At 43.3% G+C, this 72,089-nt stretch overlaps 2 protein-coding genes and 1 pseudogene across 6 annotated transcripts in view; 1 reads left to right on the top strand and 2 right to left on the bottom strand.

Moving 5' to 3' along the window:
* Positions 1 to 11,940: 11,940 nt before the first annotated feature.
* Positions 11,941 to 45,546, bottom strand: ZNF445 (zinc finger protein 445). Of its 4 annotated transcripts, XM_082639008.1 has the most exons (8): positions 45,441 to 45,520; positions 41,668 to 41,989; positions 23,410 to 23,981; positions 20,871 to 21,039; positions 20,456 to 20,532; positions 20,048 to 20,174; positions 19,459 to 19,569; positions 11,941 to 18,571 (listed from the first exon to the last, which is right to left on the bottom strand). In XM_082639008.1, the coding sequence occupies exons 3-8, from the start codon at positions 23,836 to 23,838 to the stop codon at positions 16,410 to 16,412; spliced, it is 3,075 nt and encodes a 1,024-aa protein (XP_082495134.1). In that variant the 5' UTR covers positions 23,839 to 23,981; positions 41,668 to 41,989; positions 45,441 to 45,520; the 3' UTR covers positions 11,941 to 16,409. The 4 variants fall into 4 exon arrangements, with proteins under 4 accessions (XP_082495134.1, XP_082495133.1, XP_082495136.1 ...); XM_082639007.1 differs by lacking the exon at positions 41,668 to 41,989 and having other exon boundaries at positions 45,441 to 45,546; XM_082639010.1 differs by lacking the exon at positions 41,668 to 41,989 and having other exon boundaries at positions 23,410 to 23,828; positions 45,441 to 45,531.
* A 3,014-nt stretch (positions 45,547 to 48,560) lies between these two features.
* Positions 48,561 to 48,934, top strand: LOC309813092 (transmembrane protein 14C-like; annotated as a pseudogene). The gene has a single exon. The product of its transcript is annotated as a transmembrane protein 14C-like (transcript).
* A 13,796-nt stretch (positions 48,935 to 62,730) lies between these two features.
* Positions 62,731 to 72,089, bottom strand: part of LOC309813355 (uncharacterized protein) — a 14,961-nt gene continuing 5,602 nt past the window's right edge. Inside the window, exon 2 of the mRNA XM_082638173.1 lies at positions 62,731 to 67,395. Coding sequence (XP_082494299.1) covers positions 65,945 to 67,384 — 1,440 coding nt within the window. The 5' untranslated portion in view covers positions 67,385 to 67,395 and the 3' untranslated portion in view covers positions 62,731 to 65,944. The remainder of the gene's footprint in view (positions 67,396 to 72,089) is intronic.

Below are 72,089 nucleotides of genomic sequence, written 5' to 3' on the forward strand. Positions count from 1 at the left end.
TGTGTTTAGGTGGTAAAAATATAGAAATGCAAGGAAATTGTTACAATACATCAGAATATAGTTTACTTTGTAGGAAAGGGAAGGAAGAGGAATTGATCGAGAATGGCAGGAGGGGACTTCTGAGTTTCCCGCAGAGTTCTGGATCTGAGTCTGGCTCATGATTCCAGGGGAGCTTATCTTATGAAACTTCACTGGGTTGTACATTTTTAACTTCATATACTACTACATTTCATGATAGAAATATTTTTTAAATATTGTTACTTACACTGTACTTCCAGAGTTGAATATTACCCAGAGCTTTTAAGCCTCATGATTTTCCTTTGAGTAGGCCCTCCAAAACTAGAAGTAGAGTTGACCATTGAGCAACACAGGTTTGAACTGTGCAGGTCCACTTATACTGGATTTTTTTTTCAGTAGTAAATACTATAGTAGTACACGATCCATGGCTGGCTGAAACTGCAGACGCAGAACTGCAATACAGAGGACCTATCAATTATACTTGGATTTTTGACTGCACAAAGGGTCTGTGCCCCTAACCCCTGTGTTGTTCAAGGGTCAACTGTAGTTCTCTAAGTCATTTACAATCTTAAGGCCTCTTCCCATTGTAAAAATTAATTCCCTGTTCGAAACTATTTGGATTTAATTCTGCTTTGCAGTTAATTTTTATCAAACTTAAAATAGGAACTCAGTCAAATAATTCAAACTAAATTATAAACTCACTGATAGTTCTCACATTCTTCCCAACTTTGTTAAAAAACAAAGAGCATAGGAAAGGAATCTGTTCTCAACTTGACTCAGACCACCACCACCACATAAGAAAGCACGTTTTAATTACTGAATTTGTTCAGTGCCCAAAAATATGAATCAGGTATGTCTCTTATCAGTGTTCAGCCAATATGAGACCAGACCATCTGCGTTACTTTTATATTTAAAATGATTTTGAAAAGATTGCCGAGTGATGTCAGCATCATGGTGGCATGAGACACTCTCTTTGTCTCTCCCTTTCCATCTAAAACAACTATAACTCAACAAAGTTTCCCCTGACCAACACACCAGGACCCCGGAAAGATCTGTACATCTGCATCTCTGAAGGTGGGTAGACTGGAACACATAAAGGAGGCAGAACCCAGGGAAGAGTGAAACCAGTGCCTACGATCCTGGCTCCCCTGCAGAAGTGACTGAGTCCCACAGCCCAGAGAACCTAGTAGCAGCAGTGGAGGCAGCGCACATGAACCCGCCTCCTGACTGCAGCCGTGCCCATGGCCACAAGGAAGTGAACAGCAGCAGTGGCAGGGCCCAAACCCTGGTCCCTCTAGCCACGTGACTCTGCACCCCACCCCACCTGCAGCAGCAGAGCTCAAAAGCCCAGCAACCCCAAATGTGGTGTAGGTGCCAGAGATCCTGGCTCCCCCTTCCATTTCCCCCCTCCCCCCACTGCAACAGTGGTGCCTCTGCCCTAGGTGATCCTGGGGGCAGCAGAGGTGCCCGCCATCCTAGTGCCCCCATAATGACACCAGTGACAGCAGTGACACTGGCAGCGAGGTACCAGCAAACACAGAGGCACAAGCAGCAACAAGGGCACCAGCAACACCTCTGGCACAGGCAGCAGAGGGTGGAAAGTGCCCATTTTTCCAAATGTAGCCAGAGGCGGCTCAGGTAAAGGAAACAAAAAACTTGTGCTATAGGGAAACCTACTGAAAAATAAAATAAATGCCTGTAATTACCAACCTGTTGAACCGTTAGAATCAAATTAAACAAAGCTTTACCTAACTAAGAAAGGTGTTCACTACTTCAAATGCACTGGCAGAGGGAAAACTCATCGAGCACCATGAAAAGCCACAGTTATACAGTATCACAAAAAGAAAATAACGGTTCTCCAGAAACCAAACTTAAAGTCATGGAAGACTGTGATCTAACTGACAGAGAATTCAAAATATCTGTCATGAAGAAATTCAATGAGCTATAAGAAAACTCAGAAAGGCAGTTCAATGAGCTCAGGAATAAAATGAATGAACCTAAGGAATACTTTACCAAAGAGACTGAAACGCTAAAAAAGAACCAGGTAGAAATTCTGGAGCTGCACATGAGACAAAGAATACATTACGAAGCATTGGAAATAGAGTAGACCAAATGAAAGACAGAATTAGCAAGTTGAAAACAGAATCTAGAAATGATCCGGGGAGAAGAGGAGAGAGAACTAAGATTTTTTTTAAATGAAGAAACTCTACAAAAACTATCCAACTCCATTAGAAAATGCAACATTAAAATAATGAGTATTCCAGAAGGAGAAGAGGGAGAAGGGAGCAGAGGTTATTTAAATAAATAATAGCTGAGAACTTCCCAAACCTGGGAAAGGAGCTGGATATACAAGTCCACAACACTAATAGAACAACCAATTATCTCAACATAAAAAGACCTGCTCCAAAACACACTATATTAAAACTGTCAAAAGTCAACGATAAAGAAAGGATTTTAAAGACAGCAGGGGGAAAAAATGACAGTAATCTACAAAGGTACCTCCATTAGGCTATCAGCAGATTTCTGAGAGGAAACTCTACAGGCCAGAAGAGAGGAGAATGACATACTCAAAATATTGAAAGATTAAAAACTGTCAGCCAAGAATACTCTAGCTAGCAAAGTTATCCTTCAGATATGAAGAATAAATAAAGGCTTTCCCAGACGAACAAAAGCTGAAGGGGTTCATCGCCGCTAGAACTGTCTTACCAAAAAAATGTTGAAAGGAGCTCTTCTACCTGAAACAAAAAGGCAAAAGTACACAAAATGTTGAGAAAGGTGATAAACGGACAAACAGAATCAGAAAATTCCAACTCTATATCAGAATAGGTTGTTAAGCACTTAATTATAGCATAAACGTTAAATGGGGGAAAAACATTTAAAATAACTACAGCTACTTCAATTTGGTAAAGAGGTCACATCATAAAAAGGGATAATTTATTACAACAGAAACATAGAAGAGTAAGAGGAAAAGGATGGAACCTGTATAGGCAAATGAAGATAAGATGCTATCAGCAGAAAAAGGACTATTTTATCTATGAGACATTTTAGATAAACCACATGATAACCACAAAACAAAAATCTAGAGCAGAGACATGAAACATGAGAAAAAAACTGAGAAAAAACATCATAGAAAAACCATCAAACTAAAATGGCAGACAGAAACACAAGGGAAAAGGAACAATGGAAATATAAAGCAACCAGAAAACAAAAGATAAAACGGCAGTCATAAGTCTTCATAATTACCCTAACTGTAAGTGAATTAAATTCACCAATCAAAAGACAGAGTGGCTAAATGGATTAAAAAACAAGATGCGATTATATGGTGCCTCCAAAAACTCAGCTCTAAAGACAAGGTAGGTACTTCCCTGGTAGTCCAGTGGCTAAGCCTCCACGCTCCCAGTGCAGAGGGCCTAGATTCAATCCCTGGTCAGGGAACTAGATCCCACATGCCGTAACTAAGTTCACATGCTGCAACTAAGAGTTCGCATGCTACAACTAAGAGGTCGCATGTCACAACTAAAATATCCTGCCTGCTGCAACTAAGACCCGGCACAGCCAAATACATAAATATAATAAATAAATAAAGTAAAGACAAATGTAGGCTCAATGTGAAGGGATGGAAGATGATACTCTGAGCAAACGGCAGCCAAAATGAAGAGTGCAGACATACTCATATCAGACAAAACAGACTTCAAGCCACAAAAGATTAACAAGAGACAAAGACAATATATAATGACAAAAGGGATAATTCATCAAGAAGACATAACATTTATTAATATATAGGCACCTAACCTGGAAGCACCAAAAAATATGAAACAATTATTAACAGACCTAAAGGGAGAAATTGACATCAACACAATAACTGTAAGGGACTTAAACACCCCACTTACATCAATGGATAGATCATCCAACTGGCCTTAAGTGAAACATTGCACCAGATTGACTTAGTAGACACACACACACACACACACACACACACACACACGTATATATATACATGTACATGTATATGTACATATATAAGTATATATATATATGTATATATATATACATGTACATACATATATATATATAAAACATTCCATCCAAAAGCTACAGAATACACTTTCTTCTCGAGTGCACGTGGAACATTCTCAAGGATAGACCATGTGTTAGAACACAAATCTCAATAAACTTAAGAAAATTAAAATCATATCAAGCATCTTTTCTGACCACAACAGTATGAAACTAGAAATCAACTACAAGAAGAAAGCTGGAAAAATCAAAATATGTGGAGATTAAATAACATGCTACTGAACACCTATTGGGTCAACAAAGAAATCAAAGAAGAAATTAAAAAATGCCAAGACAGGGACTTCCCTGGTGGTACAGTGGTTAAGAATCTGCCTGCCAATGCAGGGTACATGGGTTTGAGCCCTGGTCCAGGAAGATCCCACATGCCACGAAGCAATGAAGCCCATGCACCACAACTACTGAGCCTGTGCTCTAGAGCCCACGAGCCACAACTACTGAGCCTGAGTGCCACAACTACTGAAGCCCACACGCCTAAAGACCATACTCCACAACAAGAGAAGCCACTGCAATGAGAAGCCTGCGCACCGCAACGAAGACTAGCCCCCACTTGCTGCCACTAGAGAAAGCCCACATGCAGCAATGAAGACCTGACACAGCCAAAAATAAATAAATAAATTTATGTTTTTAAAAAATGCCAAGACAGGGCTTCCCTGGTGGCGCAGTGGTTGAGAGTCCGCCTGCCGATGCAGGGGACAGGGGTTCGTGCCCCGGTCTGGGAGGATCCCACATGCCGCGGAGCGGCTGGGCCCGTGAGCCATGGCCGCTGAGCCTGTGCATCCGGAGCCTGTGCTCTGCAATGGGAGAGGCCACAACAGTGAGAGGCCCACGTACCACACACACACAAAAAAAAGCCAAGACAAATGAAAATAAAAATATGACATACCAAAATCTATGGGATGCATCAAAAGCAGTACTAACAGGGAAGTTTATAGCAATACAGGCCTACCTCAAGAAACAAGAAAAATCTCAATCTAACCTTACACCTAAAGGAACTAGAAAAAGAAGAACAAATGAAGCCCAAAGACCGTAGAAGGAAGGAAATGATAAAAATCAGGGTGGAAATAAATGAAGTAGAGTTAAAAAGAGAATGAAAAGATCAATGACACTAAGCGCTGGTTCTTTGAAAAGATAAACAAAATTTACATTTAGCTAGACTCACAAAAAAAGAAAAGGTTCAATAAATCAGAAACAAAGGAGAAGTACAACAGATACCACAGAAACACAAGGGATTATGAGACTAGTTTGAACAGCGATACACCAACAAATTGGACAACCTAGAAGAAATGGATAAATTCTTAAATAGTATAACTTTCTAAGACTGAAACATGAAAAAATAGAAAATCTGAATAGACTGATCACTAGCAAGGAGATTTTAAACAGTAATCAAAAAACTCCCAAAAAACCAAAGTCCAGTATCAGATGCCTTCACTGGTGAATTCTACCAAACATTTTTTTTAAAGGACTTAAAAAAAAAAAAAAAGTATACATTGGGAGTGGGGAGGAGGAATTTTTCTCCTGGATTGAATTATAATTGCACTTATTATAATCAATCAAAACAAAAAACATTGTAAATTTATATAAATAATTGTTAAACAGAAAGTAAATTTTATTGGAATTAAAGCTCTTAATGAGAAAAAAAATAAGAAAGGACTTAATACCTATCCTTCCCCAACTCTCCGAAAAAATTGAAGAAGAGGGAACACTTCCTAACTCACTTTATGAGGCCAACAGTACCCTGATACCAGAACCAGATAAGGACAACACACATGAAAAAACATTACAGGGCAAAATCTCTGATGAACACAGATGGACAAAATCCTCAGCAAAATATTAGCAAACCAAATACAAGAATACATTAAAAAGATCATACACCATGATCAAGAGGGATTTTATTCCAGAGGTGCAAGATGGTTCAACATCTGCAAATTGATCACCATGATATATCACATTAACAAAATGAAGGATAAAAATCATATAATCAACTCAATAGACACAGAAAAAGCATTTAACAAGATTCAACATCCATTTATGATAAAAAAATTCTCAATAAAATGTGTACAGAAGGAAAATACCTCAACATAATAAAGGCCATATATGATGAACCCACAGCTAACATCATACTCAATGGTGAAAAACTGAAAGTTATCCCTCTAAGATCAGGAACAAGACAAGGGCCCACTCCCACCACTCTTATTCAACATGGCATTGGAAGTCCTAGCCAGAGCAATTAGGCAAGAAAAAGAAATAAAAGGCACCCAAATTGGAAAGGAAGAAGTGAACTTTTGGGAGTTCCCTGGCAGTCCAGTGGTTAGGACTCAGCTCTTTCACTGCCATGGCCCCGAGTTCAATCCCTAGTCAGGGAACTAAGATCCCACAAGCCATGCACTGTGGCCAAAAAAAGAAATAAACGTTTACTATTTGCGGATGACATGATTTTTTAATTTAATTAATTAATTTACTTCTTTATTTTTGGCTGAGTTGGGTCTTTGTTGCTGGGTGCGGGCTTTCTCTAGTTGCAGTGAGCAGGGGCTACTCTTCGTTGTGGTGCGTGGGTTTCTCATTGCAGTGGCTTCTCTTGTTGCAGAGCACAGGCTCTAGGCACACGGGCTTCAGTAGTTGTGGCTCACGGGCTCCAGAGCACAGGCTGAGTAGTTGTGGCACACGGGCTTAGTTGCTCCGCAGCATGTGGGATCTCCCCAGACCAGGGCTCAAACCCGTGTCCCCTGCATTGGCAGGCAGATTCTTTTTTATTTTTTTGCGCGGTATGCGGGGCTCTCACTGTTGTGGCCTCTCCCATTGCGGAGCACAGGCTCCAGACGCACAGGCTCAGTGGCCATGGCTCACGGGCCCAGCCGCTCCGCAGCATGTGAGATCTTCCCGGACTGGGGCACAAACCCGTGTCCCCTGCATTGGCAGGCAGACTCTCAACCACTGCGCCACCAGGGAAGCCCTGGCAGGCGGATTCTTAACCGCTGCACCACCAGGGAAGCCTAACATGATTTTATATATAGAAAATCCTAAAGACTCCACACACAAAAAAAACTATTAAAAATAATAAATAAATATAGTAAAGTTGCAGGGTACAAAATGAACATACAAAAATCTGTTGCATTTCTATACACTAACAATGAACTAGCAGAAAGAGACATTAAGAAAACAATCCCATTTACAATCACAAGAAAAAGAATAAAATACCTAGGAATAAATTTAACCAAGGAGTAAAAAGACCTATACACTGAAAACTATAAGATACTGTTGAAAGAAATTGAAGAAGACACAAAGAAATGGAAAGATATTCCATGCTCATGGATTGGAAGAATTAACATTGTTAAAATGTTCATATTACCTAAAGCAGTCTACAGATTCAACTCAATCCCTATCAAAATCCCAATGATGTTTTTCACAGAAATAGAACAAAAAATCCTAAAATTTGTATGAAACCACAAAATATCCTAGCTAGCCAAAACAATCCTGAGCCAAAAGAACAAAGATGGAGGTATCACACTCCCTGATGTCAAATTATACTACAAAGCTAGTAGTCAAAACAGCATGGTATTGGCAGAAAAACAGACACACAGATCAATGGAACAGAATTGAGAGCCCAGAAATAAACCCACACATATATGGACAACCAATTTATGACAAAGGAGCCAAGAACATATAATGGAAAAGGGCAAGTCTTTTCAATAAATGGTATTGGGAAAACTGGACAGCCACATGCAAAATAATGAGACCAGACTACTATCTTACACTATACACAAAAATTAACTCAAAAAGGATTACATATTTGAATGTAAGACCTGAAACCACAAAACCATGCTCTTTGACATTGGCCTTAGTATCTTTTCGGATATGTCTTCTCAGGCAAGGGAAAACAAAAGCAAAAATAAACAAATAGGACTACATCAAACTAAAAAGCTTCTGTACAGTAAACAAAAAGACAACCTACTGAATGGGAGAAGATATGTGCAAATCATATATCCAGTAAGGGGTTAATATCCAAAATATCAATATGTAAGGAAATCATACAACTCAACAATAACACCCCCCCCAAAAAAAAACCCTATTGAAAAATGGGCATGGGAATTCCCCAGTGGTCTAGTAGTTAGGATTTGGCGCTTTCACTACCATGGCCCGGGTTCATCCCTGGTCAGGGAACTGAGATCCCATAAGCTGCACAGGGTAGCCAAAAGAAAAAAGAAAAATGGGCAGAGGATCTGAATAGACATTTTTCCAAAGACATACAGATGGCCAACAGGCACATGAAAAGATGTTCAATATCACTATCAGGGAAATGCAAATCAAACACAATGAGCTATCACCTCATGCCCATTAGAATGGCTGTTATAAAAAAGAAAAGAAAAGGCAAGTGTTGGAGAGAATGTGGAGAAGGAACCCTCATACACTGTTAGTGGGAAAGTTAAGTTGGTGCAGCTACTATGGAAAACAATATGGAGATTCCTCAGTACATTAATAGAACTACCATATGATCCAGCAATTCTGAGTATTTGTCCAAAGAATATGAAAACATGAATTTGAAAAGATATATGCACCCTATGTTCATTGCAGCAGTATTTATGATATGAAAACAACCTAAGTGCCCATCAACAGAAGAATAAAGATGTATATATATACAATGGAATACTACTCAGCCATAAAAAGATGAAATCTTGCCATTTACAACACCATGAATGGACCTTAAGGGTATTATACTAAGGGAAATAAGTCAGATGGAGAAAAATAAACTACTGTACGACTTCACTCATATGTGAAATATAAAGAAAACAAAAATAAAACCAAACAAAACAAAAATAACCACATAGACACAAAGAACAGGTTGGAGGTTATCAGAGGGTAAGGGGGCTGGGCGGAAGGGCAAAAAGGGTAAAGGGGGCCAACTGTATGGTGATGGATAGAAACTAGACTTTTGGTGGTGAGCACAATGTAGTATATACAGAAATATAGTGTTGTACACATGAACCTTATATAATGTTATATACCAATGTTGCCTCAATTAAAAAAAAAAGATTCCCAGGAATTCCCTGGCGGTCCAGTGGTTAGGACTCTGAACTTTCATTGCCGAGGGCCCAGGTTCGATCCCTGGTCAGGGAACTAAGATCCCACAAGCCACATGCAGCCAAAAAAAAAAAAAAAAAAAAACGATTCCCATGAATGAATGATTGCCAGCTCCAAATAATGTGACCAATGGTAAAAGTCATCCTATGGTTGAAGCTTCATAGCGTGTGAATGACACATTTGAGGACAGGAAAACACCACCTGTTATTGGACACTGGATTACTCTAGTACTAGTGACCAAGGCTTACCAATTGGAACATTCTTCTTCAATCCACCTCATACAATTAAAATCATAGTAGTAAGACTTTCTACTTACCTAACATAGCTCCTTCTGATGATATTTTAGCCACCATGCTTGTTCTTAGGACTCCAACCAGACTTTCTTCTTATGTATAACTGCTACTTGTTTCTCTTTTTTAACATATAAAAGTTTCTGCTTATGTTCACATTAGACTGCACCTTGGTAGAACGAGCTTCTCAGTTGTGGATCTGATGATAGAACCTTAAATGTATATAATTATTTTAATCGTAAATGGAGCAAAAAGAAGGAAAACTTGTGGATTTTCCCAACTTTATATTTCTATATGAATAAGATTCATGTGTACAACTAGTATGTGGAAATGTTTGCACTAATCTAAAAGTATACTTCTCTCGGGTTGCTGACTTCAATATTTAGTATTGGTTTATGTACATAATGACTCCTTGGACTCTTTCTCACCTAGGGAGAATCTTCCACAGCCATTTTAAATAAGCCACGATGATGTATCTGAGGGCAGGCAGTCTGTTTTCTGCTCTCATTCAAACCTAAAGTTGCAGAGGGAAAACATCCATACTTAGACAAATTTTCTTCTACCTCTACCCAGTATATTTATCAGATTCTTTTTTTTTTTTTTCTTTTTTTTCTTTTTGCGGTATGCGGGCCTCTCACTGTTGTGGCCTCTCCCGTTGCGGAGCACAGGCTCCGGATGCGCAGGCCCAGCGGCCATGGCTCACGGGCCCAGCCGCTCCGCGGCATATGGGATCCTCCCAGACCGGGGCACGAACCCGTATCCCCTGCATCGGCAGGCGGACTCTCAACCACTGCGCCACCAGGGAGGCCCTATCAGATTCTTTGATTCACACAAATAGTAACCCATCTGTTGAAACCACATTAATAGCCTATGAATCTTAACCAGTAGAACTAGATGCATACATTCTCCTTGCCGTACCTAACTTATACAGATTTAATTGTGAAAGGCACGAACTGATGTGCTCCCAGGTCATTTGGGCAACAAAGACAGCTCAACCATGGATTTAAATGGAGGCATCCTTGTCTTTTTAATTGGAAGATTCTTTTCAAATTCAGGGCTATAGGACTTTGCTGTCTGGTTTCCCCTGTGCTCTGCTGGGGGTTTATCCAAGTCACTGCTCCATTTGAGGCAAATTGGGATTCTGCTATGTTTTGTTAAAGTCACAAATTTGCTTTATTAAATTTATTAATTTATTGAAACTTGTAAAATAATGTTTATAAGGTGGAATACCTTTAACTGTGTTCTTAATTTTGAGAGACTCTTCTTGCGGCTTTTATTGAGTTCATTACAGCAAGATGAGTAAGGTCACAGTGAACAGCTAGTTAACAAGATCAGTGGGTAAAATCAACTGCTTATGACATAATTTATACCTTTAAGTCACCAGTCACCACATGATTTCCTCAACAAATATTATTGGTCTCAAAATTTTAAGTCAAATAGCCTAGGAATTTAAAAAATAAAATAATTCAAGAAAGCTGCACCATTTATTTAGCTTATTGTCTCTCTGCTTCAAACGTGCCCTCCTATATGTTTTGTGATGACGGGGTTGAATTCTGCGATCCACATCTCTGCTTTGCTCGCTGGTTCCATTAGGTTCTGCAATCAAGGAATCCAAGAGGAAAGTTGCAATGTTGGAGTGTAATGATTAATTTTGTGTGTCAACTTGTCTGAGTCACTGACATTTGGTCAGATGTTACTCTGGGTATTTCTGCGAGGGTTTTTTTTTGGATGAGATTAACATTTAAACTGGTGGACTGTGAATGAAATAGATTACTCTCCATAATGAGGGCAGGCCTCTTCTAATCAGCCAGAATAGACAGAAAGACTGGCCAACCCAAGCAAGAAAGAATTCTCCAGCAGTCTGCCTTCGGACTTCACCTGCAACATCAGCTCTTAAAGGTTCTACAGCCAAAAGCCTTTGGGTGGAACTGGAACATGGGCCCTCCTGGGTCTCCAACCTGCTGGCCCACTCTGCAGATCTTGCACTTGCCAGCCTCTATAATCATATGAGCCAATTCCTTGTTCTCTCTCTCTTCCTATATATTTTCTCTATTGATTGATTTCTCTGGAGAATCCTAATACAAGGAGGAACAGGGGGCTTGCTCCTTCCTAGTTTTTGTGGGCACTGATTCCTGTTCCCAGTGTTTCTTCACCCCAGCAGTGGCAATTCCTTCTGGTAGCAGCAGAGTCCAGCTTGCAGATTTTGCCTACATGGGGCCCTTCCCCCGAGCTCAGACACTAGCACCAGCCCAGCAGTGCTATCCTCCTCATAGGTCTGAGCTCAGTTCCACAGGGGCTCTCTTCCAATGTCTAACCTTTTAACGATTCTAACCGTTTCTCCTTGTTTCTGCTTTGTATCTTGTCCTGTAGAGGCGGGATCAATATGAAACCACCACCCCAAACTGGTTCAGATGTTGAAACTATAATGACCACACACACATCAAGAGGTTATGAAAAAGTTTATTATTCATATAATGAGGCTCTGTGGAGAGAGCAGGACAGGTACCAAAGCCAGTTGGTTTGCCTTGATAAAGGAGGGGTGAGTGGCTCTGGTTTTTATTGTGGTTAGGGGTGAGGATTCCAGTGCAACAAAAAAAGGCCAGGATTTGCATAAACTTCCCCTTCAGAGCTGAGAGGGTGTGCTTGGGATTTCTTATCAGCTTGCCCAGATGTGAGGCAAAATGGGGACAGGGCTTGAAAGCTGTCAGTGGTCAAACATCCAAAATGAGGCCAGATTCTATCACAGCTCCTCCAGTCCTGGGTGGTAGTTCCTTCTCACAGTTACTTCCTCCATGATACCTTAGCCTTCTCTTTTTGCCTTTATAGTCACTTAGACAGATCTAGTGAACAATTCTTTACAAGTTTTTTGTTAAATTAACTAATATGGTTTCTGGCTCCTGACTAGAACCTGCTGACACAAAACCTCTTTGCTCTTCTTAGCTGGGTTAGCATTGACTTAAAAGGTGGGGTAGCTGGTATGTAAACCTATTTACCCACCAACCTAAAAAAGTGGAATGGATGACTAGGCATCTTCCATTCACAGGCTCCCACTTCTTCATTAAACTTATAAGGCTACAGCTTCTGGCATCACTTGTTATTTTTTGGCAAGGAGGAATGAAAGGAAATGGAGCTTATAATTTCCTATAAACTGCAGGCCTTGGGGACCATGTGTCAATATATGGAGAACATTCCCATTCTTTTTAACTGCTGCCCAGTTCTCTATCATGGATGTATCAGACCTGTTTAACCACTCCTTTACTAAGCGCCATCTGTGTTGCTCCTGATTTTTGCAGGTGAGGAACCTGAAGCCTTGAGAGATGGAGTGGCTTGCTCTAAGAAACATCACATAAATGGCAGAGCCAGGATTTCTATAAAATCATAAAATGGCAGAGCCCATGCTCAAAAATATTTTTATTTTGAGATATTTTAAACAGTTAAAAAAGAATCCACCACTTATCCCATTAAACCAACATGCTGACCCATCTACATCAACGTCTTAAAAGAAATAAATCACAACTGAAGCTTCCATGTACCCTCCATGATTCCATCAGCAACTCCTGCTCTGGGAAGGCAGAGCATGGCTTTCACACCTCATTCTAACACATGACTTTACACTCTTCATTTCATATAATTTGAATCCACAGGAAATATATTATTGTATAAAAGAGTAACACTGTTTACTATATGCCAACAAGGCTTACATGCCAGCCACTATTCTAAGCACTTTACATGCATTAATTCATTAACTGTCCCCCTCCCCCATCACCCTGTGAGGTTGGCACTACTATCTCATTTTACAGAAAAAGTGAAACACAAGTTTAAATAATGTGCCCACAGATACACAGTATGTTTAACTTTACATAAATGGTATTCGTAGCTTCCGCAACTTTCTCAGCATCATTTTTGATTCATCTGTGTTGACAGATGTAACTCTAGCTCTTTCATGTTCACTTCCCAAAGTACCAAACAACCCATGTATTTACCTGTTCTTCTGTTGATGGAAATTTAGGCTTCTCCCAGTCTTACTATCTACACAGTGCTGCAGTGAACAGTCATATACACATTTCCTTCTTCACATGGAGTTATTCTAGGGTTTATCCAAGAGTAGAATTCTAAGTGGTAGAGTACACACAATTTTACAAGATGTTGCAAATTGCTTGGCATGGTAGTTGTCACAATTTCCACTCCCATGGCAGTGAGTTCCCATGTGCCATACACTTACCCACACAACGGCTTTTAAAAATTTGCCAACTTTATGAGTGTAAGATGGTCCATATCAATTTACATTTCCTGCGCTTTCTTCTCTGCACATGCCTCTGTCTGGGCTGAGTCTCTGTCAGCAAGGGTGAAACTGACCACACTGAACACCTGCCTGAAAGACCTCCTGATACCCACTCCTCTCCATGGAGTCCCAGCCCATCTGGCTCCCGCCGGCCCTAACTTCAGTTCTTCCTAGGAAGCGGAGAGAAGGCGGGGCAGGGCTGGAATAAGGGGTACGTTCTCCAGGCCAGGATGGGGTGTGAGGTGAGCACTGATAGCTGGGGCAGTCAGAAACTGTCTGAGCGCCCTATGACTCGGAACCACCCATGGCTGGCCTCCCAAGTAGCAGGCGCGCTTGTGGGAGGTCTCTAGTCAACATTTCACTCACAGACCCCTTCAAAAACTTCCAATCCTGACTTAACTGAAATAATAAATCCAGTTCTATATTCCTTAAAAGAGTCAACTTTGTGCAAAATCTACTCTGCCCAGCCAAAGGATAAATAAGCACCCAAACCTGGCTTCCAAAGTACTTGGTCCAGCTGCAGTAGTGGGAATAACTTTTGGAAACCCAGACAACACCTAACAGAGCAACACACAGGCATTAGGAGAGGTGGGACCTGGGGAGAGGGCTTAGAGGCACACAGGTCAGGGAAGGCTGGGACTTAAAAGAGTGAGGACCTGGGCCAGCTTGGACAGGGGTGTGGCACTCTGCCTGAAGGTGAAGGGAGACAGCACAAGGCAGGTCCGCCCAGGGGCATTCAGGCAAGGGCAATGAAGTTAAACCCAACACTGATTACACCAAAATGTTTAGTAGTTAGCTCCAAGTAGTCAGACTTTTCCTTTCAGCTGATCTGTATTTACTAATATTTCTATAATAATCACATACTACTTATATAATTAAAATTATTTTAAAACTCAGGTTACTGAACAGACTGCATCAGCACTATCCCCAAATATTCAAGGCTTACCTCAGTATAGAGGGATTTCTGTTCATTTTTACTCCGTTTACATTTTTTAAAATTTGATTTGAATGTTTAAAAATAAATATATATCAATTCATAAAAATGGCAGTAGAAACACCCCTATTGGGGCAGGAACTCTATGAGGTACCAGGTGGCACACAAGGAGTGGGAGGATGAAAAATTTGGACAGTAAAGGGGTATTTCTGTGCTTGTAGCAACAACTGACATGGGAGCTGCAGCTCTGTGAAGGCTCTGGTCTAGAGATCAGACCCCTCACCCAGAATCTTAGTAAACCAAGCCTTCTTTTCACCAATCCCAATAGCCAGGTAGCATAGCTAGCTACTCTAATTTCACACACAAGGAAATAGATGCTGATGTTCAGTGACTCACTCAAGATCATCCTGCCAAGAAAAGACACACCAAGCCTGGAACGCAGAACTGATGACTCCAAGGCCCTTGCCATGACCCTGGGCCCTCAACATGGGACTCTGAATCTGAATTACATATAAGTAATTACATATAAGGGTTCAGATTCAGACCACAATAATCCTCAACTCAAAACTGTCCAAAAGCCCCCTACCTCCTTTTGAGGTAGCCAAGCCCCAGTGAGTACCCACGATGCTCATGTGCCTTGGCCCTCCACCTTTCTGGGTTCCTCACTTCCAGCTGGCTCACTCCACTCTGGCTCAGGGGCCTACTTGCCATTCCCTAGGAGACCAGACAAGACCCTACCTCCTGTGAAGGGTCCTATGTAGCATCTAGGGACCTACAGGGCTTCCTCCATGATCTCCTTTGGGTCTTTATTCAAATCTCACCTTCTCAGTCGAGGCCCTCTCTGACCAGCCCATTTAAAATCTCAACCTACCTCCCAATCCAGCATTCCCTCTCACTCTACTCTGATTAATTTTGTCCACAACACATATCATCATCCAAAATACTATATATATCTTATTTGTTTATTGTCTGTAAAGATCCAAGATGGCAGACTTTTTTGTTCCACTCACTGCTGGGTCTCTGGCACACATGACAGTGCCTGGCACATGAGAGATGCTCAGCACATTTCTGCTTAGCAGATGAACCGCTGCTGCCCATACAGGCCTGTGGGATGGAGATGGCGATGGGGCACTGGTCGAGCTTCATTCTCCAGGTGATCAAGCCCAGTACCCTGTTCTCCACTCGCAGCTGAGACAACTCTACGCCCATGGCAAATATCCAAAGTCAGCTGTGAAGACTGAAGCCGCAGCCAGAACTCCCCTGGAGGCATCAGGAGAGACTAGTTCTTGCTGCTGCTGGTGCTTTTAAGGTCAAAGAGACTAGGCACCATCACAAGCCAAACTCAAAGGGAAACTTAGGATCCAACTGGCCCCTTCCCAGCAGCCACAGCCCACCATGCCACGGACATTTTGTTGAACCAAGAAGGGCAATGGTCTCTCCCTTTAGAGTTATAGAAGGAGATCTGGCTGGGGGAGCTCCAGGCCATTGTGCAAAGACCACTCCTAGGGGCCCAAGCCTCCTTCTGGAACACGTTGCTGCTCTTCCCCAGCATCTCATTTTCCAGCAGTAGGATGGGGTGCCTGCCCTGCATTTTTGAATCCTCAGGATTCTCTGCCACTAGCTTCCAAAATAGAAAGGGCTGGGCCCTCTAGGAAGGTCTGCCCCACACTGCCTACAATCAGGGGTTCTCTAGCAGGGTAGCCAGGACCCCCTCCCCACACTGTCAGACCCCAAGCTAATCTCTAGTATGGTTTTTCATATGCCGAGCCAAATTTGAAGACCACCTGAAGGTCTTCTCACACTCTCTACATTTGAAGGGCCTCTCTCGAGTATGAAATCTCTTGTGGCTAATGAGTTGCGAGCTCTTGTTAAAAGTTTTCCCACACGTGGTACATTTGTGGCACTTTCCCCCAGTGGGTATGTCCTGGAGCCCAGTGAGTCCAGAGTTCTGATCACAAGTTTTCTCACAATCTTCAAGAGGCTTCTCCTCACTTGGTTTTAATTCCTGTAAGCTCACCCCTGTATCCTGGCGAGAAGACAACCCAGCCACACTGCATTCAGACTGGGCCACTCTGGTGTGTTTTCTCTGATGAATACAGAGAGTATGTCTTCCAATGAAATCTTTCCCACACCACTGACATTTAAATGGTCTCTCTTTCGTGTGGATTCTCTGATGATTAACAAGGCGATAATTTCTGTCGTAAGATTTCCCACACAGATTACATTTATAGCGCTTCTCTCCACTGTGTATTCCCTTATGATCTAAAAGACTTCTTTTACGTGTAAAGCTTTTCCCACATTCTTGGCACCAAAAAGGTTTTGCACCAGTGAGGATTTGTGACTGCAGATTTGGAGCATCTTCACTTTCATGGTACTCATACGGTTTTCCCAAAGAGTGAATCCTCTGATGTCGGGAGAGGTTAGAACTCCATCTGAAAGACTTCCCGCACTCCCTGCACTTATAAGGCTTCTCTCTGGTATGAACTCTCTGATGGATAAGGAGGAATGAGTGATTACGGAAGGCTTTGCCACACTGGCTGCATTTGTAGGGTTCCTCTGTGGTGTGACTGCTCTGAGGAACTTGGAATGCTCTGTCCTGACTGAACGATGCCGCGTCCTCAGGCTTTATTTCGACGGCATGCTGCCTCTTATGAACGATAAAGGCCGACCTATGAGGGAACTCTTCTGCACATTTGCTGCATCGGTATGGTTTCTCGCCTGTGTGAATTCTCTGATGATCAATGAGAGCTTTCTTTTGATTAAAGGTCTTCCCACACTGCTGACACAAAAGGGCTTTCTCCACAGTGGGGGCACCCTGGGGCTGACTGTAGTTGGAGGTCTGCCTAAAGTCTTCTCTACATTTGTCTGGATCACAGACCTCCTCTTCCTGGTGCAGTCTCATGTGACGAGTGAAGTTTGACCTCCACCTAAATGTTTTCCTACATTTGGTGCATTTATAGGGTTTCTCCTGGGTGTGAATCCTTTGATGTTCAAGAACATATGACTTACAGTGGAAGAATTTCCTACACTGGCTGCAGTCAAAGAGTTTCTCCACACTTTCATCTCTCAAATGATGATCAAACCCTGAGCCACAAGAGAGCGCTTCTTCAGCCTGATGAGATTCAAGAAATTTCTGCTTAGCATGAGTTTCCTGGTGTAGGCGGTAGGCAGACATGCGTCGGAAAGCTCTGTCACATAAACTGCATTTATAAGGTTTCAATCCAGTGTGAATTTTCTCATGTCGCACACGGTTCGAGCTCCACCTGAAGGCTTTCCCACAGGCCCTACATTTAAACGGCTTCTCTTCAGTGTGAAGTCGCTGATGACATGCAAGATGGGAGCTATGACTGAAGGTCTTCCCACAGTCACTGCACTTATACAATGTCCCCACCACGTGAAGATTCTGCCCGTGTTGGTGATGAGAACTAAGGCTGAAGTCCTTCCCGTGTGCATCCTTTGCCTTCCCTTTCAGTCCAGCATGAATTCTCTGATGTAGGCTAAACCCGCCAATCACGCGTCTGAGCCCTTTCCCATATTCCTTGTAATCACAGTGGTATGAACTCCCTCTGAAGTGTTTGCCATAGCCATGTTTAAGGGACTGCTTTTTTCTGGGTCCTCTCAAACATGTAATATGTTTTAGATGAAGACTGTTACTTCTTCCCGATTCTTCACAGTCTTTTCCTGTCCTGTGGCTGGAATTGGTCTCTTCTTTCTTAACTCTCACTTGTATGGGGTTTCCACATTGCTCCTTTAACTTGCTCTTCTGTGCAAAAGATTCTCTGAGCCCTGTTCCCTCAGAAACATTTGCTGCACCATGACATTCTGATGGCATAGCTTCTTCCAAAGGTTCATGTTTTAAGATGAACTTGTGAGACGTTTTCACATGGAGCTCATCTCCTGACACAAATAAAACATAAGAGAATGTACTCTTGGGAGTTCCCTGGTGGCCTAGTTGTCAGGATTCCGGGCTTTCACTGCCGTGGCCTGGGTTCAATCCCTGGTTGGGGAACTGAGATCCCACAAGCCACTAGGTGTGGCCAAAAAAAAAAAAAAGGGAAAGAGAATGTTCTCTTTTCCCATACTCGGAACTGCAGAAAGCACCAAGGGACCAAAAAATGTCATGAACTTAGGTGATGAGGCTTTTGCCTGACTGCCAATACCTTTACAAAATAGTCAGGGATAAGACAAAACATGGAAGAGTATTCCAGACAACAGAAAAGGGAGAGGAGAAGCAAGACAGGTACAGCAGCTAGCTGTACACATCCAGGTGAAAAACAAAAAGGGTTGAGAAGGGAGTGTTAAACAGCAAGAGAGGGGAGAGGAATCATGACACAGAGCATGATAGGAAGGTCTCCAAGAGCTGAGAGGTGGGGCTCCTAGGAGGACTGGCTGCAAGGCTAGAGGTCAAGCCTACCACGGGGGAAGGACCAAGCAAAGAGGAGCAGCAGGAGTGGGACGAGGGTTCCTAGGAGCGGGAAGGGGAGAGCAGCACAGGGCTGAGGAGGAGCATCAGTGAACTGACAAGGACAGTGAAGCCCTCAGTGGGCAAGAGCTGTTACTGAGAGGGCTGCTGGGGAAGGGGCAGGACCAGAAACCAATGTCTAATTGGCCAGTCTGGAGGGGGGAAGCCCAGGCACCCAGTACCTCTTAGCAACACTGCTAAGGATCTTCCTTCCAGCAAACAATGGAGTAAGTTCCCCATGATTTACTTAGTATAAAAGACTTTAAGAAAGAGGAGAGTAGATGCGGGAGGAGCAAGACCTGGTCAGTTCTCTGGAACTCACCTGCAGGGGCAGCACTTGGACTCCCCTTAGGATGAGCTCCCTGGACATTCAAGCCCCACGGCTCCCTTGCCTCCAACCAGGAGATCAGAGCAGGTTTGGTGAATGGCCCCACTGCAGAAGAGAAGAAAATGGGATGTGAATGGAAGGTAGATGAATCATACAGAACTACTCTCCAGGACCCTCTCAGGCCTGAGCTCCTGGTAGGGAGGAGGGAAAGCCAGGGAGGCAGGTGGAGGAAGTTAGGACAGGAGGCCTAGACAGGAATTTCTGACAGCTCTGAGCAGAGACAAGAGAGGCTGAGAGAAGCCACAGACAAAAGGATCGCTAGCATTCTCCAGAACCACATGACAAGTCAACTGGTTAAATCAGCCAACTTTTTTCTGGATGCCTAAATGGACTAGGAACTTGACACATATGACTTTTAATCTTTATATTAACTTAGCATGACAGGCATTAAGATTAAGTGATTTGGTTAGTAGTTAGAGAGACAGGACCTAAACCCAGGTCAGGCCCCTTTCTATGCACCATAATGAAAACTAAGAAGGCAGAAGTAGAGGTAGGTAGAAGCACGGGGATATCAACACCTTACCCAAAGAAGCCATGTTCCCATAATTCTCTAGCATCACATCCCTGTACAGGTTCCTCTGAGAAGCGTCCAGCCATCCCCACTCATCCTGGGAAAAGGTCACCTCTACATCCTTGAAAGTCACAGCCTCCTGAAAAAACACGGTCCTATGCCTTAGAGCCAGTCCCCAACTCCCAGCTTTTAGGAGGGGGCAGGGGAATGAGGCTGGCTCTGAGTGAGTACAGGATGGATCTGATAAAGGGGAAAGAGACGATCATCACCCAGCAGAAGAGCTCTGGGCTCCTGGGGGATAATCTGGTCTCTGGGACATGCATCTCGGGATGTGAGGTCACTGGACAGGGGGGAGCTACAGCTACCCCATGAGGCAGCAACGGTGGGACATCAGGAAGGGCCGAAGGTCCTGTGGCTCACCTGAGGCTGGACTGTCACCAGGTCTCCTGAACATCCCTCTCTCTGGGAAAGGGCAGGAACCTGTGCAGCAGGAGGATCTGAAGAAGAAAGAGTCATGAGAGAGGGCAGCCCAGCTCTGGTATCCCACTGAGAAGCCCACTCTTCCCCCGACGTGGAGGACTCCCGGGCCCACAGGCAGGTATGGACTGTTTTAAACACCCATTTCACATTTCCCCGGTGTCTGCTGGGGTCAGGAAGTGGGGGATACAATGGGAGGAGAAGGTAGGTAGACATGGGTCACAGGATAGAAAGGACACAGAGCTCAAGGCCAGGACAGAAGGGATTCTCCTGAGAGGACAGAGGGTGAAAAGACAACATTATAGGAAATTCGGGAAGTGTGGCATAGGCTGGGGTCTTAAAGCCAGGCGGCAAGTACCGGGTTGCCCAGCCAGGAAGTCACGCACTCCTATTTCATAGGGAGGCTGCAGGTGGTCCCCCAGAGCTGAGCTGCTCCTGAGAGGTGAAGCAGGGGGCCATATCTGTGCGGCTCGCAGGGCTCCTGTCCCCATCCAATGCACATCTGGGCTCTGGGCAGGGGCTGGGTCCTGGCAAGAAGAAAATGTTGTGAGAGGATCCTCGTGGGAATCAGAAAGCAAACTCACAGAACAGGCCACATGGCCAATCTCTAAAAGGTAGAGGCCCAGGGAACGGTGAGCTGGGCCCTTTATTACCTACAGGTAGTGGGAAAAGGAGGAATAGAAAGCCCAGGGAGGATCCCCTCACCCCTCCACCTCCCTGGGCTCTAATGAGGGCCATGGGGAGACAGGTGAAGCCAGATTCCTGCCTGACATAGGAAAGCAAATGGCAAGTCAGTGACAGCACTGCTGTCAGGCCTCGGGTGCTGCAGGATACCTCCCCACTAGCCCTCAGTCCCCACCCCTGGCCAGGAACTTAGAAATAAGAAAAGAAATTTATCCCTGAGAGTTAAACTGATAACAGTTCACAGCAGAGATGCAGTCAGATAACATCTATCAAGTTTCGGGCACTGCTCTATAGAGGTAATGATATGCAAAGTGACCTCAAAGAGGCAGGAAGGCTCCCAGACTATAAACCTGACTAAAATAGCAACACCACTAGAGAGACAATGCTAACTGTGAGGGTCAGCTATGGAATCACAGAAGAAAAAGTCTCAGGTGCAAAAACAGGGAGGTACCCATCCAAGCAGAGACCTGGAGAAAGGCAGTCTCTGTACTGGGACTTCAAACAGTCCTGGTCTCTGGAGGCAAGGCTATCCCTGACGCAAAAGAGAGTATAGGAAGCTACAGCCAGTGAACTTCAGGTTTTTCTGGTCCTATGGCCAAGGCATTCCCTACACTGAAATGGACAAATCTTAGCCTGAGGCCATTAAGTACCTAATACCGAGCTACAGACTGAAGAAGATAAAGTGATCACAGCAATTTATCTCCTGTTCCTCCCAAATCCTACCAAAGGGAGAATAAAGAAACAGTAACAATATGGAAGCATAGACAAATGAGTTTAAGGACAAACTTTCTCAGACCCCTGTTTCTCAAATTTTGGTAATTTTGATAAACTATAATTTATATGCATCTTGAGCATTTCTGTTCATTTTTTAGAATCTGGTAGGCTTTTTTCCAGGCTCTGTTTTTTGTTTTCTAATTTCTAACTAGCTTTCAACCAGGTAGGCCCTTTCCGCTCGTTTGGCAATGTTTTCATGGATTTTTAAACCACACACCTAGCTCTCGACTGACTTCAATATACCCAAGCCACAATTTTGTACCTACTATGTACCTTATTTGCTTTAAAAATTATCTTTAGGTCATTCTGAACAACTCATGGTTTCAGTAAAAATTATAAATGTTCTTTTAGATTTTAAAAAATAGTACCCAATGTTGGGCAAAAGGTTTTCTTGTTTAATATTTGTTACCATTTATTGCTGGTAGACAATGTTCAGATGTTTTAATTGATTGATCTAATTTTTATATTAAATTTAGGGGAGAAGTATGTCAAATATGTTTCAGAAATCTTAAAAATAACTTTCATTTATGCATGAATCATACATGTAGAATTATACATACTTTATAAAATTTTTAAAAAGCCTACAAAAATGATAAATGCTCTTTAAAAAAAAAAAAAAAAAACCCTCAAAGGTACGGAGAAGTATTGAGAGGCTGGCCTGAGTGGGGCAGAGGGGCACGCAGAGTGCACTTTAACTGACCCACTGCTCTACTGCCTGCACTGGGACTGTCAGCTCTGTTTCCCAGCACCAAGCCCAGGGCTGGGCACATGGTAAGCACTCAAATATGTAACAAATTCTCATTGTTAGATCAGTTTTCCATTTTGTTTTAAAAAACTGAGGCTCTGAAGGTACCACAATGTTGGCAAGAACACCGAGGTTGTGGAATGCAGTCTAAAATTGTGATCTTCCAATTTCCTAGCCCTGGGCTGCCCCTCACCACTCTTCTTCCCCATCTCCCCCGCAAAGAACAAATCCTCAAAAGTTTACTGAGAAAGAAGTAACATGGTTTGTGTAGACTGCTCTTCTAGGTCTCAAGATGTACTTAGAAGCCAAGGATCCTGACACTAATTCCCCCATGTACGAGCAAGAGATACCACCCCCACTTTACAGGTCAGTACAAGTCAAGTTAGGTATGTGGAGATGTACTTTATGCACTGTAAGTCAATGTGTCCAAAACCTCATTACTGTTTATGGATACTTGCAGACCCTCTTCTTCCTGGAGCTTATATTCCTCTGGGAAAGAGGGAAGGGCTGCCTGCTAAATGGTCCTTTGCTTAGGGTCGAGTTCTTAGCTGCTCAGGTGCCATGGGAATGAGAAGGGAAGACTTCCCCTGAATTCCTCCGTGTTGAAGGTTCAGAGGGCCACCCCACCCCCACTCACAAGCAGGCCCACGAGCAGGCAGACTTCACTGGGCACCGCACACTTGCTCACACTCACCCTCCATGGTGTCCCACAGAAGTCCCTCTGTAGCTCTTCCAGCAAGGCCACAACGTCCCCACCACTCTCAGGGTGATGCAGCTGCACCCAGGTCCGAAGCTCCCCTGGCAGGATGCTCAGGAACTGCTCCAGGACCAGCAGCTCCAGAATCTGGGCCTTTGAAAGAACATCTGGCCTCAGCCACCAGCGGCAGAGCTCCCGGAGCCGGCTCAGAGTCTCTAGAGGCCCAGAAGACTCATGGTAGCGAAGCTGTCTGAAGAGCTGGCGGAACAGCTCCTGGCCAGGACGATTGAGTGTCTGTGGTCTGGCAGCTGGCACTGAAGTGTAGCTTTCATCCTCTTCTTCCTTCTTTACCATCTGAAGGTGTCCTCGCTCCCTTGAAGCCTTGGCCTGAGCTGGATGGACAGCATACCACCTGCCTGGAGGCATCACTCCTGTTCAAGGTCTACCCAGCAGAGTGCAAGCAAGTCTGCGTTAGTTGTATGTATCACTGCTGGGCTCTCGGGAGTATCTTTTCAGCACTACTGGGGATAATGCCATTTGCTGGGACATCAGAAGTCACTGGCAAGAGACTGAAATAACCAACATTACTGTTCAGGAGGGATGTGAGAAGGATGGTGCAAGTAGATGCTGTTAGTTAGGATCATCTTTGGATTTCTGAGAAAAGGACTCATGAACATTTGCACAGTGGGGCCTGTCAGGGTCAAGCAGACCAGGAAAAGGGATCATATTTGTGGTTACCAGAGGCAGGGGTCACGGGTACTGGATGAAGGCAGTCAAAGGTACAAACTTCCAGTTATAAGATAAATAAGTACTAGGGATGTAATGTACAACTTGATAAATATAATTAACACTGTTGTACATTATATATAAAAATTGTTAAGAAAGATGAAAATCCTAAGAATTTTCATCACAAGAAAAAATTATTTTTCTATTTTTTAAATTTTGTATCTAAATGAGATGATGGATGTTCACTAAACTTATTGTGATAATCATTTCATGATGTATGTAAGTGAAATCATTATGCTGTCCACATTAAACTTATACAGTGGTGTTACCAATTATATCTCAAAAAAAATTTTTTTTTCTACTTTAAAAAAAATCAGTGGTATTTCTACATAGTAAAAATGAACAAACCAAAAATAAAATTAAGAAAACAATTCCATCTACAATCACATGAAAAAGAATAAAATACTCAGGAATGAATTTAACAAAATAAGAACAAAACTTATACTATGAAAACTACAAAACGTTGTTAGAAAAAATTAAAACTTTAAATAAATGGGAAGACATTCATTGTTCATGGATCAGAAGACAAAACACTGTTAAGATGACAATACTGTCCAAATTTATCCATAGATTCAAAAAAATCCCTATCAGAATCCCAGCTGGCTTCTTTGTAGAAATTGAAAAACTGATCCTAACATATGGAAACTCAAGAGACCCACATAATACACAACACAATCTAGAAAAAGAGTAAGTTGGAAGTGAGGGAAGAGATCAAGATGGCAGAGTAGAAAAAGGATGGCAGAGTAGGAGGACAATGAGCTCACATCCCCACGAACACATCAAAAATACATCTATGGGACTTCCCTGGTGGTCCAGTGGCTAAGACTCTGCGCTCCCAATGCAGGGGGCCCAGGTTCAATCCCTGGTCAGGGAACTAGATACCACCTGCTGCAACCAAGAGTTCGCATGCTGCAACTAAAAGATCCCACGGGCCTCCCTGGTGGCGCAGTGGTTGAGAGTCCGCCTGCCGATGCAGGGGATACGGGTTCGTGCCCCGGTCTGGGAGGATCCCATATGCCGCGGAGCGGCTGGGCCCGTGAGCCATGGCCGCTGAGCCTGTGCGTCCGGAGCCTGTGCTCCGCAGCAGGAGAGGCCACAGCAGTGAGAGGCCCGCGTACAGCAAAAAAAAAAATAAAAATAAAAAAAATAAAAAATAAAAATAAAAGATCCCACATGCCACAACCGAAGATCCCACACGAGGCAATTAAGACCTGGTGCAGCCAAATAAATAAATAAATATTTTTTTAAAAAACACATCTCCATGTGGAGCAATTCTCACTAAAAACAAGCTGGAGATGGGCAGAAAAACTCTTCTACAACCAAGGCTATAAAGAAAGATCCACAAGGAGTCGGGCAGGAAGGGAGGAGAAGAAATTATGTTGGGACCTAAGCTGAGAGGAGGGGACACAGAAGGGGGGATAATCATGGGCTCACAGATCCTCACTGGGGAATGAGGGGTTCAAACCACATATTGGGCACCCCAGATCTGGAGTCCAACACCAGGAAGAGGAGTCCCCTTGGCTGCTTTGAAAACCAGTGGGACTTACAGGAGGGCTCCACTCGTGAACAGCATGCACAAACTTGCCTACTCCCAGAAACAAAGTAAAGGAAGCAGACTGAAACCACCCGGGGCACTGGCTGGTTTCCCGCGACCGCCCCAGCATGCGACCTGGCCCACAGCAAGCACCCACTCCAGTCCCTCTAACTCTGGTGCAGCTCCCCACTAGGGTGAAGGCTGCCACTGCTAAGGAGAGTGCACATTTGGGCAACAGACCTGACACTGCATCTGAGGGTGGCTATTGCTGGAGATGCAGAGGCAGCAGACTGGGCAAGGGTGGCAAGGGTGCCAGTCCTGGGAGGGAGGAGAGCACATACTTAGAAGAAACAGAACAGGCTTGGACCCGACCCTCAGAGCTTTTGCTCCAGCAACTTGAGACACACCCCTGCTCCCAACAGGGTGGTGTCGGCTATTGAGCATAGGAGAAGCTCTGGCTCACACCTGGCTCTAGCTCTAACCCCTCCATCTCCAGCCCCACCTCCCACTAAGGTGAGAGCTGTGAGCACACCCTGGGGGAAGGTGTGACTCATGCTCACGTCAGATCCAGCTCTCGCACCAAAGACACTGGGCACACACAGATTGTATAGGAACGCTCTCACGCAAGGACACCCCTTCAAGATTGGGACAGGTAACTTGTTTCAGCTAATTTCACAGAAACACAGAAAGTTAAGTAAAATGAGAAGACAGAAGAGTCTGTCTCACATGAAAGAACCAGAGAAACTCCCTGAAAAAAAAACTAATGAAAGAGAAATAAGTAATTTACCAGACAGAGAGTTCTAAGCATCAGTAATAAGAATGGTAACTAAATTAGGAAAAAGAATAGATAAACACAGAGAGAATTTTAAAAAGGAACTAGAAAATGTACAAAAGAACCAGTCAGTAATGAAAAATACAATAACTGAAATGAAAAACACACTAGAAGGAATTAACAGCAGACCAGCTGATAGAAAGGAATGCACAAGTGATCTGGAAGGTAGAATAATAGAAGTCACCCAATCAGAAAAGCAAAGAAAAGAACAGATTTTTTTAAAAAATGAGAACAGTTTTAGAGACCTCTGAAACAATATCAAGCATATCAGCATTCACATTATAGGGGTTCCAGGAGAAGAGACAGAGAAAAGGATTGAAAAGGTATCTGATGAAATTATGGCTGAAAACTTCCTGAACCTGAAGAAGGAAGCAGATATCCAGGTATAGGAAGTTCAGAGACTCCCAAACAAGATGAACCCAAAGAGACCCACACCAAGAAATGTTATAATTAAAATGGCAAAAATGAAGGATAAAGAGAATTCTAAGGACAGCAAGAGAAAAACAAAGAGTCATATATACAGGAACCTCTATAAGGCTATCAGCAGATTTTTCTGCAGAAACTTTGCATGCCAGAAGGGAGTGGCATGATATATTTACAGTGTTAAAGGGGAAAAACCTACAACCTAATACACTTTAACCAACAAGGTTATCATTCACAATTGATGGAAAGATAAAGAACTTCTCAGACAAGCAAAAAACTAAAAGAGTTCATCAATACTAAACAGGCCCTAAAAGAAATGTTAAAGAGTCTTCTCTAAGTGGAAAAGAATAGGCTACAATAAAAAGTAAAAATTTATAGGAAAGGGGACTTCCCTGGTGGTGCAGTGGTTAAGAATCCACCTGCCAATGCAGGGGACACGGGTTCGAGCCCTGGTCCAGGAAGATCCCACATGCCGCAGAGTAACTAAGCCCGTGCGCTGTAACTACTGAGCCTGAGCTCTAGAGCCCATGAACCACAACTACTGAGCCCATGTGCTACAACTACTGAAGCCCACACGCCTAGAGCACGTGCTCCACAACAAGAGAAGTTACAGCAATGAGAAGCCCGGGCACTGCAACAAAGAGTAGCCCCCACTCGCCACAACTAGAGAAAGCCTGTGCGCAGCAACGAAGACCCAATGCAGCCCAAAATAAATAAATTAAATAAATTAATCTTAAGAAATCTATAGGAAAGGAAAAACCCCACTAGTAAAGGCAAATATATAGTAAAGGCCGAGGATCAACCACTTAAATAAGCTAGCACAAAGATTAAAACACAAAAATTGTAAAATCAACTGTAACTACAGTAAACAGTTAAGGGAGAAACATGGATGTAAAATATGAAATTAAAAACAAAATGTGGGGGAGGGGAATGAAAAATATAAATCGTTTAGAATGTATTTTGAACTTAAATGATTATCAGTTTAAAACAAGTATAGGGGGCCTCCCTGGTGGCGCAGTGGTTGAGAGTCCGCCTGCCGATGCAGGGGATACGGGTTCGTGCCCCGGTCTGGGGGGATCCCATATGCCGCGGAGCGGCTGGGCCCGTGAGCCATGGCCGCTGGGCCTGCGCATCCGGAGCCTGTGCTCCGTCCGCAACGGGAGAGGCCACAACAGTGAGAGGCCCGCATACCGCAAAAAAAAAAAAAAAAAAAAAAAAAAAAAAAATAAAACAAGTATATATAGTTACAGGTCAACATATATGAACCCCATGATAACCACAAATCCATAACCTATAATAGGTATACAAAAACTAGAGAAGGAACACAAGAATACTACTAAAGAAAATCATCAAACCACAAAGAAAGAAATGAACATAAGAATAGAACAAAGAAGAACTACAAAAACAAGAAAACAAGTAATAAAATGGCAAAAAGTATATACTTATCAATAATCACTTTAAATGTCAATGGACTAAATGCTCCAATCGAAAGACAAAAGGTGGCTAATTGAATATAAAAACAAGATCCATCTATATGCTGCCTATAAGAGACTCACTTCAGAGCTAAAGACACACACAGACTGAAAATGAGGGGATGGAAAAAGGTATTTCAAGCAAGTGGAGACAACAAGAAAGCTGAGGCAGTTATACTCATATCAGACAAAGTAGACTTTAAAACAATGTCTATAACGAAAGACAAAGACAGACATTACACAATAATAAAGGAATCAATACAAGAAGAAAATATGTGGGAATTCCCTGGCAGTCCAGTGGTTAGGACTTTCACTGTCGATGGCTCAGGTTCAATCCCTGGTCAGGAAACTACAATCACACAAGCCACACGGCACAGCCAAAAAAAAAAAAGAGGATATAACATTCGTTAACATACATGTACCCAATATATGAGCACCTAAATACAAAAAGCAAATATTAACAGACATAAAGGGAGAAATTGACAGTAATACAATAACAGTAGGGGACTTTAACACCCCACTTTCATCAATGGGCAGATCATCTAGACATAAAATCAACAAAGAGTGGTATTAAATGACACATTAGACCAACTGGACTTAATAGATATCTATAGTACATTCCATCAAAACCAACACAATACACATTCTTTTCAAGTGCACATGGAACATTCTCCAGGATAGATCACATGCTAAGCCACAAAACACTCTTAACAAATCTTAACAAATTTAAGAGGACAGAAAGTATACCAAGCATTTTTTCCAATCACAATGATATGAAACTAGAAATCAATTACAAGAAGAAAAATGGGAAAAATACAAACATGTAGAGACTAAACATGCTACTAAAAAACCAATGGGTCAAAGAAGAAATCAAAGAGGACATCTGAAAGTACCTTGAGACAAATAAAAATAAAAACACAACTTTCCGAAATCTATGAGACACAGATAAAGCAGTTGTTTATAGCAATACAGGCCTATCTCAAGAAAAGAAAAATCCCAAATAAACAACCAAACTTACCATCTAAAGGAATTAGAAAAAGAGGAATAAATGAAGCCCAAAGTCAGCAGAAGGAAAGAAATAATAAAAATAATAAAGACCAGAGAGGAAATAAATAAAATTGAGATTTTAAAAAACAGAAAAGATCAATAAAACTAAGAACTGTCTGGTGTTTTTTTTTTGAAAAGATAAACAAAACTGATAAGGCTTTAACCAGGCTCTTTAACAAAAAAACGGAAAAGACCCCAAAAAACAAAATAATAAATGAAAGAGGAGAAACTACAACCGATATCACAGAGATGCAAAAAAATCCTAAGAGAATACTACAAAAAGTTACATGCCAACAAATTGGACAACCTAGAAGAAATGGATAAATTTCTAGAAACCTACACTCTTCCAAGGCTGAATCATAAACAGACAATCTGAACAAACCAATCGCTAGTAGTGAAATTAAATTAGAAATAAAAAAACTCCCAGCAAACAAAATCTCGGGACTGGATGGCTTCACAGGGGAATTCTACCAAACATATAAAGAAGAGCTAATACCTATTCTTCTCAAACTTTTGAAGAGGAGAGAACACTCCCAAATTCATTGTACAATGCCAACATTACCCTGATACCAAAACCAGACAAAGACACTACCAAAAAGGGAAAATTACAGGCCAGTATCTCTGATGAACTAGACACAAAAATCCTCAACAAAATATTAGCAAATCAAATTCAACAATATATAAAAAGGATCACACACCATGATCAAATGGGATTTATTCCAGGGATGCAAGGATGGCTCAACATCCATAAATCAATAAATGAGATACACCACATTAGCAAAGTAAAGAATAAAAACCACATGATCTCAATAAATGCAGAAACAGCATCTGACAAAATTTAAATCCATTCATGATAAAAATTCTCTTCAAAGTTGGCTTACAGGGAAATATCTCAACATAACAAAGGCCATTTATGACATACCCACAGCTAACACCATATGATGAAAAGCTGAAAGTTTTCCCTTGAAAATCAGGAACAAGACAAGGATGCCCACTCTCGCCACTTTTACTTAACATAGTACTGGAAATCCTAGCCACAGTAATCAGACAAGAAAAAGAAATAAAAGGCAACCAAACTGGAAGGGAAGAAGTAAAAATGTCCCTATTTGCAGATGACATAATACTATATATAGAAAACCCTAAAGTCGCCAAAGCTTCCACCAAAAAACTGTTAGACTAAATGAATTCAGTAAGGTTGCAGGATACAAGATTAATATACACAAATCTATTGCTTTTCTATTTACTTGTAATGAAGAATCAGAAAGAAAATGCAAGAAAACAACCTTATTTAAAATTGCATCAAAAGGAATAAAATACCTAGGAATATACTTATCCAAGGAGGTGAAAGACCTATATACTCTGAAAACGATAAAACATTATTGAGGAACTTCCCTGGTGGTGCAGTGATTAAGAATCCACCTGCCAATGCAGGTGACACGGGTTCAAGCCCTGGTCCGGGAAGATCCCACATGCTGTGGAGCAACTAAGCCCGTGCGCCACAACTACTGAGCCTGCGCTCTAGAGCCCGCATGCCACAACTACTGAAGCCCCACGGGCCTAGAGCCCATGCTCCACAACAAGAGAAGCCGCTGCAATGAGAAGCCCGTGCACCGCAACAAAGAGTAGCCCCCACTCGCCACAACTAGAGAAAGCCTGCACACAGCAACAAAGACCCAACACAGCCAGTAAATTAATTTTTAAAAAAACATTATTGAAGAAAACTGAAGATGAAACAAAGAAATGGAAAGAAATCCTGTGGTTATGGATTGGAAGAATTAATACTGTTAAAATGTCCATACTACCTAAAGCAAGCTACATATTTAATGCAATCCCTATCAAAAAACCCACAGCATTTTTCAGAGAACTAAAACAAATAATCCTAAAATTTATATGAAACCACAGAAGATCCCAAATAGCTAAGGTGATCTTGAGAAAAAAGAACAAAGTTGGAATATGCTCCTTGACTTAAGACTATACTACAAAGCTACAGTAATCAAAACAGTATGGTGCTGCACACGTGTGCACACACACACACACACATACAAGACACATAAATCAGTGGAACAGAATAGAGAGTCCAGAAATAAACCCACACATTTATGATCAAATAATCTACAGCAAAGGAGGCAAGAATATACAATGTAAAAAAAGACAGTCTCTTCAATAAGTGGTGCTGGGAAAACTGGACAGCTACATGTAAAAGAATGAAAATTAGAAAATTTTCTCACACCATACACAATAATAGACTCAAAATGAAGTAAAGATTAAACTCAAAATGGATTAAAGACCTAAATGTAAGATCAGAAACCATAAAACTCCTAGAAGAAAACATAGGAAGAACACTCTTTGACATAAATCATTGCAATATTTTTTTGGATCTGTCTCTTAAGGCAAAGGAAACAAAAGCAAAAATAAACAAATGGTACCTAATTAAACATAGAAGCTTTTGCACAGCAAAGGAAACCACTGACAAAATGAAAAGAAAATCTACTAAATGGAAGAAAATATTTGCAAACAATATTACCAATAAAGGGTTAAAATCCAAAATATATGAACAGCTCACACAACTCAATGTCAAAAAACCAAACAACCAAACTAAAAAATGGGCAGAAACCCTGAATAGGCATTTTTCCAAAGAAGACATATAGACAGCCAACAGGCACATGAAAAGATGTTCAACACTGCTAATCATCAGAAAAATGCACATCAAAGCCACAGTGAGATATCACCTCACATGTCAGAATGGTTATCATCAAAAAGATCACAAATAACAAATGTTGGTGAGGATGTGGAACCCTAGTACGCTGTTAGTGGAAATGTAAATTTGTGCAGCCACCATGGAAAACAGTATGAAGGTTCCTCAAAAAACTAAAAATAGAACCATCATATAATCCAGCAATTCCACTCCTGGGTATATACCTAAAGAAAACAAAAACACTAATTTGAAAAGATACATGCACCCCAGTGCTCATAACAGCATTATGTACAACAGCCAAGACATGGAAGCAAGCTAAGTGTCCATCAACAAATGAAAGGATAAAGAAGATGTGGAGTATTGCTCAGCCATAAATAAGAATGAAATTTTGCCATTTGCAACATGGCTGGACCTAGAGGGTATTATGCTTAGTGAAATAAATCAGAAAAAGAAAGACAAATACTGTATGTTATCACTTAAATATGCAATCTAAAAAATGAAACAGGGACTTCCCTGGCAGTCCAGTGGTTAAGTCTCCAAGCTTCCAATGCAGTGGGCGTGGGTTCAATCCCTGGTAAGGGAACTAAGATCCCACATGCTGTGTGGCATGGCCAAATAAATAAATTAATTAAAATTTAACATGAAACAAACAAATGAATATAACAAAACAGGAACAGAGAAAACGTTTGTGGTTACCAATGGGGAGAGGGAAGGGAGGAGGGGCACAACAGGGGTAGAGGATTAAGAGGTACAAACTACTATGTATGAAATAAATAAGCTACAAGCATATATTGTCCAGCACAGGGACTACAGCAATATTTTATAGTAACTTTGAGTGAGTATAATCTATTAAAAAATTGAATCACTAAAACTAAAAAGCGTAAGCTGGGAGAATAGATTTCATAACTTAACTTTATAAAAAAGCAGCAGTCGGGCCTCCCTGGTGGCGCAGTGGTTGAGAGTCCGCCTGCCAATGCAGGGGACACGGGTTCGTGCCCCGGTCTGGGAGGATCCCATATGCCGCGGAGCGGCTGGGCCCGTGAGCCATGGCCGCTGGGCCTGCGCATCCGGAGCCTGTGCTCCGCAACGGGGGAGGCCACAACAGTGAGAGGCCCGCATACCGCAAAAAAAAAAAAAAAAAAAAAAAAAGAAAAAAGCAGCAGTCATCAAGACAGTGTGGTGCTGGCATAAGGACAGACGTACAGATCAATGAAACAGAATTAAGAGTCCAAAAATTGTCTATGGTCAATTTATTTTTAACGAGTGTGCCAAGAGCACACAAAGAGAGGAAGAACAGTCTTTTCAACAAGTGGTACTTGGACAACTATATGTCTACATGAATAAGAATGAAGTTGGACCCCTACATAATACAATATACAAAAATTAACTCAAAATGGATCAAAGGCCCAAATGTAAGCTAAAACTATAATATTCTTATCATAATATGTAAGCGTAATACTTTGTGACAATGGATTAGTCAATGGATTCTACCAAATGCATACTACATGCAAAAAAAAGAAAAAATAGATAAATTGGACTTCACCTAAATTAAAACTCTTGTACTTCAAAGGTCTCATGAAGAAAGTGAAAAGACAACCCACAGAGAGGGAAAAAAAAAATTTACAAATCACATACCTTATAAGGGACTTGTCACTAGAAAATATAAATAACTTACAATTCAATAATAAAAGACAACACAATTAAAATTAGACAAAGCATCTTAACAGACATTTCTCCAAAGAAAATATAAAGATGGCTGAAAAACACATAGGATCCTCAACAGCATTAGTCGTCAGGGAAAAGCACATCAACACCACAATAAGATACCACTTCACATCCACTAGGATGGCTAGAATCAAGCAGTCAGAAAATAATATATGTTGATAAGGATGTAGAGATAAATACTGGAACATTCATACACTGCTGGTGGAAATGTAAATTGTGCAGCCACACTGGAAAACAGTCACGCATCATTAAGTTAAACGTACAGTTACTACTTGCAACTCCATTCCTAGATAGACGGTTACAACCATCCTTCAGTACCTGCAGGGGATCACACAAAAAACAAGTTCTAGCTAAAGACTTAACTTCAAAAACAAACAGGGACTTCCCTGGCAGTCCAGTGGCTAAAACTCCATGCTCCCAATGCATGGGGGCTGGGTTCGATCCCTGGTCAGGAAACTAGATCCCACATGCCACAACTAAGAGTTCGCATACCACGACTAAAGATCCTGTGTGCCACAACAAAGACCTGACGCGGCCAAATAAATAAATAAATAAATAAATATTAAAACAAACAAAAAAGAGTAAGAACCCTGGGGTAGGCAAGGATTTCTTAAGAAAACAAAGGAAAAAGGGTGATATATGACTATGTCAGTATTTTAAAACCTCTTGTCCAAAAAAAAAAAAAGAACAAAAGCACAAACCACTGGACAGAAGTGTAAATGTGTACAGCCACTAGGAAAAGTAGTTTCAAAATCTGCAGTGAAGCTAAAAAGTCATATTACCTATGCCCCTGAAATTTCAGTTCTAGGAAGCTCCCTGGAAAAACACTTGCACAGGTATTCAGGCATTTACACAGGTGTTCACTAGAATACTTTGTAATAACACAATATTGGAAATGACCTACTTGCCCATCAATACACCTAAATAAAAGTGTAGCACTTTATAGGATGAAATACCACACAACAATTTAAAAGACTGTACTAGACCTTTAAGAAACAATACAATTGTTTCACTGTTCACTGGGTGGTCAAGCTATGCAGCCAAGGTTAAAAAGCAGATCAGTGCCACCCACAGAAGAGACCAGAGCTTAATTCTAAGTTCCTGAGAACAGACAACACACACACTAGGCTCAAGTGATACAGTATTCACTTAGAGCAAGAGAAGAAAATAGAGTGTACAAGATTCAACCCCCTGCAATCCATTGGTCCCCCATGACCAATGGATCCACTTCACAGCCAAAGCCATGCAGGTGGAACAGATACCAGCACCACCCTTCACGATACAGTAGAAGGACCTTGGCCCCTTACCCATGGGGTCTGAAATACAGAAAGCAAGGGAAGGCCTGGGGGCCATTGACACATGCACCTAAGAAGAAAAAAGGGGGGCTTCCCTGGTGGCACAGTGGTTAACAATCCACCTGCCAATGCAGGGGACATGGGTTCGAGCCCTGGTCTGGGAAGATCCCACATGCCGCAGAGCAACTAAGCCCGTGCGTCACAACTACTGAGCCTGCACTCTAGAGCCTGCGAGCCACAACTACTGGGCCCACGTGCCACAACTACGGAAGCCCACATGCCTAGGGCCCGTGCTCAGCAACAAGAGAAGCCCGCGCACCACAACCAAGAGTATCCCCCACTCACCGCAACCAGAGAAAAGCCTGCGTGCAGCAACAAAGACCCAACACAGCCAAAAATAAAATAAAATATTTTTTTTAAAAAACGTAATTCTCCAAAAAAAAAAAGAAGAAAAAAGGGGTATACATTAAGCACTGAACAGGTAAAGATAGTCCCTCAAAAGGCTGTAAGCACACCACAGGCTATGAGGGCTCTTGATTTCTTTGCAAGAAAATGTCCTCAGCCAGGGCTACTCTTGCAGAGTTATGCTAGAGAGAAGCAGCTGCGCCTGACTGCTTTTCCCAACAGTATCAAAAACGTATGCTAAGTTAAAAAGAACTTAAGTATAATTGGAGAAAAAACCTAAAATCATATTTATGTGTAAATTTCTTAGGTGTGATGTACATAAAAGCACTCGAAAGGTTTTTAAATGGCCTAAAAAGATTGACAAAAACTCCTACTGATGTGGGAGTGGAGAGGTTGAAAATAACAGTTAAAGGGAGACTTTATTTGTAGTGATTTGATTTTTTTAACACAACATTTATGTTCAAGGTCTCTTTTTTTTTAAGATTGTACAGTGATGACTGCACATATGCCAAAATGTTAGAAGAGGTTACTCCTGTGTGTTGGAAATATGCCTGCCTGTTATTTTCTTTATATATATATATATATATTTTTTTTTTTTTTTTTTTTTTTCTGTACGCGGGCCTCTCACTGCTGTGGCCTCTCCCGTTGCGGAGCACAGGCTCCGGACACACAGGCTCCGCGGCCATGGCTCGCGGGCCCAGCCGCTCCGCGGCATGTGGGATCTTCCGGGATCGGGGCACGAACCCGTGTCCCCTGCATCGGCAGGCGGACTCTCAACCACTGCGCCACCAGGGAAGCCCGATCTTTATATTTTTTGTCTTTTCCCAATTTCCCCCCCAAAAAAGTAAATTAAGAGGCAAGTTTTAGAAATTACACTTATAAGCTCACTTATGTGTTAAACAAAATAAAAATAAAGCACAGTTTGCATATGCACAAAAAAGTTCCTAAGCCTTGGCCACCAAAGTGTTTTCAGCAGTTAATCTTCTCTGGCAAGTGGGATTAGAGGGCTTTCCATTCCTATTTTTCTATGTTCCCTGAATTGTACATTATTTTTATAATCAGCAAAGTGATCAATAATTCTGCTTAAAAAACAAAGCAACTGGAATTCCCTGGAGGTCCAGTGGTTAGGACTGGATGCTTTCACTGACCAGGTTCAATCCCTGGTCAGGAAACTAAGGAACTAAGATCCCGCATGCCACGTGGTGCAGCCAATTAAAAAAAAAAGGTACTGAGTATCAGCTCCCAGGACTGAAAAGGTGGGCACTCAGCAGAATAGGTTACGTGTCCTTGAAGGGCAGTTGTATGTAGATGGTGGCTGCAGCTCAAGTAACTGCAAAAGGGAAAAGAAACCCGGCTGACCCTTGTTCTGTTTTAGCCACTGAGTCAACAACCAAACCAAAGAAGGCTGGCTGAATTGAGAACAAGGTAAGACAAAAATTGACAACTGAGGTAGAGAACAAAAGAGAGTAAAATGCTGCCCAAAACCACAACATGCAAAAGAAAAAAGCAAGAAAGAGCATATTAAAACAAAATCAAACCAAGAGTCTACAAAGAAGTATGTATGGCTGTTAGCATAACTGCCACTATCATGGGCCCATTCAATTCCTCCTGTCCCTCCAGTGACCCTTCCTGTGACTGTACTATGAGGTAAAATCACTTTTCTGTCATCAAGCGCTTTGTAGTTAATAGATATTGTTTTAGGATCGTTAGTTCCAGGTGGCCTCTATGCTCTAACAGTCTCCAAACAACGATGAAGACCTTCACTGACACATTCCCATAGCCCACCAGACTAGTTACCCATTCATAAAACTTGACTTAGAAATGCACTTCCCAGAAAAAAAAAAGAAAGAAAGAAGAAATGCACTTCCTATTTCCAAGCACATACCCCCATACCTAGGTTAACTATAAAACGGTCCCAGTGGCCCCTCAGTGGTGCGAGTGCAGCTGCAAATGCTTCTAGTTCCTCCACCTGATCTCACCATGTGAGTAAATTACCCTCTAATTTAACTGATCCATTGATTATACGGAGCTGCCTGCCTTCTTTTTCAGTCTTAAGCTATCTTCTCAGTTCAATGGGCACTTTTCATTCCCTCCATCCTCCAACTGAAGTATGAGGTAGAGTGCAGACCTTGGCACCTGTTGTAAAGTGGCCCCATTACTCAGTGCACCAAGTCACAGATGATGGTCATCTTCCCCTGAAAGGGTGGAACCTTCCACCTCCCACCACTGTTAAGAAAATTTAAAGAAACCATAACTTCAACCAGAAGCCATCATCACCTACAAACATCTCCTGAACTCAGCAAGTACTGCTAGGACTGTCCAAAAAGACGACTGTAAACTGAGATGGGATGAAGAAAGCATGCCATCTATGTGGCTGGACCACACTGACTTCACTCTGTCAGCTCTATCTTAGGCCCACAGTCCCCTTTCTGAGCTTTAGCCTACTCACAAGGAATGCATCCAAGCCAGATAAGTTCCCTATCAACTCTTACTCTTGCCTTCATCTGACACGAAAACTGGAAGAATGCATTTTGCTAGTCCAGATGGTTAATGGTCCATGAGGAATAATGTTCGTGAGACCTCAGAAGGGAGGAGAAACCCCCAGTTCCCACTGGCACGAATGTGCTTCTCGCTTAGTAGTCAGATTCTATCTTTAGCTTTGGTCCCTTTAAATTCCCCCATGCCGGGGCTTCCCTGGTGGTGCAGTGGTTAAGAATCCGCCTGCCAATACAGGGGACATGGGTTCGAGCCCTGGGCCAGGAAGATCCCACACGCTGCAGAGCAACTAAGCCTGTGTGCCACAACTACTGAGCCTGTGCTCTGGAGCCCGTGCTCTGCAACAAGAGAAGCCACCACAGTGAGAAGCCCGCGCACTACAACGAAGAGTAGCCCTGGCTCTCCGCAACTAGAGTAAGCCTGCGCACAGCAACAAAGACCCAGTGCAGCCAAAAATAAATAAATAAAATAAATAAACAAGAAAACATTTTTTAAATAAATAAATAAATAAATTCTCCCACGCCCCTTCTGGCAGCACGGGGTTCAGTTGCAAATGCCTCTGGTGGTTGTCCACCAGTACTGCCCCTATGTAAGTACCCACAATAAACGTCATAATTACACTTCATGGAGTTGCCTGCTTCACTTTTTGGTCTCAAAGTTTCTTCTCAGTTCAGAGGCTATTATTCAACATCCCCACCATCATCCAGATAAAAGAAACCGCAGTGCTGCTACAAGGGGATGAAGAATCAGTTGAAGAACTACTTTGGGATCATGCGTGCTGACGAAGCTGCTGAAGTTTTGGCAGAGAAATGAAGCTTTGCTGCGAAAGAAGGGGGTGGGGTAAGGAAAATAAATACACAGAGAAAACAAAAGCAAAGGAAAACTGAGAAGTGATAAGGTACATAACTGAAGGCCTATAAAAAGAGACTTGAAGACACAACAACAAGAGGAGACTGAAGAGGAAAGGTGCTTCCGGAGCGGCAGGGGCAGGCTCCAGCCTTGCTGAGCCGCAGCAGCACCAACGGGAGCTGCTCAGGAGGGAGCTGAGTCAGAGAAAGAGGTGAGAGACTTTCCCAGCCAAACTTGCAGAACAGACTGGGGAAGAGAAAGACACTCAGGTGCAGAGAAATCCGGGAGTGAGACGCAACAGAATCAACTGGAGACCAGAGAGAAATATTTTGAAGAAACGCACCCAGCGGGAAATGTAAATGGCACTGACCTGTCTCCGGAAATTGAGACCCACAGGGAAGTCAGCACCAAACATAAGCCTCCAAGCCGACCTGTTCTGAAGCAGCTGCTGCAGAAATGTCCAAAGAGGTCAGTGAAGTACTTGTAAAGAGGTGATGAGAAGACAAGACCAACAGAAAAATGAGGGCAACTGCCTGTGAATATGGCAAAAGATTCCAGCCCTCTGAGCCCAGCCCCTGCAACTATGAACATGGATAAAAGTTAGTGACTTCCTGGGACTTCCCCGGTGGTCCAGTGTTAAAGAATCTGCCTTCCAATGCAGGGGATGATGGTTCAATCCCTGGTCAAGGAACTAAGGTCTCACATGCCGTGGGGCAACTAAGCCTGCACGCCACAACTAGAGAGCCCACGCGCCATGGAGCCCGAGCGCCACAACTAGAGAGAAGCCCGTGCAGCACAATTCCTACATGCTGAGACAAAGATCCCACATGTCACAACTAAGACCCGACACAGCCAAAAACAATTAAAAAAAGAAAACCATTCCTTTAAAAAAAAAAAATGACCTCTTGGGCCTTTCGAAGTCTGAATGAAAGCCCCACAGCATAGTAAAGAGATGGGGCCAGTGAGCTGAAACTGCCCAATTAAATTCAGGTATCCTAATGCCTCAGGGTTCCTTCCAGGTCCCAACTAGCTTCTGAGGACAGAAGAAAAGCTTCATTCATCAACTTGTTAAGATTATACCACAAATGGGAGCCCCCAGGCCTGGGGAGCAACCTGAGATGGAACAGGCCTCTTCTCACCCAGAGCTTCATCCCTCCGCCCAGTTTCATTCCCAAATGAAAATGGCTTTCAAAAGAACAGGGGAGGACTTCTCTGGTGGCACAGTGGTTAAGAATCCGCCTGCCAATGCAGGAGACACGGGTTGGAGCCCTAGTCTGGCAAGATCCCACATGCCGCGGAGCAACTAGGCCTGTGTGCTACAACTACTGAGCCTGTGCTCTAGAGCCTGCGAGCCACAACTACTGAGCCCACGCGCCTAGAGCCCGTGCTCCACAACGAGATGCCAGTGAAATGAGAGGCCCGCCCACCGCAATGAAGAGTAGCCCCCGCCCACCACAACTAGAGAAAGCCTGCGCGAAGCAACGAAGACTCAACGCAGCCAAAGTAAATAAATAAATTTATTAAAAAAAAAAAAAAAAAAAAGAACAGGGGAAATCCCAAGCAAGCATATGGGCATTTTTCAGGGACATTTTCTTCTTTCTGTCATTTTGCTCTATCATCTTATATGCAATGTAATCTTTTTTTGCATTTTATATATCAAATAGTGATACACACATGATACATATATACAAGATATCTATATTTATCTATCTATATCTATATATTATTTATTAAATGTGATAGTCACAAGGGAATGCAAAAAAGAAATAACTTACTTTTCTCCACGGATGACCAAACAGACTTTCTGGGATATTCCTTGTCCCTGAATTAATCTTGATCTCAGATCTCTTGGTAGTTCCACCCACTTTTTAAGATAATAAAAAACCGGGACTTCCCTGACGGGCCAGTAGCTAAGACTCTGCACTCCCAACGCAAGGGGCCCAAGATCGATCCCTGGTCAGGGAACTAGATCCCGCATGCCGCAACTAAAGATCCTGCATTCTGCAACTAAAAAGGTGCGGCAACAAAGATCCTGTGTGCTGCAACTAAGACCTGAGGCGGCCAAATAAATAAATAAATATTTCTTTAAAAAGATAATAAAAAACCCAGTCTAACTTAATACCAAAACTTCAATCTCTCAACTAGTTCAAATCTTCTCCCTTACCCCTAGCTCAGGCTGGATTCTTGCTTCTGCAAAGCGGCAGTGAGGAAGATGAGAAGGGACGGGGTGAGTAGTGATGTAGTATCATCTATTCTTTCACTGTTTTTCTATCTTGTTCTGCTTGCCTTCCTCACTTTCTTGCTGCTTCTGATTCTTCCAGTGTCAGAGCAGGGAAAAGAAACGGGAGGCAACCAGGCAAAATCTGATGCTGTCTGGAGTTCTTTCTTGGCTCTTATATGCTGTCTGTTATGGCAGACATCCAACTGCTGCTAGCTCCTCTTGAGAATGCATTTGTAGATTCTTCGTTGGCACCCCTACCCCAGGCACCTTGGTGCAGTGGCCTTTTATAGTCCACCTTTTCCTAATTTGAGTGATACACTTTTGGTTTATCCTTTTAAATTTTTCTCTTACCTCCTTTTCAAAGGATTTATATTTGGGGTCGTTTCCTTCTGCCAGGCACCCTGAAAGGGGATTCTTTTAAGGCAGCTTCAGCCTACTTACATCTATGGTATCACTTGACTTATGGAAAACTTACCCTCTTGCCCCACATCTGTGGAAGTGTACTTTACTCCCATCACAATCTTCTCTTCTTATTCTGATGTCAGGGGAATTCTAGCAGCCTCTGATTTTATGGCGTATTCCCCAAACTCTTGTAGGACTATATCATATTCTCAGAATTCTTTTGTAATAGAAGTGGATGTGGTGCTGGCTGGGCTGATGAGTTAGTTTCCTTAGGTCAACAAGCATCCAGTCAGAAAATAACACGGCAGAGTCTTCTTATGCAAGCCTCCTTTAATCTTCTCAAAGGACTTTATTACTGCCTTCCTCACTCCCTACTCTTGCACTTGGGTTGGCACCTGGGAAGATAGCATCCCCTGCTATATTAGGAAGAGGAAATGCTGGCTCACTCTCAGGCCAACCAACACTCTTCATATAAATAAATATTCACACATAGGCTCAAGTTGGGGGGTGACTAAGATTCACAGGCCCAATTTTGTTTACCTTTTAATAAGTCATGTGAAAATGTGTCTCTCTAAAAATGGTTAGAATGTTTTGACACTTATCATTCATCATTTCTGTTTAGGGTTTCAGCCCACTCCGAGTACAGGACCAATCCCATTTAACATCTTCTTACACAAAAATTTGTACATGATAATATGAATATGGAATAAAGTAACAGCCAGATCCTTAATAGTGATTTTCAGGATGGAGGATGGAGAGGTGAGAGAAAAGGAAAAAAGAGAAAAGTGCATATACAATAAGGACAGTATTTTAGAACAATCTGTAAATACACATTTGACTGTGTCGTTATACAGATGTGGAGAGATGAAAGAAAGGAACGGCAGCAGCAAAATGTTTATGTGGTTATCTCAGGATGTTGTGACTTCAGATGATTTATATTTGCTTCTTTATACTGTTCTTTATGATAGTATTTCAAATACATTTTTATATGATCTGGTAAAAACTACAGAGCTGCATTTGTAAAAAAAAAATACAAGCTTTGGAAAGCTTAAAGAAAATGAAACAGATATCTTACTTTCAGAACTTTTCAGAGCCTGGTAATATATTAATTGGGAATCTCCAAGAGTATCTGCCAATAGAATGGCACTATAGTATTCTCCATTTTTCAGTATGACACATCTTTAAGAAATGCTATGTCAACAGATGTGTCAAAGAAGGATTATTTTTAAATTATATCTAAGTCATTGGTGTTCTATGAATTTATGAATTTCTGTTTTCTTTCTTACATACCTTTTAGGTTACATACCTTTTAGGTAATATATTCAGAAATTTCAATGATGTGCCTATTGTTCCCTTTTTCCCCAACTACAGTGTAAACTTCATAAGATTAGGAATCTGAGCTGCCATATTTATTAAAATAGGTCCCCATTACCTGACACACAACAGGCAATCAATAAATATTTGCTCATGCAAGAGGGAGGGGATATGGGGACACATGTATACATATAGCTGATTCACCCTGTTACACAGCAGAAAGCAACACAACATTGCAAAGCAATATGCAATGTAATTTTGATTCCTTTTAAAATCCCCATTAAGTAATCTCTTGTTCTCATCTTTTTCCTGCCAGTGAGAGGGTACATAAGGTTTATTTTATACACTAATAATAAACAAACAAGTTTCTAAGACAATTGCCACTAAAGAAAGATTGCTTCTAGTACACATTTAAAATGTTAAAATAATATTTATACCAATTTGCCAATTAAGAAATGAGCTCAACCTAGTGCCCAAAATTTGGTTTCTCAATACCATTCTACAATAAACAAAACCAGGAATCCTTGCAGAAATGGTTGATTCCAGGGCTGGGGGAGGTGAAAATACAAGATGAGTAGTTTGTGGTGCCTGAAAATCAGAAAAAGACACAAAAAAGGAAGGGAGCATGTAAGGGGAAACAGGAGCCAACTTGAAAGAGTTCCCAATGGCCAAAGTTAGAATAATTTAGTGACTGCCCTGGTGGCGCAGTGGATAAGCCTCTGCGCCCCCAATGCAGGGGGCTGGGGTTCGATCCCTGGTCAGGGAACTAGATCCCACATTCATGCCACAACTAAGAGTTCGCATGCCACAACTAAGGAGCTGGCGAGCTGCAACTAAGGAGCCCGCCTGCCACAACTAAGGAGCCCACGAGCCGCAACTAAGACCCCACACAACCAAAAACAAAAAGAGTAGTATACCAGTAAGAAGACATATCGATATCACCCTCAATCTAAGCAGAACATCTGACAAAACCAAATCGAGAGGGTCACTCTAAAATTACAAATACTTCAAAAGTGTCAAAATCATGAAAAACAAGTAAAACTGAGGAACTGTCACAGACTAAAGGAGACTAGAAGACATGACAACTAAATGGAATGAGGGATTGTAGACTGGCTCCTGGAACAGAAAAAGAACATTAGCGAGACAGTGATGAACTCTGGATAAGTCAGCAGTTTAATTAATAGTACTGGACCCCTGCAAATTTCTTAAGTTTGATGACTGTACTGTAGTTATGCAAGACATTACCTTTAGGTAAACCAGGTAAAGATATAAGGGAACTCTGTAAAGTTCTGACACGCTCTGTGTGTCTGCAATTATTCAAAATAAAAAGGGTTTTTTTGTTTTTGTGGTACGAGGGCCTCTCACTCTTGTGGCCTCTCCTGTTGCGGAGCACAGGCTCCGGACTTGCAGGCTCAGCGGCCATGGCTCACGGGCCCAGCTGCTCCGTGGCATGTGGGATCTTCCCGGACCGGGGCACGAACCCGTGTCCCCTGAATCGGCAGGCGGACTCTCAACCACTGCGCCACACTTTTAAGAAGGTGAACATTCTCTGATTTCTTAGGCCAATGTAAGTGAGAAGACAGTAGAGTGGTTTTAGGTTACAGCTTTACCTTGTGTTTAAAAACTGTATTTTATATAGTACTCTTTCATTCTGAAAACAAACAATCAACCTAATACACATCACTTGTTGAGCACTTACAGCTTCGTGTAATGTGTACTATGGAAAATAAACTGCAAACAAAATGTTTTTTTTTAAATTATACTTGCAAAAATATGTCTCAGTGGTGTCACACTGCTGGCCCTAATTTTAACCAATATATGAACAAATGCATTCCACAGTTGAAGACGATATAATTTTCAAAAAGCAATAATATGAATGTACATAATGCCACTGAATTATACACTTTAAAATGGATTAAATGATCAATTTTTATGTATCGTGTGGTAAATGTTATGTGCATTTTTTCACAATAATACTAAAAAAAGCTTTTTAAAAGCAACAGTATACAAATACGGAATCATGTTGTACACCTAAAACCACTATGTTGTTCTATGTGGATTACACCTCAATTTAATTAAAAATAAAATATATGGATTATATATCTTTAAAAACCAGTAAAATAATCCCACTTCTTAAAAAAATATATTTGTACATGTATAAGAGTTTGCATAATCGTGCCCAAATTTTAAAAGGTCAGGAAGCCTCCGAACGAAAACAACGGATTGAGGGTACTTTCACTTTTTTAACGCTCACCCGCGTCATCTAATTACATGTAATGAATACGCTTTGTTTGCATAATTGGGAGAAGTGATAAAACACAGAAACCATTACTCCAAATTCACGCCCCTGCAGCGAAGCGCAGGCAGATACGCCCTCACCGCGGCGGCTGGGCTCCCAGGCCAGACCCCAGCCCGGGCGCAGCCTCCAGGCCGAGCCTCACCCGCCGCCCGCCGGGAACCCCGCGCCCCCACGACAACCCACGTCGCCCCGCTCCCCCCCACGCCGCCCCGCCGCCCCGCCGTCCCACTCACCGACTCCCGCGGCCGCGAGCCCCTAGGTCCCCTGACCACACGACCCAGGCCGCGCCAGTAGCCCCGCGCCCGGCTCTCCGCTGGCCCGTATCGCGCAAGCGCGTCACCGCCCCGGGCCTCTCGGACTCTCTAGGAAGCTGGGAGGGCCAACGTCTCGGCTTCTCCCGGGACCAAGTGCCCTGCTGGACGACCTCTGAGCCCAGCCCAGGAGGTGGTCCCCACACACCCCCACCTAACCCACTGGGCGCCTGCCTTCTTTTGGTACCCCAGAGCTCCATCCGTCTTATCCTGTTTTCCTACACCCCTCCCCATGTGTGTGCAGAGCATCCCTCCAGGGCTCCCTCCCGGGCTCCCTTCCCCCAGGGAAGAACAGGATCAAAGCCAGGGGTCAAATCAGGGACCAGCAAGATCTAGATGACCAGCCTGGCCAGGAGGAGCTGTAAAGGGGGCCACTCATTACCCTCTGGGGCCCCGTTCAAGGAGGGGAACCAAATCCTAAGGAAGGCTCCGTTCAGGACAGTCCCTTCCCCCATCACCACCACAACCAGGGATACTTGCTCATTCCCAGTCCACAGGCACACAAAATTTTTCCTTACCACAGCTTTCAGCTGTTTTCTCCCGTTAACAAAATTCAACTGAGTAAATTTTAAAGCTCTTTTGGCTTTAATTAGCAATTCATTGTGGTGCTCCAAGGACAAGGGACAAGATAAACTCAAAGGGCCAACATCGAGGTACAGGGAGTTACCGGACTCTTATCACTCTGTCACGTAGCAACCATTACAATATCCCTGATCCCTCCCAAGTAGCATGCCCTGTCCCTTTCCCAACCCATATAAGGAAAGGTATTTGCCCCTGTTCTCCTGCTCTGCACACTGGAAGTATGCATACCCTGCCCAATCAGCAGGTGACTGGTAACTTCCTTTGTTCCCTGGATATAAAAACAGACCAGTAACCCTTGCTCCGGGTCAGCTCTCCCTGATTATCAGGAAGCCGGCCTGCTCTTCTGGCAGCGACCCTTCCCTTTAATAAATTCTATCTTCTTTACATTCTGCCTTGTATCTGGAAATTCTTTCCCAACCCGCGTTGGGACCATGACATTCCTGAGTCAGACTGCATCCAGTTTAGCAGGTAGAGAGGAGCTCTGAAGAGTATACAAAGCAAGAGGTTTTATAGGCAGAAGGGAATAGAAATGAAGGACCATTGGGACAATTTTTTTATAGTTAACCTAGGATATGGGGGTAGGTGCATTCGTAACTTAAGATTTATGAACGGGTAACTAGTCTCATGGGTGCTGGGAATACGTCAGGGAAGGTTTTCATCATTGTTTGGGGACTAACAGAGCATAGAGGCTACCTGGACCTAATGATTATTAAACGATATTTATTAACTAAAAAGCCCTTGATGACAGAGAAGTGATTCACTGCACGGTACAGTACAGAAGTGATTCACTGCACAGTACAGTCCTGGGTAGGGTCAGTGAAAAACAGTAGAAATTGTAAGGGCCCAAGATGGCATCAGTTATGCTAACAGCCACACACCGGGTCTGGTACAGGGAACGGTTAGCCCCTGGGTGATTTGGTCTAACGTGAGGCCTTGTGTGGCATCGGATTTTAATGGATATTGAGATAATTTGGGAAGAGGTTTAGTTACATCTATCTGAATATTTATAGGTTCTGCACTTTTTAATCTCCCAATGTCATTGTTAGAGGTAGCCCGCAGATATTAGGGTAACTGATTAAATTAGGGATTTTTGGCTGGAATTCTTCCTCTTCTATACCAAGGACAGATTGTAGGGCACATAAAAAGATATCCTTTCCAGTGGTTAGGACTCCGTGTTTCCATTGCCGAGGGCCTGGGTTCGACCCCTGGTCAGATAACTAAGATCCCACAAGCTGTGCGGCCAAAAAAAAAAAAAAAAAAAAGAGATATCCTTTCAAAGTGCTCAGCTAACAAATGGGACCTAATTAAACTTATAGGCTTTTGCACAGCAAAGGAAACCATAAGCAAAAGGAAAAGACAACCTAAGGACTGTGAGAAAGTATTTGCAAATGATGCGACCAATAGGGCTTAATTTCCAAAATATACAAACATCTCAAAATTTGGTCAGACCTGTGACTTCCCATCTATTTTCTGCCTTTTAATCAATCCACTTATCTCAGGAGAAAATACATTTACCAATAAGGCAGTTAGAGCAGGTTGGGCAGCATCATCTATTGTATGGAAATCAGAATGCCGTAGGAAGATAGCTTCCAGATGGGCTTTAAAGTCTGCCCTAAATTCATCTTTCTTTTGTTTGCAGGTGTGAATAATAGAGCAACCACTGCAGGCAGGGAAAACCTTGAGAAGAGATTTTAAAAGATCCACTGCTATATTGCGAGCTTTTTCTGGTCCACAAGGGGACCATGTTGGAGATCCAGGATCTTGAGTATCATTCTCGGAGTTACACCATTCTGCCTCCTGCATCCATTCTGGGGCTTTCCTACATGTGCACAAGCTGGTGAAGATCTGACAGCCCAGATGAGGACTCTAAATTCTTCAAAATACTTTTGGGGATGCTCCCTGTGTTTAGGAAAAATTCTTTAACTGTGGCCCTTAGTCTGTGACAAAGGACTGAAAGATACCCAAAGGAGATCATTAAAAGTTAAGGGCTTCCCTGGTGGCGCAGGGGTTAAGAATCCGCCTGCCAATGCAGGGGACATGGGTTCCGAGCCCTGGTCCGGGAAGATCCCACATGCCGCGGAGCAACTAAGCCCGTGCACCGTAACTACTGAGCCTGAGCTCTAGACCCCCGAGAGCCACAACTACTGAGCCTGAGTGCCACAACTACTGAAGCCCACGCACTCATGCCTGTCTTCCGCGACAAGAGAAGCCACCGCAATAAGAAGCCCGTGCACCGCAATGAAGAGTAGCCCCCGCTCAGCGCAACCAGAGAAAGCCCGTGCGCAGCAACGAAGACCCAACGCAGCCAAAAAATAAATCAATTAATTAAAAAAAAAAAGTTAGAAGTTAACTTTGGCGACTCTCCACTCCAAGCCATGTGCGCCCTTGTTGGCCAGTGCAGACCTTCGGGAAGGAGGTGCAGGCCTAGTGTAATCTGTCTGGACAGAGTGAAAGAGAACAATGCAGAAGGACTCCAGCCTACTAGTGCCTTTATATTGTATTGGTTTTGGCTACGCAGCACTGGTTGCTTCCAGTGGGATAAGTGGGATCACTGGCTATGCAAAAGCAGGCAGTGTCCCATCTCTGGCTGCCAGGCTCCTCTTCAGTGGTTTAGCGGGCCTGGGTGCCTATCAGGGGTCTCAGGATCCAAGGAACATTTAGGTTTTCTTCATTACATCTGGAACCTTGGCTGGCATTATGGGAATGAGATTCTACCACTCTGGAAAATTTATGCCTGCAGGCTTAATTGCGGGTGCCAGTTTGCTGATGGTCGCCAAACTTGGAATTAGTGTGTTGGGTAAACCCCATCCGTGGTAGTCATGGCCCAGATTGGAATCATGAAGAATTTTTAAACTTCCACTATTTTTAGTGTATTAAGATAAATGAGTACAGCATTTTTACATATTCTGACATTTTATTTAAAACAACACTGAACAAAAACAAACAACAACAACAAAAAACAACACTGAACTTTGCAGAGAAAAAAGTCAGTCATTATCATTACAACCCTAAAGAGGTGGGTAAAGTATAACACAAGAGCTTCTTCCTGTAGTACCCTCATACAGCTTGATTCTTGTGTGTTGGTGTTATCTGTTTTTTCTGTATCTACAGGTAATATCTCCAGGGATAAAATGTTAGGTATCACCACTGGGGCCCCTGAAACCCCGTGTCCTGATCAGAGGAACAGTGTGAAGAAGATCTCTTTATGAGATTTAGGATATCTGTCCTTTTGCTTATCTTAGAGTACAGACCTACTTTGAAATTATGTTAAATGAAATCAATGAAAATAAAGTTTACTATAAACAAAAAATAAAAATAAAATAAAAGGTAACTAATAGTCTCTTCAGAGTGGAAAGGCGATTCAGATAGAGGATTAGTAGACTGGGAGTACTCAGGTAAAGGAAGATAGATGGGAGAGGTAGGAGTCACGTCACTCTTACAGCTTTTGGTTTTGGGTAACTCTTGTGTCTTTAACATTTCATTAGTGCTTTTATTAAAAAAAATTTTTGGCCCTGTGGTATGTGAGATCTTAGTTCCCTGACCAGGGATCGAACCCATGTCCTCTGCATTGGCAGCTTAGAATCTTAACCACTGGACCACCAGGGAAGTCCCTTCATTAGCCTTTTGCAATGAATCTTTCAATGAAGCAATTTTGGAATCTTGAAGCCTTTTGGAGGCTTCTGCATATCAGTTAAAATAATAGGTATCCCATTCTGTTGGTTTGATTTGGGAACACTCGATTACAATTGTACTTTTTGAATGAATGGCCTTGTCTAACTGGAATGTTCCCCATAATGGTCATTGTAAATCTAGGTTGTCTTTAGTAAGATTTTGACATTTTTGTATGTATCTATAGCTTCCAGGACCATAGTTCTTAGACGTAAAATAAGCAGGTGTGGGGCCTCCCTGGTGGCGCAGTGGTTGAGAGTCCGCCTGCCGATGCAGGGGATACGGGTTCGTGCCCCGGTCTGGAGGATCCCATATGCCGCGGAGCAGCTGGGCCCGTGAGCCATGGCCGCTGAGCCTGTGCGTCCGGAGCCTGTGCGTCCGGAGCCTGTGCTCCGCAACGGGAGAGGCCACAACAGTGAGAGGCCCGCGTACAGCAAAAAAAAAAAAAAAAAAAAAAAAGAAAAAATAAGCAGGTGTGCCAGAAGATAGAACACTCAGTTCTTTGGAACTTGAGGGCCCTATTTCTTCAGTGAAGCCTTTGGTCTCTTGGAACCAAATTCATCCCTAACAGGAATGTACCACTGGGTTAGAGATTCTGTGATGTTTTATGTTTTACAGGACATCTCATTGCACAAAAATTTTCTGGAGGTTGGCAGGTGACCTAGTACTGATCTAACCCATTCCCTAACCAATTTATCCTAGAATGGGGGTCTTAGATTAGATGGTGAGCTCAAACAGCTTTTAGGTGCTCAACCTGAACCCATCATTGCAACTTTGCCTTCCAAGATTCCCATTAACAATAGATCGATCATGCTTTTACCTTATGTGTATATCAGCAGAAACCAATAATAACTGAGGAGGAAATAGACCTGTGGATGTCAGCAGTAACCAAAGAAATGGTATCGTGGAGTGGACTAACCAGGAGCTAGGGACTGGTGCTCTGTTAGAGCCTCCTGTCAGTCCAGACTGCCCTGTTAACCCTGGACTGGAAAACCAATGAGAGCAGCAAGCTCAGATGCAAAGGGAGAAGAGCTCAGATCCAAGAGAAACTTACTCATGGCCTTCAGAAGCAGCGAGAAAGAGAACAAAAGTGTTCAGCAGGTGCCAGTGCCTGTGTTTCGCATTGTCCTTGAGGATGTTAGTAGACTCCCTTGGATCCCACTGTCATCACCAAAACTGTTAAAGAACAAAATTCAATTAAGCAAATTAATTTAATTGGCCTTGGGACTTCCCTGGTGGCATAGTGGTTAAGAATCTGCCTGCCAGTGCAGGGGACACGGGTTCGATCCCTGGTCTGGGAAGATCCCACATGCTGTGGAGCAACTGAGCCCGTGCACCACAATTATTGAGCCTGCCCTCTAGAGCCTGCGAGCCACAACTACTGAGCCTGTGCACCACAACTACCAAAGCCCGCACACCTAGAGCCCGTGTTCTGCAACAAGAGAAGCCACCACAATGAGACACCCGTGCACCGCAATGAAGAGTAGCCCCCACTCACCGCAACTAGAGAAAGCTCGATTGTAGCAACGAATACCCAACACAGCCAAAAAAATATTTTAAAAATTAAAAAAATAAATAAAGATCTTATTGGCCTTAATTCAGCAACTCATGAATCAGACAGCACACAATTTAGGAGATAGACATGAGTTCCAAAGAGCTATGCAATGCAAGAGATTTCATAGGCAAAAGGGAGCAGGAAAAAGGAAGTTATACTAGACAAAAAGGATATTGGTCATTGCAAGGTTACCCTCCTTTACAAGGGAATGGCAGGGGTCTATCAGGCAGATTACCTATCTAGTGCTGATCAGGAAATTCCTGAAGGACGGGGACTGGTTTAAAATTCCATTTCTGGCAGGGCCAAAACTTTAAATTAAGTTTGATTTGGGTCACATGGGGCTTAGCATGAGCTACTCCATTTGGGGCCTGTTGTCTCATCTTTAAAACTCCTATAGGTGAGTTCTAACAGGGCTTACCTAGTGGGTGAACAATGGTGCTATCTGCCAGTATGTGGAATTCTGGAGGGGTAAGTTTGCGGGCAGAGAGGCTGCTTGAAGAAGGGCTGAAGTCACATCAGGAGACTGCCCAGTCCCTGTAGGAGCAAATGTCTTCTATCGACAGCATCAGAGAACCTGGAGGGTGTGGAGCCAATGCCATAAAGACCACCTGCTGCCATTGGAGGACACGTGCAAGCTGCTGTGTCAAGGGGCCAGGTGGCTGTCCTGGTTGCCCTCTGGTACATGCATCCTAGTGCCAGGCCTCAGCATGTTGCCAACTGATGTTTCAGTAGGAGGGATGCTCATCCATGCACTGAGGCTCTGTTCCAGTTGTCTGAACCACCCCAGGTTCTTTGTCAATGCCCCAGCCACCAAGGATGGAAAGAGAGAATGGATCCTGGCACCAGAGAGCTATTGATGAGATGGAAGAGAAACCAACGGCACATGAAAACTGAATAACTGAGGAGAGTTCAAGGGGTGACATATAAAATTGTAACTGTTAAGGAAATGGGCCATGAGGTGGCACAAAACGCCAAGGCTAACAATATTTGAAATGGTAAAAACAAAGCAACAGGCCCAAAATGGAGTAGCTCATGCTAAGGGCCAAGCCACCAAAATAAAACTTAACTAAAACTTTTGGGGGAATTTCCTGGTGCTCCAGTGGGTAAGACTCCATGCTCCCAACGCAGGGGGCCCAGGTTCGATCCCTGATTGGGAAACTAGATCCCACATGCATGCCGCAACGAAGAGCCCACATGCTGCAATGAAGAGCCCACATACCGCAACTAACACCTGCTGCAGACAAAATAAATAAATAAATAAATTTAAAAAGTTTTGGCTCCTCCAAAAGTGGAATTTTAAACCAGCCCCAGTCCATCAGGAATTTCCTGATCAGCACTAGTTAGGTAATCTGCCTGATAGACCCCTGCCATTCCCTTGTAAAGGAAAGTAACCTTATAACCAACCCGCTTTTTTGCCTTGTATAACTTCGTTGTTCCTGCTCCCTTCTGCCTATAAAAGTATTTCATTTTGCAAAGCTCCGCAGAGCTCCTTTCTATATGCTAGGTTGGATGCTACCTGATTCATGAATTGCTGAATAAGGCCAACAAGATCTTTAAAATTTGCTCCGTTGAATTTCATTTTTTAATAGGAAGCTATTACCACCTGTAGGAGCAGGCTACCTGACAGAAGCTGTGGCCTTCAGTTTAGGGACATACTCAACCCATGGTCCAATACAAAGTGAGCTGGGGGAATAAGTACCTGAACCTGACTCTCCCTCTGACCTTCTGCCAGGGCCTGCCACTGGTCCAACCCAACTGGAAGCTGGAGGGCAGTCCAAGAGGTCAGCTTTCCAAGTCTTAAGGTAGGGTTGAGAAGAACCAAGAGTTAATATAGGGGGGCAGGGGGAGGTGCAACTGGAAAATATCCAAAATACCCAAAAAGGAAAATGGGGACTGCTCGTCTATGCCTAATGTGTCCATGAATTTCCTTTTGAACTATGTGAAAGGAAAATAAAAATGGAGTCAGTATTGCTAAGAGAGCTCACTCAAATGGAGCCAGGAGGTAACTGAGGAAGTGGGACTTATACACATCTCAGCCAGGATGGAATCTGAACTTTTGACCACTTATTGACTTAATAAAGGCACAATGTTCCAGAAACTTAAGATACTTAACAGACCCTTACCCTAAATAACTCATGACAGCCTATTCCTTAAGGGCAAATATTTCCTTTTTGCATTAGAGCCAACCATAATTCTTGCAAGACAACTTTAACAATCTTGTGGCTTTTGCCTTTATAAGCCCCTGATTCTTCCTCTTCTTCAGAACACTCTTTCGGTTTTACCCAAATCTGTGTCTCCCAATTTGCAATTCCCAAGACCCCAAATAAAGTTCTTTGTTCTATGGACACAGAAAAATTAGGATCGCTAAGCCAAAGAGTGTTGCTCACCACCCAATTCTGCAAGGGTTAAGTCATAACCCACTGCAGTTGCTGGCCTGACAGTTGCACTCCAGGAGGAATTTAAAGAAAAAAACAGGATGAGGCACCTTGTGCTTTGGATACACATGAACAAGCAGGCCCATAGATAGTTAGATGTATATCTCAGGAAATATTTTAATGGCCCTGGATTTCTGAAACTTCCCATACATAGAAAAGCACTAAAACTATTAACTTGAGACGTCTGTTCTTTATGATTTGCAGTATCTTTTTCTTTTGATGCACGCATATGAAATTCTGTACCAAGATGTATGCTTGACTACACTTATTTCCTAGCCATATATAAACTGGCTTCTCCCCTACCTCTTCAGAGCAGTTCATCAGAGCTGAGTGGCTCTCTCCTAGGCTTTAGACCTCAGCAAGACCCCAGATAAAACTCAAACACTAACTTTGTGTCTTTCTATAAGTCAACAGTTCTTTGCAGCCTTGGTACTAATTATTGTTCGACAAATAATGTTCCAGATAACTTGTCTCCATAGGGGTGGGGCTGAAGGGGGTGGGGGGGTAGGAAATGAAAATTCATAACCGCTCAAAGGAAAGAGTTGTTTGTTTTGTCTGTTTGAGAACACGGTGTTCCCATCACAGAGGAACTCGAGCAGGTTCTGTGTTTGGGGTGTGCTTATGCAATGGGACAGCAGCTAACATGGACAGCACCCAGACTGGTGTGGTCAAACAGATCCAGCAGATCGGCCCCTCCAGCGTTTGCACCGCTGCAGAAGCAGTCTCTTTCCTCTGTTTGCTCTGCTCAGAGAGCAGCTCTGTTTTGAAGTCCTGCCCAGCTGCCTGAGGCTCAATCCACCTCGGCCACTACCTGATTTCTCTGAGAGCCACAACACAGAGCCTGTAGCAAGGAGATCTCTTCCATCCTCCGGTTGGGGGCCTATGCTTGGAGCTCTGTTTCCTGAGTGCTTTACCTCCTTCCACATTGGGCCAGTTTGCTTGGCAGGAGCCCTGGACAGAGCTTCTCCAACTTTAATGTGCATAGGAATGCAAATCACTTGAGGTTAAACAGGCTTAACTGGTTAAACTGCAGATTCTAATTTGGGAGGTGTGCGAGGGGGCAAAGACTATGTCTGACAAACTCACAGGTGTGAGCATGTTGTGTTCCTGTACCAGGCTTTGAGTAGCAAAGAACTGTGAATGTAAATCACCGGCTCTTAATTCTGCTGCACAGTATAATCCCCTGGAGAGCTCTTAAAGCGTTTATATTACACATCAATTAAGCGCAGAGCTTTGTGGGTGGGGCCCAAGCGTTCCTACTTCTTTAACTCCCCAGGTGATCCCAACAGGTAGCCAAAGTTGACAACCTGGGAGTGCAGGATCCTTCCTTTTATCCTGATTCCCTGCAGTGTGCAAAAGCCACGGGCTGAAGGGTTTTGTTCATCTGCATGTTTTCAAATTTAAAATGCATCAGCTTTCTGACTTTGAAAAAGAAGGGGGAAAGGTCCCCCTTAATTTTTACCTTCTATTTTGTTAATTTTTTTATTTTTGGCTGCACCACGAGACTTGTGGGGTTCTTAATTCCCTGACCAGGGATCGAACCCAAGCTCGCAACAGTGGAAGCTGGGAGTCCTAACCACTGGACTGCCAGGGAATTTCCTTTACCTCCTATTTTGAAATGTGAAGAGATAAGTTTGGGTATGGTGAGAGAGGATGGGGGTCTGGACTGTGGCCGAAGAAAGGTCAGAATGTACAACTGAGAATCAGCTGTAGCCAAGTGACAGAAAGAAAATTGTCCTGGTGGGATTTTCACTCCTTCTGGTCACAAACCCTGAGCCCCTCTTTGTGGGGGAAAAAACAGGAAATCAAAAAATGTGGTCTCTTTTACAAAGTGATGTTTGTAAGTGAATTTTTTAACTACTTTCTAACTTATATCAAAGAAATACTGAGGGGCTTCCCTGGTGGCGCAGTGGTTGAGAATCTGCCTGCTAATGCAGGGGACACGGGTTCGAGCCCTGGTCTGGGAAGATCCCACATGCCGCGGAGCAACTAGGCCCGTGAGCCACAACTACTGAGCCTGCGCGTCTGGAGCCTGTGCTCCACAAAAAGAGAGGCCGCGATAGTGAGAGGCCTGCGCACCGCGATGAAGAGTGGCCCCCGCTTGCCACAACTGGAGAGAGCCCTCGCACAGAAACGAAGACCCAGCACAGCAAAAATAAATAAATAAATAAATAAACTCCTACCCCCAACACCTTCTTAAAAAAAAAAAAAAAAAAGAAATACTGATACTTTAAGTAGTACTAAAAAGGATTTAAAATGGAACTCAGCCCCCCTTCCCTTACCAGGAATTCACACACATACTTCCCCCATCCCTTACCCCTCTAAACCCTCCCCTATCTTCCTCCAAAAAGATTATGGTATGCCTCTGGGTGCAGGGGTAGAGACAGCGTCAGGAAGGCTCTCATGGGGAGTTGAAACCCTATTGGTAATGGGTAAGGGATCTGTCTATCTTTGTGTCAGGCCATAGACATGGGGAAGAAAGACTATGGAATCTGTTTTTGTTTATCGCTGTATTCCAAGTGTTGGATGGCAGGGGTATGTAATGATAACCGCCGCAGGGTGAAGTGATGGGGCCAGCAACTCGAGCTGTAAAAGAATTTACCGAGTCAGAAGCAAGGGTAGAAAGCGAGATTTACTGAGTACACTGCAAGGGTGCAGCGGGTGAGACCAAGAGGAGGTCTGCCCCCGGGGGAGAGAAACTGGACTTCTTTTGTCGTCCCTTCTGGTCACCCTGGGATTAATGTTCCACCCATGTGGTGGTTAGGGCTGGGTGTGTCGTTGTTCACTCTTCCAGGGCCGCCAACTGCTTGTGACTGCTGGTAATTTTCCATTGGGGGAGGGTGCAATTGTCTTATCTTGAAATGACCTCCCCAGACTAAGATGGCTGTTCTATTGTTAAGCTCCACAATAACCTCTGAACTGAGAAGGAACTTTGAGACCAAAGAAATGAAGCAGGCAACTCCATAAAGTGCAATTACGAAGTATGTTGTAGGTAATTTGCATACAGGAAGGATCAGGCAGATGACCATCCAGAGGCATTAGCAGCTGTACTCAGCGCCGCTGAAAGAGGTACAGGGGGATTCAAAGTATTACCAAATTGGTTGACTGGACCCGCGACCTTTTGTCTCAGCCAGGGAGGTTCTTTTCCTGATTAGATTCACGCAGCCAATTATGAAACCGATGCTGAGACCGGAACAGCACAAGCTTTATTCAATGGCCAAAGAATGGAGAACCAGAAACCTAGTTCACAAATCAACTTCTCAACCCAGTTCGGGCAGAGACGCCAAATACATAGGAGGGTGGAGGTTAAAGGTAGGGAATTAGAAAGAGTGGGAGGAATATTTATGACTTATCTAAGAACAGGGGTGTGGTTTGGATGCGGAACTGATGCAACACGCCTTTTCAGTCCTTGAATGGGTTTTTCCGGTTGTTGTCATGGCAATTGTCAACTGTCACGGTGCTGGTGGGTGTGTCTTTTAGCATCCTAATGTATTACAATGAGTGTATAATGAGGCTCAAGATCTACTGGAAGTCAAATCTTCCACCATCTTGGGCCTAGGTGGTTCTAAGAAGTCCGTGTTTTTTTTCTCTTTGCAGCTTCCTTCTGAAACTGAGATAATTGGTTTCTATTCAAGGAAGGGGCAGGAGTATGATTCTGGGGCAAGAGCCTTGGTAAAACATTGAGCCAAAGCCAAAGATAGAATCTGACCACTAATGAAGAAGCACATTCATATCAACCGGAACCAGAGGTTTCTCCTCCCCCTGGGGGACTCATGACCATTATTCCTCAGGGATCATTAACCATCTGTATCAGCAAAAGGCATTATTCCAGTTCTAGGATCAGAGGAAGGCAAAGGTAAGAATTGATAGGGAGGGACTTCCCTGGTGGTACAGTGGATAAAACTCCATGTTCCCAATGCAGGGGGCCCGGGTTCCATCCCTGGTCAGGGAACTAGATCCCACATGCATGCCACAAGGAGCCCGCGTGCGACAAAAAAGGAGCTGCCGAGCGGCAACTGAGGAGCCCGCCTGCCACAACTAAGGGGCTCACGTGCTGCAACTAAGACTGGTGCAACCAAATAATTTTTTTAAAAAAAGAAAAAAAAATTGATAGGGAACATATCTAGCTTGGGCGCATTTCTTGTGAGTAGGCTAAAGCTCCGTCATGCAGAAAGGGGATTGCAGGCCTAAAATGGAGCTGACAAACTAGAGTCCGTGCTTCAGCCACACAGCAAATACTTAGAATAGCACTTGGTACATAGCAGATGCTCAGTAAACACTTGTTGAAGAAATAAACGAACATTCTCTAAATCTAAGCCAGGTTTTTTCTCTTGTGATACTTCTTACGTTCAGCCTATGCCATATTTATGTTTTTATAGATCTTATGCCCCTTGCTGGCTTGAGAGCTCCTGGATGGAAGGGACCAATTCTGAGTTTTATCTTTACATTCCAAATTGAGTGTTCACGCTGTTCTCCAAGCAATACAAGATTTCTCACTAAAATACTCAGCCTTGGGACTTCCCTGGCGGTCCAGTGGTTAGGACTCCACGCTTTCACTGCCGAGGGCCCGGGTTCAATCCCTGGTCATTGAACTAAGATCCCACAAGCCACAAGGTGCGGCCAGAAAACAAAAACAAAACAGAACAAACAAACAAAAAAACTCAGCCTATTTCCACTAGGAGTCATGACAATTTCTATGTCCCTTTAACATCACCAACAGTTGGTACTGTTAAAAGATAAATTGAGACATTAAAATTTTTAAGAGTTTATTTGAGCAAACATCAATTCAAATCAGCACTGACCTGGAAGTAATTAGGACCACTCCACCAACAGGAGCTAGATGCAAGGTTTTTTATAGAGAGGACAAGGAAGAAAAGCAAGGAAATTGCTTGATTGGCTATAGCTGAAGTGGTTGAATTTATTTGGGAAAACCCAGTGCCTTGTTTGTGATTGGTTGTTTTTCTTAACCTTGAGGATATTAGACTCCCAAAATTTCAAATCTATTTTTCTTGGCTAATGCCATAAAAATGGGAAACTTAGTTATGGGTTGGCCTGCAGAGATTCCTTATAATTCGACATTATAATTCCTTATAATTCTACATTCTAGAATAGAATGTTCCTCTATTCTACTCTCGTAATAAAATCTTTTCTATGCTGTTTAGGGCAACTTTGCCCTACTCTCTAAACATCTCCATTATCATCACCCCAAACTTTCGTTAACATGATGCCAAAATTTCAGGGGACTGATTGTACTTAAATATTTTTTAAATTTTCTGTATGCTATGATGTTTGACATCCCCCCCAAGAAAACCACTCTGGCTGGGGAGACTGCCCTTCCTAGGGCTAGCCAATTCTTAGAGGTAGCAAATGTCCCAGCCAGAGGCATGTCTTTGATATGCAAACTAACCAGTCCAGAGCCTCACCACCTCTACTGGCCCATACACCCCAGGAGACAATATTCCTCTGCCTTTATCATCCCAGGGCCAGGTGCTAGGCAACTAGGAACCACCCCTTCAGCCCCAAACCCATCAGATCCTGCCTTGCCTTTCCCTTGAAAATCCCTATAAAGACCATGACCTAAACCTTCCCCTCACTCCTGACCCCTGACTCTTCACCACCCTGGTGGCTTACCCACGTGGTCCAGCGTGGAGTGCCATGCCTCCTGTCTCTAGGATCAGTGAGTATAATAAAGTTTGGGTCTTTTTTTCTCCTGTGCCTCTCCTCTGTCTCCTCTTCTGGCTGCATCTGACTGACCAACTCATTTAAAAAAAGTGCAAACACAAACCATACCATCAGCTGGAACATCTTTGAGCTGTGGGCTGCACTTCACTAAGGGAGTGGCGAGAGCCTACAGCCTGTTCAGCCTTTTCTGGAAAGGCAGCTACTTCATGGAGTTGGCTGACACCCTGGAATCCCACTCAGGCTTGATCCTGGATGTAGTATTTCCATTTAATGATAGCATTTTGATGAGCCTGTCCTATTTTATTAGTAGGGTAAGTGAGTACTCACTTGAGGATGGACAGCTCAGGTCTTAAGGTCACATACAGGGCTTTGGTGGTCAGGAGCTCTGTTTCCATTAGGGCCAAAAACCAGCTAGGAGTTGCCATTTGAAGGGGGTGTATCTGGCAGCTATCTTCAGTATTCACCGGTCCAAAACCCAAGGGGCCTATGTACGCAAGTAGCAGCCTCTTGTTGCCATAGGCTCCAATCCTCACAAGTAAATCGCCAAGATGTGGAGCTCCAGAAGGCTGGCAAGCACCATTGGTCCCAATGACAGGGTCCATGCCAATGCATCTTGCACAGCCTCTAGAGTCTGCTGCTGTTGGGGATCCCATCCAAGGATGGCTGTCTTGTGGGTAACCATGACATAAAGGACCAAAAGAATACCCAGATTTGATACATGTTACCTCTGATAGCCAAGAAGGCCTATCAGTTATGGAGGCTCTTTCTTGCTGGTGGGGGCTGCCAAGGACAGCAGTTTTCGGCTGACTTTATCAGGAATACTCCGATTACTGGCCCAGGTGGCTCCCAGAAACTGCACTTTTGAGCAGGTCCCTGCATCTCATCAGTGTTGTCGGCCCTTCCTGCATGTCATAAGATCTACAACCTTATGTACGGACTGGTCAACTTGTTTCTTGGTCAGGCCAGCAATGAGGACGTCAACACAGTGGATGAAAAGTAGTTCTGGGGATAGCTGGGCTTGCTGCAGATCTAGGCCTACCACTGGCAGTGTATTGCAGGGGAATTGAGGTATTGCTATGGACTAAATTGTGTACCCCCTAAATTAACATGTTGAAGCCCTAACCTCCAATTTGACTGCATCTGAAGTCCTAAAATGAGAAATGAAGACAGATTGCAAAAGTGTGCTTATTCTTCAAGACAAAGGAAGAATAACCCTAAAGGTGATTCAGAGATGATCAGGGTTTACCACCTCAGTTTCAAACAGACCAGACAGCTTCCACAGAAGCCATGGGTACAGATCCACCTGGAGCCTTGGGATAGACTCCCCTGGAGCTCTGACTCTGTCTGAGCTCTGGATGCTCCCCAGAGCATCCAGAAGGTGGGACCATCACCCCAGTGGTCCTGGAGGGCAGAGGACCGACCAAAAAGTTATTCTTGAGCCTTAAGATCTCATGTAACTTGCTTTGCTAAGTTTTGGACTTGCTCAGGCCCTAGCACACTTTCTTCCTTCTGATTTATCCTTTTTGAAATTGGAATGTGTGAGATTACAATGGTCTCTGCCCCCAGTTCCTGGCACAGAGCCCCTGAAACCCCTGTAATCTTCTAAGTCATAAGAGCTCTAGGAGCAACTTTTATTCTAATATTTGGTCTTTGACCCTGGTTCTTGACACAGGGGTCCTGAAACCTTTGTAATTTCCTAAGTGATAGGAGCATCTTTTATTCTAATAAAGCAACTCTGGGTGAGCTCCTGGATGAGAGCTGGTCACCAGAAAGACCACGCCATGATTCAGAGCTCGGAATTTTCAGCCCCCTTCCCCCAGTCCCGTTCTCCTGATAAGAGAGAAGGGCTGGGAATGGACTTAATGATTGACCATGCCTACACGACAAAGCCTCCATAATAATCCCAATAGAACCAGGTTCAGAGAGCTCCCCAGTGGGTGACACATCCTGACTCCACAGGGACAGAAGCTCTTGTGCTCAGGACCTTTCCAGACCTTACCCTATGTATCTCTTCATCTGGTTATTCATATGTATCCTTTATCATATACCTTTATAATAAACTGGTAAATGTAAGTAAACTGTTTTCCTGAGTTCTGTGAGCCACTCTAGCAAAACCCAAAGAGGGGGTTGTTGGAACCTCTGATCTATAGCTGGTTGGTCAGTAACACAGGTGATAACTTGGGCTTGGAACTAGTATCTAAAGTTGGTGGGGGTGGGGTGGGGGGATGAGGTATGTGTGAGTTTTATGAGACTAAGCCCTTAAGCTGTGCGATCTATTTCCACGTAGTGCCAGAATTGAGTTAAATAGGAGGACACCCAGCTGGTGTTGCAGAGAATTAGTGTGGGGGAAGACACCCACACATCTGGTGACCTCAAGTGTAAGAACTGAAACGTTGTGAGTAGTGAAGGTGACACAGTAGAGAAGAACTGCAGGTTTTTTCAACATACAATGTTGATCCTTTAACTGTCCCAGCACTGTATTTTGGAAGCACATAACCTGTCTGGTTTCACAGGTTCACAGCTGGAGAGGAACTCTGCCTCAGGAGGAATCATAGCTCAAATCTCACCCATATCTGATTTAGATAAGACTTTGTGGACTTCAGAGTTAATGCTGAATTAAGACTTTGGGGCTGTTGGGATGGAATTAACTTATTCTGCAAATGAGGAGGACATGAATCTGGGGAAGCCGGACTCAGAACTTATGGACCAAATGTTTGCCTCCTTGAAATTCATATATTAAAGCCCTAATCCCCAGGGTGATGGTATGTAGAGTTGGGCCTTTGGGAAGTAACTGGGGTTAGATTAGTTTACGTGGGTAGGGCATTCATGATGGAAGTAATGTCCCTATTAGAAGAGGAAGAGACAGAGAGCTGCTCTCTTTCTTTACAATGTGAGGCTATAGCAAGAAGGTGACGGCAGCCAAGACTCAAAGGATCTTTACCAGAACCTGACCATGTTGGCAACTTGATCTTGGACTTCCCAGCCTCCAGAACTGTAAGGAATAAATGTCTGTTGTTTAAGCCACCCAGTCTATGGTATTTTGTTATAGCAACCCAAACTAAGACAGCTGCTAAAGATATGTCCCTCCCAATCCCCTTCCTCCCAAAAAGGGATCAGGCCCAGTTATTTTTATGCTTCAAAGAATAATCCCCTCATTATGCAAACTCTTCCAGGTAATAAAAGAGAAAAAAACAAAACTTCCAAATTCCTTTTGCAAAGCAAATTGAATCTAGTTCTGTATTTAAAAAATAAAATAAAATCACCACAAAAAATGGATTTTATTCCAGGAACACAAGGAAATTTCATTTGGAAACTTGCCAGCAAAATCGATTCTGAAAAGAATGATAAAACCATAACATAACACCAACAGATTTTAAAAAGTCTGACAGAACTTAGCATCCATTCCTAATAAAAACTTAAGTATAATAATAATTTGCTATAGGGTATACTACATGCCAAGTATTGTTTCAAGTGTGTTACACTTAAGAACTGATTTTATCCTCAAGGCCCTATGAGGTAGCTCCATTTTACACATGGAAGACAAAAGGAAGCAAAGCAACTTGCCCAGGATCACACACCTCAAGAAAGTGGTGGAGGCAGGATTTGAACCTAGGCTTCCAGGCACAAAATCTGTGCTCTTTACCACTATAACATATTGCTTCTTCTAAAAACAGGAATAGAAGAAAACTTCCCAGAGTAGAATATTTATCAGAAACAATGAGAGTGAATGCCATATAAAACTGTGAAATCCTAAAAAAACCTTTCTCCTGAAAGTTAGGAACAAGACACTGAATGCCTGTTATTCACTATTCAACATTTTTAAAATATTTGTGCTCATGCACGACGTTAAGTGGCATACAGATTAGAATTAAGAGAACACTAATCGTTATTTATTGTATACCTAGAAAAGCAAGGAAATGAAACTGAAAAACTCTTCAAACAAAAACTAATCTAAAGGCTTCCCTGGTGGCGCAGTGGTTGAGAGTCCGCTTGCTGATGCAGGGGACACAGGTTCATGCCCCGGTCCAGGAAGATCCCACATGCCGCGGAGCAGCTGGGCCCGTGAGCCGTGGCCGCTGAGCCTGCGCGTCCGGAGCCTGTGCTCCGCAACAGGAGAGGCCACAACAGTGAGAGGCCCGCGTACCACAAAAAAAAAAAAAAAAAAAACTAATCTAGCAAGGTAACTGGATCCAAGTAAATTTTTTTTAAATCACTAATTATTAAAATACTAGCAATAACCAGTAGAAATTGAGGTGTGGCTTTCAAACATAGCCCCTTTTCCTCCAACCAAGAGCCTGAGTGCTTTTCTAGCAAGTGAGGACATTCACTGCTACTTAGCACCTAACTCGGACGGGTGGTGGTCAGCTAACAGGGTTATGAACAGTGCTGGATCCCTCCCTCCAGAGACTTAGTGTGGTACGGTATGAGCAGAACCAGAAGATAAAAAATTACAATACTCGACAGAGGGTTCTCTACTAAAGACATAACCAGTCATGTTGAAATCAGAGTAGAGGGCTGGACCCGTGTGTTCATATAGGGTTAGGCTCTCCCCTGGAATCTGGGAGCTTCCAAAGTAAAACACTTTAAAAAAGAAAGTCCTATCGGTTTAAAAAAAATGAAAATAAACACCAAAAATATAGCTATAACAGAAATTTAAAATACTCACAAATGGCAAATTTCCAGTTCTGTCCTCGGTTCGGTAATTTTTTAGGCTCCTAATAAACACTCTAACCTTTTCTGAGATGCCTCACCCAGAATCATATCTAATTCTTATTTTCTTGAGCCTCAACTCTCTTCCCCTTCTTCTCCACTGTCTCAGAGACATAAATCACAGCTCACAAAAATCTCTCTCCTCTAGGTTATGTGCCTGACATTGCCCCTCTAACCACCTCCTCCTCTGCCACACTGCTGATCCTGTCATACTGCTAAGAGGAAGGGGGTAGCTACCAGGGGCAAAGTTCCCCTAGCATTGAGGCCCTACTACAAGGATGGAAAGAAAAACTTGTGTCTGATACATGACAGCAGAAGAGGAAATCCCCTGAAAAGATGTTCTTATGCCTTTGAGGTATGAAAGTTGGCCCAGAAGATAATCACAATAATTAAGCATACACCTCTCACCTAAAAATCAGATGACAGTTGCAGGCATCTAGAACTAGTTGGTAAGGAAATCAGAATGGTATGACTCTATTATCTTGTCACAAACTTCATTACTGTTCATTCCAATCATCCAAGAATGCTAGGAGTTGAAATTTCCATGGAAGTTGAGTCTTCTTTGCAGTAAACTTTGATGCTGTTCTTGTTTACTTAGACAGCAGAGTGGAGAAAGCTAGTACAGAACCGGAGTCCATGTTCATGACAAAGTACATTATCACTGGAACATGACAGCTGCCTCAAATACCTAGATACATACATACAAACACACACATGCACACACTCAAACACAAATCCATTAACTCTCCGAGGCTGAGGTAACAGTAGTAAGACTCTAAAGGACACAAGGAGAAGATATGAATGAGGCCTTTGTATGTGATATACTATGATACCCATCTTTAGAAATTTTAGGTCTGGTGGTGAAAGGGGAGTTCATGCCCACTTTAAGCATGGTTCAGTTGGAGAGGTGAGTTTTTAAAAGCTATTTAACAACTAGAATATGCAAAGTATTATCTATATGCTAAAAGAAATAGATACTATACCCAACCTCAAAGGCAACATGAAGTTAGTATAAAAGGACACAAAGGGGCATTAGGTTGAGAATTGACAAGGCAATTATATAACAATTGCAAATTATAGCACAGGTTAATTCAAAACACTGAGGTCAATCAACAGGTTAGGAGGAAAAAAGGAGCATTTGAAGAAGAAAGTCCTTCAGAGATGACCTAGATCTTAAAGGTTCAAGGGACACAGATTGGCCAACAGGAAGAAAAGCTTTTCTAGGTAGAGAACACAAGTGATGAGAGTCTAGATTAAAGTAGTTTTAAAAGGGCCACATTCAAGAGGTAGAAAGAATGACTCAGAGTCTTGGAGAATGACTTTATATAAATGGTAAAATGGAGGAGATGGAATAGAATAAGGAAATATCTCTTTCCTTAAGAATATAATTATGGGACAAATAATTAAGAAACAAGATAGAGTTTAATTTTTTTTAAAAGTGAAAGAAGGGAATTCCCTGGTGGCCCACTGGTTAGGACTCCTTGCTTTCACTGCTCAGGGCATGGGTTGATCCCTGGTCGGGAAAGCTCCCCTGCAAGCCACATGGCATGGCCAAAAAAAAAAAAAAAAAAAAAAAAAAGGTGAAAGAAAAAGGAAACCTACAAGCACATGAAATGTGTAATCCTTAGTGGGGAAGGATGGTACTGTTACTCCCACTCTCCCACCTTCCTGACCACCAGAGAGCATTTAGGGAATGATCCACTTGGATTAGTGGTTCCAAGAGGAGACCAGGGTGAGCATACTTATATAGAAACCTTAACTCAGAGTTCCTTGCTGTCTTAGAGAATCATGCCTTAAGAAACAGACCGAGCCAGACCTGAGTGCTTTTCTCCAGTGTGAGTTCGCTGGTGGTGATTGAAAGTAGAACGCTGACTGAAGGCTTTCCCACACTCAATACATTCATAGGGTTTCTCTCCAGTGTGAACTCTTTGGTGCACAGTGAGTTGTGAGCTGTCACGAAAGGCTTTCTCACAATCTTTGCATTTATATGGTTTCTCCCCAGTATGGGTTCTCTGATGTACCATAAGGCTAGAATTATGACTGAAGACCTTCCCACATTCATTACATTCATAAGGTTTCTCACCAGTGTGAATTCTCTGATGAATAATGAGGTATGAGTTTTGATTGAAGGATTTTCCACACTCATTGCATTTATAGGGCTTTTCACCCGTGTGAAGTCTCTGATGTCTAATGAGACATTTACTCAGACTGAATGCCTTACCACACTCATTACATTCAAAGGGTTTTTCTCCAGTATGAATTCGCTCATGGTCAGCAAGTTGAGAGATCTGATTAAAAGCTTTCCCACACTCACTGCATTTGAATGGTTTTTCCCCAGTGTGGAGGCTCTGATGTCGAATAAGACATTTACTTCGACTGAAGGCCTTGCCACATTCATTACACTCATAAGGCTTCTCCCCAGTGTGGATTCTCTGATGGTCAATAAGATTTCTGTTAGAACAGAAAGCTCTCCCACACTCATTACACTTGTAAGGTTTCTCACCAGTGTGAAGTACCTGATGGCGGACAAGGCTTTTACTCCGACTAAAGACTGCTCCACATTCATTGCATCCATATGGTTTCTCCCCAGTATGGGTTCTCTGATGGTCAAAGAGTTTGGAACTCTCATTGAAAGCTTTTCCACATTCAATACATTTATACGGTTTCTCCCCAGTATGGAGTCTCTGGTGTTGAATGAGATGGGAGCTATGGCGATAGGTCTTTCCACAGTCACTGCATTCATAGGGCTTTTCCCCTGTGTGGATTCTGAGATGGACTATGAGCTGAGAGGTCTGCCTGAAGGTCTTGCCACACTCATTGCACTCATAGGGTTTCTCCCCAGTGTGGATTCTCTGATGCCCAATGAGGTGAGAACTCCAATTAAAAGCTTTGCCACATTCATCACATCGATAGAATTTCTGCCCCTTCAGAACTCCCTGATGTTCTGCAGGACTGGAAGACAGGTCTGAATGTCCCCCAAGTTCCTTATACTCATCACACCCATCTTTTGTGCATTTATTTTTATCTTCCTGTGTTATTTCCAAGAAATCGCTTTCCAGTCTGGTCCCTTGTTCACCTGAGGGTTGAACTTCTAGCTTCTCTAAAGCCTCTTCACAGGCATCTCCAGATTCTGGTCCTCTGGGAATCATTCCACAGAGTACTACTGAGGTCCTATTAGATGACTTCAAAACTTTAGAAATTTCCTGCTTTGGAGGCAACTCTGAACTCTCCATCCTGTTCTCACCTGCTGCCAAAAGAAAGAAGAAAACAACTTTCACTCATTTCTTGTCCTACTGAAGAAAGAGAATCATCAGGAGTCTATGTACTTGAAAAAACTTCACATTACAGGTAAGGAATGAGGAGACAAATTAAGAACAGGAGAGAAAATAGGAAATGGCTCAAATTTTTCTTCATGGACAGAAAAACAAAGAAGGGAAGCTGGTCAGTGGAGGCGGGCGGAAGAACAGCCCTCAGGACAGAGGGATGCTGAGCCAGCTCAGCCAGGTGAATAGGCCAGTTGAAAGGCAAGAGACCAGACTGTAAAGCATGGTGTGATCTTCCAGAAGTCACTTAGATGCGATGTCTCCTTAGTAAAATGAGGAACCCTAAGGTCCTTTCCAACCATGACATTGTATGGTTCCACATTTCTCAGCAAAGATGTTGGGGAGAGAGAGTGGTGGCAAATACCTCAAAACAAATATGAGAAACAATGTGGGCAAACCTGAGAGTAGAAGGGAAATTTATATTATGAGGATGTGATTAGGAAAAAGTGTACATAAAGAAGTGATTCTGGTATAACAGGACAGTGACAAGATTTGGAGAAGCCATGGGTAGAGAAATACTGGGGAAAAGTATTGAAAGGGAAAGCAAAGCTGTAAAATTAGGTATCCCCTAGTCCCTGGAGCACTGGACTGGTAGGTGCCAGTAGGCACTCCTATAAAAATTAATTTTTATAATTTGAAACGTAAATCAAAATACATGTTTTGTATCTTGATAATCTGGAGTCATAATGAGACTGACCAGCAGAGCATCTGCTTTTGAATTCTAGAATTTTTGAATACAAAAGTTGGGAGAAGGCAGAGCAATCACGGTCATAGCTAAACACAGAAATATTGGTTCCTTTCAATCACATCTTAACCAAGGCCGCAAGCCATCATACTACCTTAGCATACGGAAAGTTAAAGATATTTGGTTCCTTGCTTCTAAGCTCACCCTCTCCAGAGTAGGCTACTGTCCTAGACCGGTCAACCCCAGAACCTGCCCTGACAACAGCCCCTTCCAGGAAGCAGCCCTGCCCCAGTCTTTCTGAAGGGGAAGCTGAGGCAACCATGCTTTGTGCCAAGCAACCCAGCTCATCCCATGATGGACAACAGGTGACTGGAACAGGGCCAAGCACTAGACCCCAGTGTAGCTTATCTGTAGATTGGTCATCCGCCTCTGCATGGCCTGGGCCAAAGCTCTGCTCAAACAAAGATGATATTTAATAGCTGAACCACCCTTGGAGTCCCTTTCTACATAAATTCTGAATGGAAGGTAGGAAAAACTAAGGAAATTACAAGTAAGAGCTCAAGCTGAAACGATGCATGGAGAGAAGGCAACCATCAGGAGCCACAGCAAGCAGAACATAGGAGGAAACACAAAGTCTACTTAAGAAGGAGCTTGGAGGGGGAAAAAAGATTCAGAGTAAAGAGAATGGGTATCAGTGGGAGGAGAAAACGGATACGCAGGGCACAGCTGTCTTACGACACTGGTGTAAAAATCCTTTCACTTCCACTGTTGAGGTTCCCAGGTCCCCAGGTCCCCAGAAGACTTCGTTTCCTGAAGTCTGGTCTATAGCTGGTCAGTCTGTTCAGGGCGTCCATTCCTTTAGTCTTACTGTAAGTAACTTAGCTCATTGCTTACAACAACTGCTCACTTACTGTAAGTAACTTAGCTCATCACGTTCAATAACTAACTGAATGGCACTCTACTCCCTCCAACTACAAACTCTAATAAACTGGCCCAGCTCAGTGAATAATAAGGAGAATGTTAATAACTATTAAAGTGGGTGATGATGGAGAGGGGTTCATTATACTATTCTCTCCCTTTGTCTTTTTATATTTTCATAATAAAAAGTTTAAAAAGAAAATGAATATACCAAAGAAAGTGTAAAGAAGACAGACTCTAAGTACCGGGGAACAGAGTCATTACCCAGTGAGGCCAGGCTGCAGCAATTTTCCAGCACGATGTTCCGGTACAGGGCTCTCTGGCTGAGTGCCAGGCCTTTCCACTTTTGCTGAGTATAGTCCACAGACAGGAACTCGGACACTGCAGCCTCATGGAATGACAAGTTTCTACTGCTCAGGGACATTCCCAGTCTGAGGGGCAGAGTCATTAGAGGCACTGAGAGCACACGGTCGGGGCCCTGGTGGCAAAAGGGGTGGGGGGAGGGTGGGAAGCTGAAAGGACACATTAATAAGAGGAGAAGTCCAGGGCAAGATACAGTCAATGAACTCAGTGGACGGGAGCAGCTCCAGGGGAAGCAGTTAGGCAGGGAAGCCACAGGAGCAGACTCAGAACAGGCCAGAGGCCTGGAGATGAGCTCTAGCTATTCCTGGGCCACAGACTTGGAACTCAGGAAGCTCACCTGGGGCCTGACCATCCGGAGCACAGTTGCCGCTGCTTGGTCTCCTACGTTCCCCGCTTGGGGAAGGGCAGGCACCGGGGAAGCATGCTGAGCTGAGGGAGGAAAGAAAGCTCTGAGTGGGACCAGCCCTGCTCTTGGCTCCAATGAGGTCTGTATCCCAGCAAGTGGATTCAGGAGAACCCAGGTGGCTCCACACACACAGACCCTCATCCCTGTTCCATAAAGGCATTAGCCTTTGTGAGCTGTGAACTTTTCCTGGAGGCAAGAAGGTCCCTGTTCAAACCGAACTGGCGGTTCCTTCCAGCCCTCTCTCTCCCACTCTCGGAAGGAAGCTACACTTCTGACCACCTTCTCTCCCATGACTTCCCCAGCAGCAGCCTGCCTGGCCTCCCCCTCACCTCTCTGCCCCTCATTCCCTGGCTTCTCTTCCTTCACTTGCCCTCTCATCACGGACACTGTAGGTGTTCAGGTCTCAGAGGTTCTCCTTTCCATCTCTCAGAAATCTCACTCTCTAATGCTGCTCTCACAGTTCCTTGCTCTCTCCTCCACATCTAACACAAGCTCTAATTGCCTACTGAACATTTCATCTGGTGTTCCATAGCAGCATAAACTCAGTGTCAAAAACGCATCTTCTTACTATCTTCATTTCCTATCTTCCCACGTTTTGTTAATGATTCCAGACATCAGTCAAAACCTTTAATTTACATTCTCTTTTCTTTAAACCCACATCTAACAGATATTCCCCAAATTGATATTCAGATTCAACACAATCCCTTTCAGAAACCCAGCTGGTTCCTTTGCAGAAATTGACAAGCTGATAATAAAAAAATTCACTGAAAATTCAAGAGTTCCAGTACAAGGCAAAAGAAACTTGAAAAATAAAAATAAGCTGAGGGAATTCCCTGGCGGTCCAGTGGTTAGGACTTGGCACTTTCACTGCCATCGCCTGGGTTCAATCCCTGGTCAGGGAAATAAGATCCCACAAGCTGCACGGCACAGCCAAAAAAAAAAAAAAAAAGTTGAAGGATTCACACTTCACAATTTCAAAACATTTGACAAAGCAGCACTCATCAAGACAGTGTGATACTGGCATAAGGATAGACATATACCAGTGAAATAAATTAAGAGTCCAGAAATAAACCGATACATCTACAGTCAACTTATTTTTGACGGAAGTCCCAAGACCACTTAAAGGGGAAAGAGACTCTTCAACAAATGGTGCTGGGACAACTGGATGTACTCATACAAAAGAATGAAGTTAGACCCGCACCTCAGACTATATATGAAAATTATATTGACAGCAGGCCTTGGCACCTGTTGCAAACTGGCCCCACTGCTGCTCTGTGTACCAAATCACAGATGACGGCTAGCTTTCCCTGAGAGCATGGAACCCTCTGTCTCCCACCATGGTTAAGCAAATTTTAAAAAAATCACTACCTTCATCCACGATTAAAACAGAGTCCATCATCTCCTATATTTGCTACAAACCAATACCTAGGCAATGTCTCCTGGACTCAGCGAGCACTGCTAGGACTGACAAAAGAGAGACAACCGGGGCCTCCCTGGTGGCGCAGTGGTTGAGGGTCCGCCTGCCGATGCAGGGGATACGGGTTCGTGCCCCGGTCTGGGAGGATCCCATATGCCGCGGAGCGGCTGGGCCCGTGAGCCATGGCCGCTGGGCCTGCGCATCCGGAGCCTGTGCTCCGCAACGGGAGAGGCCACAGCAGTGAGAGGCCCGCATACCGCAAAAAGAATAGAAAAAAAAAAAAAAGAGACAACCGTAAACTGAGATGGGAAGAAGGCTCACACCAGAAAGCCTGTCACCACTCGGATAAAAGAAACCGCAGTGCTGCTACAAGGGGATGGAGAATCAGTTGAAGAACTACTTTGGAAGCTGCTGAAGTTCTGGCAGAGAAATGAAACTTTGCTGTGAAAGAAGGGGGTGGGGTAAGGAAAATAAATACACAGAGAAAACAAAAGCAAAGGAAAACTGAGAAGTGATAAGGCACATAACTGCAGGCCTATAAAAAGAGACTTGAAGACACAACAACAAGAGGAGGCTGAAGAGGAAAGGTGCTTCCGGAGCGGCAGGGGCAGGCTCCAGCCTTGCTGAGCCGCAGCAGCACCAATGGGAGCTGCTCAGGAGGGAGCTGAGTCAGAGAAAGAGGTGAGAGACTTTCCCAGCCAAACTTGCAGAACAGACTGGGGAAGAGAAAGACACTCAGGTGCAGAGAAATCCGGGAGTGAGACGCAACACAATCAACTGGAGACCAGAGAGAAATATTTTGAAGAAACGCACCCAGCGGGAAATG

This window comes from Mesoplodon mirus (assembly GCF_964341445.2).
Source record: "Mesoplodon mirus genome assembly, chromosome: 12".
Taxonomy (NCBI): Eukaryota; Metazoa; Chordata; class Mammalia; order Artiodactyla; family Ziphiidae; genus Mesoplodon; species Mesoplodon mirus.

Coding starts and splice junctions, on each gene's coding strand:
- ZNF445 (XM_082639007.1), bottom strand. CDS start 23,838: ATGCCTCCAGGCAGGTGGTATGCTGTCCATCCAGCTCAGGCCAAGGCT. Junction 20,533..20,870: donor CTTCCTGGCTGGGCAACCCG/GTACTTGCCGCC, acceptor TTTCTTCTTCAG/ATCCTCCTGCTGCACAGGTT. Junction 18,572..19,458: donor TCCAAGTGCTGCCCCTGCAG/GTGAGTTCCAGA, acceptor TATTTGTGTCAG/GAGATGAGCTCCATGTGAAA.